Source organism: Lithobates pipiens, unplaced genomic scaffold (assembly GCF_037356315.1).
Source record: "Lithobates pipiens isolate NorthernLeopardFrog02 unplaced genomic scaffold, aLitPip1_a1.2 Scaffold_1, whole genome shotgun sequence".
NCBI classification, from domain to species: Eukaryota; Metazoa; Chordata; class Amphibia; order Anura; family Ranidae; genus Lithobates; species Lithobates pipiens.
In genome coordinates, this window is record NW_027507685.1 from 125966923 (window position 1) to 126039011 (window position 72089).

The following is a 72089-nucleotide window of genomic DNA, read 5'->3' on the forward strand; positions in this document are numbered from 1 at the left end:
TGTAGGCAAAAAAATTTTTTTTTCATTTTAGATAGAGTAAGGGAGGGTTATACCGCCTGCCATTTTTCCCTCTGTTTCCCATTGGGGAGATTTTCCTTTACCTTCTTTCCCAAAGCCAAGTAGTGAATAGTGCATGGTCAGCATAAAGGAGTCAGTATAGGCACTATGCAAAGTGTGGTAGGGCATTTGTTAAAATTTATTAATGCAATATCGCTAGCGTTTCCCGCAGGAAGCATTATAAACCGATTATTATAAGCAGGAGTTACAGGCTTTTCTAGCTGGGACTTGGTGTCACTTGCTACTCAGCCAAAAACCTTTTTGTATAATGGGAGGGACATTGATGCTCAGATACACATATATATAGTGCAGGGCTAACCTTCCTGCATCTCCTGAGTGTCAGAGAGCTCTGTTGTGTACTTATTGTGTGATAGAGAGAGTGTACACCTCCAGCCATCACCTAGTAACAGGAGGCTTTGTGGGACAATCGCAGGTAAGATGATGTGACTTATGGCATTTGCAAGGGACATACTATCATTATTTATCAATATGTATGTAATCACCTGTACAGAAAATTCGAAATTTTTTGTAAATGACACGGACATCCTTTGCTTGGGCATTGATCTCCATTTTAGGCTCAAAAGAAATTATAGAGTGTCAGTGACCATTATCTTCCATTAGGGTTATGGAGCAGGATGTCAGCTGACATTGGAACATACTGATTCCCACTATACTATGTGTATTTTATTATAGTTTCATTAAGATCTTAAAGTGGTTGTTAACCCAGTAAAAATGTACATTATCTTCTTGGTTGATTCATTTAAAGTCTCCGCGTGACCTTCAGGCTCTCTCCTCTCTTAGCCTGACAGCTGCAGTGGGCTGGGCCGAGGATGCCCCTTCTGATGTCAGTCTGGAAGAAAGGAGGAAAGGAGGAAAGGAGGAGAGAGGCAGCCCCGCATGCTGCAGCTGTCATGCAAGAGAGGAGAGAGGCTTTTTTACAAAGCACAGTCACAGGGGTACATTACATGAATCAGCCGAGAGGATAATGTAAATTTAACCATAATTTGAGCAGCAGGAGGGGAGGGGGATGGACATGGACAGGGAGCAGGCAGGAAGGGAGGGGTAGAAGACAGAGGAGAGCACAGAGGAGAGACAGGAGACACAGCGGATGACGGTGGCTCGTAAACTGACCACAGTGTCAGGGCTCAGCAGCCATGATATACCGTGGTCAGTTTACAAAGGGGAGCGCAGAAAATGGCAGGATCAGCCACAGGGTGGATTTGATTTAAATCAAGTCGATTTGAATAACAATTTAAATCATGATTTAAAAGGCTTGATTAAATCAACTTGATTTAAATCATAATTTTTAAAGAGCAACTATCATCTCTGTCCCGCAACAGCTCCTCCTCTGACCCGCTGTTGACTCACCTACAGTCCCATTTACTTTAACAACAAGGTCAGGGATGTGTCGGCAGCAAGCGAGTGGATGCACACTAACAGATGCTGCCATGATGGATCTGAAATGACAGGAGCTCTCTGAATGTAAGGACTCAATCTTGCTGGTAGTTAGACTCTTTAATATTTGCAAACAAAATTAAGGTTTCCTATTAGGATAATAAGCTGTCAGGTTAGTAAAACATTGATATCAGAACCAATTCAATCATACAGTTTGTAGTTTACATAGATTTGCAAAACAATGGGATAAAGGAATATTCCTGAACTTTGATTTATCTCATGGTTACTGTGAAATAGTGTGAATACATCAATGCAGTGCATGTTATCTCTTTACCAAAAATGTAAATATTGCAGAATATACAGCCTCATGTTACATAAGCTACATTTCATGCTAAATAAACTAATTTAATAATGTATCTTAAACTTTCTTTAGATAGAATTTATACTCAAAAAGCATTTTATTAAAATAAATTTGATAAGATTAAAAAATTCAGATTTAACCCCTTGCCGACCGCCGCACGACGATGTACGTCGACAGAATGGCACGGGCAGGCATATGGGCGTACATGTACGTCCCTGCCTTCCCGCGGGTGGGGGGCCCGATCGGGCCCCCCCCCCGGTGCCAGCGGCGGTCGGTATCCGTGCAGGAGCGATCCGGGATGAGTGGGCGGCCATTCATTCATGGCCACCCCCTCGCGATCGCTCCTGACGAATGGGAGTGAAGCATTGCATCACTTCCTCTCCTGTAATGTAAACACAGGAGAGGAAGTGATGTAATCTCTCCTCCGTGTCGGTATTTTTCGTTCCGGCACCGAGGAGAGAGGATCGGTGAGTTGCACCAACACGACACTTCACAGTAGAACATGCCAGGCACACTCACACCCCCCCTTTACCCCCCGATCACCCCCCAATTACCCCTGCCCCCCCAGTCACAGTGACACCAATTGCATTTTATTTTTATTTTTTATTTTTTTTGCATTGGTGTCATTTGTGACTGTAATAACTGTTAGGGCAGTTAGGGTTAGCCCCCTTTAGTTCTAATGTACCCCCCTAACCCCCCCAATAAAGGTTTAACCCCGTGATCACCCCCCGTCGCCAGTGTCACTAAGGCTGGGTTCACATTGCAGCGGTTTATGAGAACGGATGTGATTCGCACCGCACTGCAGTGCAAATCACATCCGATCTCTGTGCGATTCGAGTTCAGCCATTCGCCGCACCCGCCGCAAATTCGCACGGGACCCTTTTTTGTTCACACCATGCGATCCGAGTTTGCAGATCGCACTGCGATATGCGAACTGATCTGGGGGTGTCATTAACATTTCCCTGACACTCCCAGCAGTTCGCATAGGGCAGTGTGAACTGCCGCCGGGAGGCATGCGATGCGGGAACCCGCCGCGGATTCGTGGCGTTCCCGCATCACTCCAGTGTGAACCCAGCCTAATAAGCGATCGTTTTTCTGATCGCTGTATTAGTGTCACAGGTGACGCTAGTTAGGCAGGTAGGTATTTAGGTTCGCCGCAGCTTTTTATAGCGCCAGGGACCCCCATATACTACCGCATAAAGCCCCCTGATTGCCCCCTAGTTAACCCTTTCACCAGTGATCACCATATAACTGTTACAGGTGACGCTGGTTGGTTAGTTATTTTTTTATAGTTTCAGGGCACCCGCCATTTATTACCTAGTCTCACTAGTGTACCCCTAAATTTAGGGGTGTCTACTTTCCAAAATGGGGTCATTTGGGGGGGGGGGTTTGTGCCATCTTGGCATTTTATGGCCTTCAAAACTGTAACGCCCTTAGAAAGCCTGAAGGCGGTGCTTGGTTTTCGGGGCCCCGTACGTGGCTAGGCTCCCAAAAAGTCCCACATATGTGGTATCCCCGTACTCAGGAGAAGCAGCAGAATTTATTTTGGGGTGTCATTTTACATATGCCCATGGCATGCGTGAGCAATATATCATTTAGTGACAACTTTGTGAAAAAATAAAATAAAAATAAAAAGTTTGTAATTTTCCCGCAACTTGTGGCAAAATATAAAATATTCCATGGACTCAACATGCCTCTCAGCAAATAGCTTGGGGTGTCTACTTTCTAAAATGGGGTCATTTGTGGGGGTTTTGTGCCATCTTGGCATTTTATGGCCTTCAAAACTGTAATAGGTAGTGAGAAGTGAAATCAAAAATTTACGCCCTTAGAAAGCCTGATGGCGGTGCTTGGGTTTCGGGGCCCCGTACGCGGCTAGGCTCCCAAAAAGTCCCACATATGTGGTATCCCCGTACTCAGGAGAAGCAGCAAAATTTATTTTGGGGTGTCATTTCACATATGCCCATAGCATGTGTGAGCAATATATCATTTAGTGACAACTTTGTGTAAAAAAAAAAAAAAAAAAAAATGTTTGTCATTATTCAATCGCTTGAGGCAAAAAAATAAAATATTCAATGGGCTAAACATGCCACTTATCAATTTCCTTAGGGGGTCTACTTTCCAAAATGGGGTCATTTGGGGGGGTTTTGTACTGCCCTGCCATTTTAGCACCTCAAGAATTGAGATAGGCAGTCGTAAACTAAAAGCTGCGTAAATTCCAGAAAACGTACCTTAGTTTGTAGATGTGACAACTTTTGCACAAACCAATAAATATACAGTTATTGACTTTTTTTTTACCAAAGACATGTGGCTGAATACATTTTGGCCTAAATGTATGACTAAAATTGAGTTTATTGGATTTTTCTAATAACAAAAAGTAGAAAATATCATTTTTTTTCAAAATGTGCGGTCTTTTTACGTTTATATCGCAAAAAATAAAAATCGCAGAGGCAATCAGAAACCATCAAAAGAAAGCTCTATTTGTGGGAAGAAAAGGACGCAAATTTTGTTTGGGTACAACATTGCATGACCGCGCAATTACCAGTTAAAGCAGCGCAGTGCCAAATTGTAAAAAGACCTCTGGTCATTGACCAGCAAAATGGTCCGGTCTGAAAGAATAAAAAAAAAATAGATTTTTTTTTTATTATTGTTTTTTATCCTCTGATCAGCCAGGTATTTCAGTTGATACAGGGGGGCAAATTACACAGCACAAGCACTATGCTGTATAACATGCTTTAAAAGTAACATGATCTTTTATTTTAGGTTAACAAACACATTAAAGTTTTTTTTTCTACATATTCATGTATTTAGGAATTTATATCTATATTCTACTATTAAAGTAGATGTGTGTAGTAACATTGATGTACAGCAACTAATCAAAAATAATTCTGTAGCATTTTAAAATGATGGACTAATGAAAAGGATTATTGATTGGTCAACAAAGATAGTCTATGGGCTATTTAAAACTATACTCTAGGCGCAAAAACTATCATTTAAATACATTCCTTTATAGCCACAAAAGATATAAATCTCATTTGTGAGTGTCAAACATCCTTAAAAACCCAATTATTGAGTATTCTTCGTGTTTTTTTTTTAATAAAAAAATTGAACAGGAAAAACCTAATTATTACCCTGTAAAGTAGTAGTAATATCTCTGTGCTGTACATAGCCTGTGCAGAGAGCAGAGCTGTTGGAGGGGTCCAGCAGGTCTTCGCACTACAGACTGCCTGCAGAAAATGACAGGAGGGGGCAGAGACCAGACCAGTCACCCTGTACAAGGAGAGAGAGCAGCAGTGCCCGGTCTGTTAAAATAAAAAAAATAAAAAATAAAAAAAAGATCTAGCACTATCATCCCTTTAACACAACATCAAACGATTTTTTGCCAAAATTCGAATTTTTCAAAACAAAGTGTCCACATACATTAACCACTTATGGACCAGAAGGATTTACGCCCTTAATAACCAGGCCATTTCCTTTTTGTCCTTTTTCCCCACAAATAGAGCTTGCTTTTGGTGGTATTTGATCACTTAGGCGGTTTTTATTTTTTGCGCTATAAACAAAGAGGGTGACAATTTTGAGAAAACCCAATATTTTTTTACTTTTTGCTATAATAAATATCCAAAATAAATAAATAAAATATCTTCATCAGTTTAGGCCAATATGTATTCTTCTACATATTTTTGGTACAAAAAAATTAAAATAAATATCGCAATAAGTGTATATTGATTGATTTGCGCAAAAGTTATAGCGTCTACAAAATAGTAGATAGATTTATGCCATTTTTATTATTCTTTTTTTTCTTTTACTATTAATGGCAGTGATCAGCAATTTTTAGCAGGACTGCGACATTGTCACTGTCACTCACCGACCCTCCTGATGGCACATGGTGGTTCCCGCCTGAAGACTTGCCCGGCAGCACTAGCTCCTGCTGTCCTCTCTGATAGTGATGGACGAACTTCCGACGGGACGTTTCGCGAAAGCGAAATGCGAACGGACCCAAACGTTCGCGAAACCGAACGTTCGCCGCGGGCCCCATTGACTTCAATGGGAGGCGAACTTTGCAAACCTTCATGTCGAATTTGCGGCCACGTGGTAATTATTAGGGGGTAAAACGTAGTCCCACCATCTGGACAATGACATAATACATGTATGAGGTGAATTTGGGATCGATAACTACAAGCATTTTTATTTTATTTGGGAAATTGTTCTAACAATTCAGGACTATGGAGCTAATGAAGGCAATGGAGGAGAGGGAAGGTCAGGGACCAGGGTAGGCAAAGAAGAGGGTGCAGGAGATGATCACCAGCAGCGTGACATACCGGAATGACACATGCACCGTGATAGAGGCATCTGACAGCAGCACCGTAATACAGAGCACTGACAGCAGCACCGTGACATACAGCGCTGACAGCAGCACCGTGACATACAGCGCTGACAGCAGCACCGTGACATACAGCGCTGACAGCAGCACCGTGACATACAGCGCTGACAGCAGCACCGTGACATACAGCGCTGACAGCAGCACCGTGACATACAGCGCTGACAGCAGCACCGTGACATACAGCGCTGACAGCAGCACCGTGACATACAGCGCTGACAGCAGCACCGTGACATACAGCGCTGACAGCAGCACCGTGACATACAGCGCTGACAGCAGCACCGTGACATACAGCGCTGACAGCAGCACCGTGACATACAGCACTGACAGCAGCACCGTAAGCAGCCCCAGGAGGAAGTCAGCACAGCACAGGGATGGTGTGATCCCCTCATAATAAGAACCCCCAGGAGGAAGTCAGCACAGCACAGGGATAGTGTGATCCCTTCATAATAAGAACCCCCAGGAGGAAGTCAGCACAGCACAGGGATATCATAAGCAGCCCCAGTAGAAATATGACACCGCTCAACCTCTTCAAAGAGGAGGGTAGGGGCATATAGTACGGTGTGCTTTTTTGGGTCAAGGAAGTGAGCCAAATGAATTAAGAAGGTCTGTGTGCTTGATTAAAAAAATAGTTTATAGACATATACATGGTCTACTGGTCACATGTGTTGAATTCCTCCGAGATCCATGCCTCATTCATTTTTAGAAATGTGAGGTAGTTAACACTGTGGTGAGCTAGGCGAGTACGCTTATCGGTCACAATCCCCCCTGCTGCGCTGAACGTCCTTTCGGACAGGACACTGGATGAGGGGCAAGCCAACAGTTCGATTGCAAATTGGGCAAGCTCTGGCCAGAGGTCAAGCCTGCCCACCCAGTAGTCTAGGGGTTCATCACTCCTCAGAGCGTCCACATCGGCCGTTAACCCAATGTAGTCGGACACCTGACGGTCTAGGCGTTCCCTGATGCTGGATCCGGATGACACCTGTCGATGGGTCGGCTGAAAGAATGACCTCATATCCGAAGTCACCAACACATCTTCAAACCGGCCTCTTCTTGCAGGCGCTGTTGGATTGGTACCCGCAAATCCTTCTCTGGGAGTGGGAATTGCTCCTCTGCCAGCGCACGCAAAAGCAGAATGCAGCATTTCTCGAAGCAAGGCCTGGAAGTGCTGCATTCTGACAGCCCTCTGCGACGGCGGTAACATTTCCGCCATTTTGTGTTTGTACCGGGGGTCTAAGTACGTTGCCACCCAGTACTGGTCCTTGACCCTCATGCTTTTTATACGGGGGTCCCTATTAAAACACTGGAGCATGAAGGCCCCCATTTGCACTAAAGTGGAAGCGGTGTGGTGGCCTGGCTCCTGCTCATCATCCAGGATAATGTCGTCCTCTTCATTCTCCTCTCCCCATCCTCGCACAACAGGGATCCCAGAAAGGTTTAAAGCATGCTCTTCTTGCTCCTGCTCATCCGCCCCGGCACCATCCTCCTCTGACTCCTCATCAGACTCCTGTTGTTGACTTGTCTCAGATAGAGTAGCCCCCCCTGGGAATTCATCCAGCATTGCGACTTCCTCATCTTCCCGCTCCTGCTCCTCCACAGCCTGATCAATGACACGACGCAATGCACGCTCCAGAAAGAAGGCATAAGGTACCATGTCACTGATGGCGCCATGGCTGCGACTGACCAGTTTGGTGATCTCCTCAAATGGCCGCAGAAGTCTGCATGTGTCGCGCATGAGCAGCCACTGGCGCGGTGAAAAAAAACCCAGCTCCCCAGAACCGTTTCTTTCGCAGAGTTCATACAGGTAGACGTTAACTGCACGTTTCTGCTGGAGCAGCCTATCAAGCATATAGAAGGTTGAGTTCCATCGCGTCGGGCAATCGCAAATAAGACGTCTGACCGGCAGATGGTGTCGCCGCTGAATGTCAGCAAGGCGAGCCATGGCCGTGTAAGATCTTCTGAAATGGGCCGAGATTTTCCTTGCCTGCCGCAAGATGTCCTGGACCCCAGGGTATTTGACAAGGAATCGCTGCACGACCAAGTTTAAGACGTGTGCCATGCACGGCACGTGCGTGATTTTGCCCTGTTTCAATGCGCTAAGCAGATTGGCACCGTTGTCACACACCACTTTACCAACTGTCAAATTGAGCGGTGTTAGCCACTCATCTGCCTGTGAACGCAAAGCTGAAAGGAGTGCCGGGCCAGTGTGGCTCTTTGCTTCCAGGCACAACAGACGCAGCACGGCATGGCAACGTCTCACCTGGCATGTGGAATAGGTTCTGGGGAGCTTGGGCGGTGCAGTGGAAGAGACGCTAGCAGCGGAAAAGGAGGAGGCAGCTGAGGAGGAGAGGGAGGAGGATGGAGTAGGAGGAGGAGAAGAAGAGTCAGGCCTGCATGCAATCCGTGGCGGTAAAACCAAATCTACACGGGTGCCACGGGTTACATGCTTGACGGCCGTCAGAAGGTTCACCCAGTGGGCAGTAAAACTGATATACCTTCCCTGCCCGTGTTTGCTAGACCACGTGTCTGTGGTCAGATGTATCTTGGCACCGACACTGTGTGCCAGAGATACATTCACTTGCCGCTGAACATGGCCATATAGCTCTGGGATGCCCTTCTCTGAGAAATACTTCCTTCCTGGGACCTTCCATTGTGGTGTTCCAATGGCCACAAATTTGCGAAAGGCCTCCGAGTCCACCAGTTTATATGGCAGTAGTTGGCGGGCTATGAGTTCTGACAAGCCAGCCGCCAACCGTTGGGCAAGAGGGTTATCCGGCATCATCATTTTTTTACGCTCAAACATTAGGCCCACGGAAGCCTGCCTTTTTGCAGAAAAATGTGAGCTTGGCGTGATGGAAGGTGGAGTGGAGGACAATTGTGAGGAGAGAGGAGAAGGAGAAGTAGAAGACGAGGCTGGACGGTGAGAGCCTGCAGTGTGGCTTTGTGTGTTCCGTTGCTCCCACTGGGCTCGGTGATGGCTGCTCATGTGCCTTCTTAAGGCGGTCGTCCCTAGGTGAGTATTGGGCTTACCGCGACTAACGCGTTGACTGCAAAGATTGCAGATGGCAACGCTATTGTCAGCAGCGGACACGTTAAAAAAAGCCCACACTGCGGAGCCATGTGCCGGTGTCCTGGGAGCGCCAGATGTGACCGTACATGGTCGATGACTCGCTCCTGATACATTTGCAGTCTGCTTTGTCCCTGCTGTGCAATGTAAGTCATTGCTGCTTCTCCTCCCTATCTGCTGGTCCATATCTCCCTCTGAACTCCCCTCCTCTTCCTCTCTTGTGGGCACCCACGTGACATCACTAGACACGTCATCATCAACGTCACCTTCCCCACCGCTATAAGTAGAGATCTCGGAGTAGGCAGCAACACCGGGGACCAACCTCCTCCTTGGGCTGATCTGGGTACTGGCGTCAGACTGCTGAGTAGCGCTTGTTGCTACCTCCTCTTCCTGATCCAATACCAAGAGTGGCTGCGCATCAGAAATGTCCTCTTGATATGGATCGGAAAATAATTCCAGTGACTCAAGCGGAAGGTATGTGGTGGTGGTGGTGGTGGTCGTGTTGTTGGTGGTAGTGTCTTTGGGGGTGCACATAGCAGAGAGTGAAGAAGAGGGTGCAGATCGAGAGGATGAGGAGGGTGCAGAAGAGTAAGGCTGAGCGAGCCACTCAACCAAGTCTGGTGCATCCTTTAAAGTAATTGAACGCACCTTCTGCAACTTCCCACTTTGGCTCAAGCCTGTTGCTCCTGCCCTACCCCTACCACCCCTGCGGAAGGGCCTGCCTCTTCCTCTGCCTGTCATTTTTTAAATGACCCTGTGACAAAACTCTTAGTCCCTATACCGCTGAAGGACTGCTGCAGTATAGGTGAGCGGTCAGCAGTGGTGCACGTCAACCCTATCTATTGTGGACCTATAGCGGTCCTTACAGAACAGCAGACTGTACCGCACTCAAGCCTATGTACCGTAGCACCCTATACCAAGTTACCAGTCCTTATAAGAACTTTTGTGGACCAAGCAGGTTGTGTATTAGTGTTTAGCAGACTGTACGTCAGTCCCTATACCGCTGAAGGACTGCTGCAGTATAGGGCAGCGGTCAGCAGTGGTGCACGTCAACCCTATCTATTGTGGACCGATAGCGGTCCTTACAGAACAGCAGACTGTACCGCACTCAAGCCTATGTACCGTAGCACCCTATACCAAGTTACCAGTCCTTATAAGAACTTTTGTGGAACAAGCAGGTTGTGTGTTAGTGATTAGCAGACTGTACGTCAGTCCCTATACCGCTGAAGGACTGCTGCAGTATAGGTGAGCGGTCAGCAGTGGTGCACGTCAACCCTATCTATTGTGGACCGATAGCGGTCCTTACAGAACAGCAGACTGTACCGCACTCAAGCCTATGTACCGTAGCACCCTATACCAAGTTACCAGTCCTTATAAGAACTTTTGTGGACCAAGCAGGTTGTGTATTAGTGTTTAGCAGACTGTACGTCAGTCCCTATACCGCTGAAGGACTGCTGCAGTATAGGGCAGCGGTCAGCAGTGGTGCACGTCAACCCTATCTATTGTGGACCGATAGCGGTCCTTACAGAACAGCAGACTGTACCGCACTCAAGCCTATGTACCGTAGCACCCTATACCAAGTTACCAGTCCTTATAAGAACTTTTGTGGAACAAGCAGGTTGTGTGTTAGTGATTAGCAGACTGTACGTCAGTCCCTATACCGCTGAAGGACTGCTGCAGTATAGGTGAGCGGTCAGCAGTGGTGCACGTCAACCCTATCTATTGTGGACCGATAGCGGTCCTTACAGAACAGCAGACTGTACCGCACTCAAGCCTATGTACCGTAGCACCCTATACCAAGTTACCAGTCCTTATAAGAACTTTTGTGGACCAAGCAGGTTGTGTATTAGTGTTTAGCAGACTGTACGTCAGTCCCTATACCGCTGAAGGACTGCTGCAGTATAGGGCAGCGGTCAGCAGTGGTGCACGTCAACCCTATCTATTGTGGACCGATAGCGGTCCTTACAGAACAGCAGACTGTACCGCACTCAAGCCTATGTACCGTAGCACCCTATACCAAGTTACCAGTCCTTATAAGAACTTTTGTGGAACAAGCAGGTTGTGTGTTAGTGATTAGCAGACTGTACGTCAGTCCCTATACCGCTGAAGGACTGCTGCAGTATAGGTGAGCGGTCAGCAGTGGTGCACGTCAACCCTATCTATTGTGGACCTATAGCGGTCCTTACAGAACAGCAGACTGTACCGCACTCAAGCCTATGTACCGTAGCACCCTATACCAAGTTACCAGTCCTTATAAGAACTTTTGTGGACCAAGCAGGTTGTGTATTAGTGTTTAGCAGACTGTACGTCAGTCCCTATACCGCTGAAGGACTGCTGCAGTATAGGGCAGCGGTCAGCAGTGGTGCACGTCAACCCTATCTATTGTGGACCGATAGCGGTCCTTACAGAACAGCAGACTGTACCGCACTCAAGCCTATGTACCGTAGCACCCTATACCAAGTTACCAGTCCTTATAAGAACTTTTGTGGAACAAGCAGGTTGTGTGTTAGTGATTAGCAGACTGTACGTCAGTCCCTATACCGCTGAAGGACTGCTGCAGTATAGGGCAGCGGTCAGCAGTGGTGCACGTCAACCCTATCTATTGTGGACCGATAGCGGTCCTTACAGAACAGCAGACTGTACCGCACTCAAGCCTATGTACCGTAGCACCCTATACCAAGTTACCAGTCCTTATAAGAACTTTTGTGGAACAAGCAGGTTGTGTGTTAGTGATTAGCAGACTGTACGTCAGTCCCTATACCGCTGAAGGACTGCTGCAGTATAGGTGAGCGGTCAGCAGTGGTGCACGTCAACCCTATCTATTGTGGACCTATAGCGGTCCTTACAGAACAGCAGACTGTACCGCACTCAAGCCTATGTACCGTAGCACCCTATACCAAGTTACCAGTCCTTATAAGAACTTTTGTGGACCAAGCAGGTTGTGTATTAGTGTTTAGCAGACTGTACGTCAGTCCCTATACCGCTGAAGGACTGCTGCAGTATAGGGCAGCGGTCAGCAGTGGTGCACGTCAACCCTATCTATTGTGGACCGATAGCGGTCCTTACAGAACAGCAGACTGTACCGCACTCAAGCCTATGTACCGTAGCACCCTATACCAAGTTACCAGTCCTTATAAGAACTTTTGTGGAACAAGCAGGTTGTGTGTTAGTGATTAGCAGACTGTACGTCAGTCCCTATACCGCTGAAGGACTGCTGCAGTATAGGGCAGCGGTCAGCAGTGGTGCACGTCAACCCTATCTATTGTGGACCGATAGCGGTCCTTACAGAACAGCAGACTGTACCGCACTCAAGCCTATGTACCGTAGCACCCTATACCAAGTTACCAGTCCTTATAAGAACTTTTGTGGAACAAGCAGGTTGTGTGTTAGTGATTAGCAGACTGTACGTCAGTCCCTATACCGCTGAAGGACTGCTGCAGTATAGGTGAGCGGTCAGCAGTGGTGCACGTCAACCCTATCTATTGTGGACCGATAGCGGTCCTTACAGAACAGCAGACTGTACCGCACTCAAGCCTATGTACCGTAGCACCCTATACCAAGTTACCAGTCCTTATAAGAACTTTTGTGGACCAAGCAGGTTGTGTATTAGTGTTTAGCAGACTGTACGTCAGTCCCTATACCGCTGAAGGACTGCTGCAGTATAGGGCAGCGGTCAGCAGTGGTGCACGTCAACCCTATCTATTGTGGACCGATAGCGGTCCTTACAGAACAGCAGACTGTACCGCACTCAAGCCTATGTACCGTAGCACCCTATACCAAGTTACCAGTCCTTATAAGAACTTTTGTGGAACAAGCAGGTTGTGTGTTAGTGATTAGCAGACTGTACGTCAGTCCCTATACCGCTGAAGGACTGCTGCAGTATAGGTGAGCGGTCAGCAGTGGTGCACGTCAACCCTATCTATTGTGGACCTATAGCGGTCCTTACAGAACAGCAGACTGTACCGCACTCAAGCCTATGTACCGTAGCACCCTATACCAAGTTACCAGTCCTTATAAGAACTTTTGTGGACCAAGCAGGTTGTGTATTAGTGTTTAGCAGACTGTACGTCAGTCCCTATACCGCTGAAGGACTGCTGCAGTATAGGGCAGCGGTCAGCAGTGGTGCACGTCAACCCTATCTATTGTGGACCGATAGCGGTCCTTACAGAACAGCAGACTGTACCGCACTCAAGCCTATGTACCGTAGCACCCTATACCAAGTTACCAGTCCTTATAAGAACTTTTGTGGAACAAGCAGGTTGTGTGTTAGTGATTAGCAGACTGTACGTCAGTCCCTATACCGCTGAAGGACTGCTGCAGTATAGGGCAGCGGTCAGCAGTGGTGCACGTCAACCCTATCTATTGTGGACCGATAGCGGTCCTTACAGAACAGCAGACTGTACCGCACTCAAGCCTATGTACCGTAGCACCCTATACCAAGTTACCAGTCCTTATAAGAACTTTTGTGGAACAAGTGAGTTGTGAATGTTTAGCAGACTGCAGCAGAAGGGCAGCAGTCAAGTATAATATCCTTTCTATATTTGGAAGAAAGAATATTATACATGTACAAGCCTATTACTGTACCACTGATACCAGTCCTGAAAAGAACCTTTGTGGAACTAATAATAACAGCAAGTCTTTAAAATTACCCTCACTGCCTGACAACACTGCTTCCTTCCTGTCCCTATACAAATTGGCAAAAAAAGAGAACGATTAGTGGTTACTGGAACAGCTCTTTTGTGGACCTTGATAGTAACAGCTAATGATGATGATGATGATGATGATGATGAAAGACTAATCTGGCTGTCCCTGTAGCATACACCGTCCTTTCCCTTTCTCTAAACTAACAAAAGACACTCAGGCTGCTGCAAGAATCAGCAGCACAGCAAACCTATCAACACCTAACACCTATACCAGTCCTGAAAAGAACTTTTGTGTACCAAATAGCTAGTGGTTTATCTCTCCCTACTCCACACAGGAACCTGTCCCTATCGTAACAGAAGAAAGAATGTAAAATGGCCACCGGATCGGGTGTATTTATAGGTTAGGGGGAATGTCCAAGTGTCCATGTGCTGTCATGTCTCAATTGGCTGTCCTGTATCACATGATAAACGTGTCACCAAAGGTTAAAGTTCTTGTATACATTAAACACGTAAGTCCGCCGCGGCGAACGACGGAAAAAGGCGTTCGAACGTGCGGACCGCGAATGTCGGAAATTCGCCGCGAAACGACCGCCGGGCGAAACGTTCGTCCATCACTACTCTCTGACTCCTCTCTGCGCCTCCTATTCAGATCCTCCATGCATTCTTGAAAGGATTCATCCTGCACCCGAGCCCCAGGCTCAAAGTCACCCCCCTCAAAGGCCCCCGACAGCCTAGCACTCCTTCCTCAATTCTTCCACCAGACAGCAGGGGGGTCTTCAAACTATGGCCCTCCAGTTGATCAGGAACTACAATTCCCATCATGCCTAGTCATGTCTGTGAATGTCAGAGTTTTACAATGCCTCATGGGATGTGTAGATTCGCAACAGCTGGAGGTCCGTAGTTTGAGGATCTCTGCCCTAGAGGAACCCCAAAAATAATTTTCAGGTATCGAGGAACCCTTACTAAAACCAATTTATCAGGGGTCAATAGGAACAATGCCCCTGATACTGGTGGCCAAAAGGAAGAATGTCCCCCTTAAAGTGGTGCTCAGAATGCCCCCCTTAAAGGCAGCTAAAAAGATATTTGGTGTCATGCTGCTGGCATTGCTAAGTGATGATGAACCTTGAACTCTGTAGGCACCATCAAAAAGGTGGTCCATCAGCCACCAGGAACCCCTAGCAACCTCTGGAGGAACCCCAGGGTTCCACGGAACCCTGGTTGAGAATGGCTGATCTAAACCTTTCCCCAATCTAATAAACATACATGCCTTGGTGCTGTCTTTGCTACTAGTAGAAAGCTATCCCATTACTTGCTTATTTGTGACACCCGCCGGGCACCAGGGCAGGAAGTGAGAATAAGGCCAGGTGCATACAGGTGTTTTTTGCTAGCTCTACTAAAAATGACCTGTGATTCAAAACTAGTGATCACTATACATGCAGTAGTAATCTCTGTATAATCATTGTGCTGATCATTAGCGATTAAAGTGTTACTAAACCCAGGACCCTGCATTCACTATATCTGATCTCCCACAGTACATGGAAATGCAATTATTTTAGTAAATATAAAACTGCTAAATACCTTTTCTCATCAGCACTATATAGCAGTCTTGTGACTTCTATCAGAATCTGGATGAGCATTGGTTAAAGCTTGTAGGAGGAATTTTCATTCTCCTCTGACTGTCCTATGTGGCTGCAGAAACCCTCACCTTCTATCTGGACAGTGTTGATTGGCCCTGTGCCAATCACATGCACTCTCCCATCCTGCCATGAAGGTCCTTATCCAGATACATGCAGCTATCGCTAGAGTGCGTGTTGACAGGAAGTGGCTGCAAAGAAGCTACGGGGATCAGCAACACTGAGATGTAACAAAGGATGAACTAAGGAAAAACAAAAAAATGCTTCTACTGCACAGTGCTGTAGCAAACTGAATGTAATGCAGTCAGAGTTTCTAAGTTAGTTGTTTCAAAAGTTTCTGGTTTTAAAACATTTTATCGTTACAGTGCAAAGTTATCAGACAGCAAATAAGTCATCATGGCATCCAACCAAGGTATGAAGAATCATCAAATAAGTGTTTTTTTTAAAGGAATGTGTATTTACTGTATTATATGCACATAGGGGGTGTACAGTTCTTCACAGTGATTGTGCTTTACTGCTTCTTCCCACATTGCAAGTGCATGAATCAGCTAGACTTATAATTAGATAGACAGATAAATAATCAGACAGAGAAAGCACTCAAACCCGTTAGAAGAAACAATGTTGTTTTCAGGCAAACACTTTCTAGCACAGATAAATTGGGGAAAGGTAGTCTTTTGTTATACCACAATATTAAATTATATTCCCAGCTTTGCTGGTGTTCTATTGGATAGTGCCTGCTAACGGGAAATGCCCGGGATGTACTGCGCATGTGGCGTATGGAACAACACAACAGCTGATTTTACAATTAGCCGCTGTGACGGTGAGACGGTGCATGCGCACAATAGCCAAAGGAAGAAATTTTTCTGTCAGTTTGGGCCTGGCGCTGCCGAGGTGTGTTCATATCGGTGAGGGGCAGATTTTTAAATGATGGGCAGTGCTCCAAAGATGGGTGTGGATTTTTCAAAGATGGCCAGTGCTGCAAAACACATTTTTTCTGCAATTTTTCCTGGACGCTTGCGGGGCATGCCCATATTTAAAAAAACCGCCACCATAGGCCGACATTCTGCCCATGTATATCGGTCTGTCAGATGGGCATGCTGGAAAACCAGCAGCCAACCAACTCCTGATCAGCACTCTCAGCCAATAGCAGAGAGCGCTGATCGGAATGTTCTGGCGGGGGGGGGATTGCAGGAAAAAAAAATGTTGTGTGTACCCGGCTTAAGCTGGCCGTACATTATACAATTTTCTTGCTCAAGTTTCATTAGATTTACTATCAACTAGGTAGTGCAAGGGCCTACCTGATTGCACACAAATTGAAAGTGTTTAGGTATGACCTCTTATTATAAGGTTTTGGTAAATCTAAAGGAAAATTGTGCAAGAAAATGTTATAATGTATGGCCAGCCTTAGGTTGGAAATAGAGAAGGGATTTAATGGCACACTCCAGTTAAAACTACAAACAAACATACAAAAACACAAAGTCCAGGCACTCCAGAGAGGTCCAATGAAAACAGTCTGTCCTTCCACACAAGGAAATCCAGGAAATCATGCTTGAGGCTTGGTTCACATTTGTGCAATGACAGATATTGCATCCAATTCACACCGCATTGCTGTGCAGATCACATGCAATGTCTGTGCGATGCAAATTCAGCCATTCAAACTGTATAGCTAAAATAGCATTGCATTCGCACCAAAATGGTGCAGGAAACTTTTTTTGGTCCGCAATGGAATCAACATCCATGTTGACATCCATGAGATCTGATTCCTGCACCATTTGACAGTTCGCACTGCAATCTGCGAACCGATCTGGGGGTGTCATTAACTTTACATTGACACCCGCAGCGGTTCGCAGATCTCAGTGTGAGCCAATGTGCTATTCATGTGCGATGCAGGAACCGGCACTGAATCGCAGGATATCCCACATCACACCAGCGTGAACCTGGGCTCAATGAAAGGGCAAATAAAAGTCATCATACTATTTCTCTCCTGAACTTGTTGTGAGCTGCAATGAGTATAACTGGATACACACCAACTTATTTTTTTGTTTTTTGTTAAACCAGCAGACTGAACGAAAAATAAACCTCACAGATTCTTACATGCACACAAATAATGTGGATGCAGGGATCTACCCCGTTGTGCTATTGTATGCTGACAGCGGGGACTCTCCCCTCTTTCAGAATATACTGATCAGCACTGCAGCCATTGGCCGCAGCATCTGATCAAATGCTGCTTTTCTAGCAAGACAGTTCGACAGAAGCTGGTCTAATGATTGTCTTTTGTTAAACAGGAGGAGTTACACACAGAACAAAATTTGCCCGGTTCTTGGTGAGCTGGTCACATTTCGATCTGTGTGTTTGCAGCTTATGTCCTGTAGTGATCAGCAGGTCAGTGTCTCTCTATGTTGCTGTTAATGTACAGAAGAAATCTCTGCCAAATCTGAAAAATACATAAAAGTGAGCAGGGCAGTAGGACACAATAGTGTGTAGATAAAAAGGCCAGTCCAGCCAGATAGAAAGTATTGAGGCCAACATAACAGCCAGGTGACTAGCATTTATACACCTGGCTTATATACTTATATACAACTGGCTTTAAATAAACAGATTCTTCTTGTCCATTAGGAATTGACTTAAGACAGTTTGAAGCAAGTTTCCTGTCGGCCCACAACAAATATCGGAAGCTGCATGGATCACCACCTCTTAAGCTGAACCGGAACCTCTGCAGTTCAGCACAGAAGTGGGCTGACCACTTACTGTCCATCAGAGCCCTTCAGCACAGCAACTCAGGCCTGGGAGAAAACATATACTACAAGAGCTCCTCCAACCCTCAAGATCTGCCAGGTATGCCATTATTGATACACAGCCTTCTATCGGACTGTAGAGGCAATGCCATTGTAGGTAACGGCCACACACAAACCATCTCCACAGGATGACACAGGTTGGAGCAACACATGCCATGATTACTGTGCAGTAGTGGGATTAGAGGATCCCTACACTAAGAACAAAGTCAAACAGACTGAGCACTTTGCAAGTGCGGTTGCCCAGACCTTAGTAAATAAGGAGAAGCTCTGCTGACTTTCATTGTCCAATCATGTGCCAGCAAAAATGCTGTTTTTATATTTTCCTTGTGTAGCAGTGCGCACCCCATGCCCGAAGCAGGATGCCTGTGGCAAATTATAGCTCAGAGGGTTTAGTACACGCCCCACACTATATAAGGCTGCCAGCGCGGTGGCCTTGTGTAGTGTGTTCCGGCGTGCAGGAAAGGAGCTAGATAGGCAGGGACAGTGTGTTCTTTTCTCAGGAATCTTAAAGTTAAAGTGGTGTTGTTTGCCTCCAGCACAGTATACACCTGTATCTACTCTTTATTGCTGTTTTTCTCTAATTAAGGCATCTACAGGAGTTACTGGGTGTTGTGTGCCTCCAGCACAGTATACACCTGTATCTACCCTTTATTGCTGGTGTTCTCTAATACAGGCATCTGCAGGAGTTAGGCCGCGTACACACGCGGGGACTGTTCGCCCAACTTTGTCCGTCAAACAGTTTCGGCAAACAGTCCGCTCAAAATTAGCATGGACGGACATGGCCACACACGACGGACGAACAGTTTGCTGAAACCGTGCGCGATGACGTGAACGGCACGTACGACGGGACGAAAAATACGACGTCCTATACACTGCATTATAACTTTCGGCGTGTAAATCCTTTCTGAGCATGCGCGGAACTTAGTTTGACGAACAAGCCTACACACGAGGGGACTGTTCACTGAAACAAGGTTTCAGCGGACAGTTTTTCGGAATTTCCGAAAAACCTTGTTCAGCGGACTGTTCGCTGAAACTGTCCGCTGAAAGCCCACACACGAGCGGACTGTTTGCCGAAACACTGTTCAGCGGACAAAGTTGGGCGAACAGTCCCCGCGTGTGTACGCGGCCTCAGTGTGTGTTGTGTGCCTCCAGCACAGCACAGTATACACCTGTATCTAACAATCTGCACAGTGGAGGTAAGTATGACATGTTTGTTATTTTTTAAAAAAAAGACGACAATTTACAATCTCTTTAAGACAAGGGTGCTACACTTGCATGTGATTGGGTGTTTTTTGCAAACTGAAGCTTTGCCTCATTTATTATGCTCTGGAGCAAATTCCCTTGCAAAGTGCACAGTCTGTTTGCATTTAGCAAATCAGCCACAATGGCTCAGAAAGTGGTGAAGCCAGTGGATGAGAGAGACAAGGCCCTAGTATTTTCACAAGAAAACATCAGCAGTGTGGCAGCTTCTATATTTCTTTGTTGGTTCCCTTTAATCAGAGGAAGGCTTTTCAAAACCATCTTTACTTCTCACAGATTCTGGAGATATACAGTTTGATTTACTAAAACTGGAGAGTGTAAAATCTGGTGCAGCTGTGCATGGTAGCCAATCAGCTTCGAAGGCCCCTTTCACACAGAGGCGTTTTTGAGGCACTACAGTGCTAAAAATAGCACCTGTATAGCTCCTGAAAAAAGCGTCTACTTTCACTCCAGTGTGAAAGCCGGAGGGCTTTCACACTGGAGCGGTGTGCTAGCAGGATGGTAAAAAAAAGTCCTGCTAGCAGCATCTTTGGACCGGTGAAGGAGCGGTGTATTCACTGCTCCTAAACCGCTCCTATCCATTGAAATCAATGGGGCAGCACAGGCGGTTTTTCGGGCGCTATCGATGTTAGCGCCACTAAAACGATATTGCCTCTTTACCGCCGACGCCTGCGCTGCCCCAGTGTGAAAGGGGCCTAACTTCAGCTTGTTCAATTAAGCCTTGACAATAAAACCTAGAAGCTGATTGGTTTTTTATGCAGACCTATAACAGATTTTGTACTCTCTTGTTAAGCCACTATCTGATGTTTACACATCCCCATTGTTAGATAACAACATGTGTCCTAGTTTCTGCGCTTTATAAAAAAAAAAGTTGATTTCTCCTGTTTTCACAGCATCTCCCGGCGCTCACGTGACTCCCGACTCTTCTCTCCCATCTCTCTCCCATCTGACAGCTCCAGCAGGCAGGGACAAGACTCCCCTTTTGATGTCAGCCAGGGAGAAGAGGAGGAGAGAGCCGAGGAGTCACGTGAGCTCCGGGAGGCGCTGCAAAAACAGGTAGAAATCTGCTTTTTTTTTTAATAAAGCGCAGGCACTAGGACACACAGGTTATTATCTAACAATGGGGATGCTATAAAGAGCAGATAGTTTTGTAGCAGCGGGAGGGGAGCAGAGTGGCGTGAGTGAGAGCTGACAGGCATTTTAGGTGATACAGGGGGCTGAATTAGTACACACATGCCATCATTTAACGTGCCTCTGATCAACCCCAAATAAAGTTCAGCTGTGCTAGTAGGTCTTTCCTTACATTTTCTTAGTCGCATTCTACAGCAAAAGCCATGGTCCGCAGAGAGCTTCCAAAGCATCAGAAGGATCTCATTGTTAAAAGATATCAGTCAGAAGGGTACAAAATTATTTCCAAGGCATTAGATATAACATGGAACAAAGTGAAGACAGTCATCATTAGGTGGAGAAAATATGGCACAACAGTGACTTTACCAAGAACTGGATGTCCCTCCAAAATTGATGAAGATGAGATGAGAAGAAAACTGGTCAGGGAGGCTGCCAAGAGGCCTACAGCAACATTAAAGGAGCTGCAGGAATATCTGGCAAGTACTGGCTGTGTGGTACATGCGACAACAATCTCCTATATTCTTTATATGTCTGGGCTTTGGGGTAGAGTGGCAAGACAGAAGCCTTATGAAGAAAAACTTCCAAGCCCGGCTACATTTTGAAAAACACATCTGAAGTCTCCCAAATGCATGTGGGAAAATGTGTTATGGTCTGATTAAACCAAGGTTGAACTTTTTGGCCATAATTCCAGAAGATATGTTTGGCGCAAAAACAACACTGCACATCACCAAAAGAACACCATACCCACAGTGAAGCATGGTGGTGGCAGCATCATGCTTTGGGGCTGTTTTTCAACAGCTGGAACAGGGGCCTTAGACAAGGTAGAGTAGGGTGACCAGATGTCCCCAGTTTCAGGGGACAGTCCCCGGATTGAGGACACTGTCCCCGAACCAATTCTGTCCCCGGATTTGACTTCAACAGGAGCTGGGGCAATTTTCAAAGACAGTTAGTGCAGAATAAAAAAAAATCTTAATTACACCCCCCACCCCCCCGGCTCTTATTAGCTTAGGCTGGTGTATTTTTTCCATTATCTGTGTCCCTTTCTGATGATGATGTGCTGGTCAGAGCGGATGGACTATTTCTTCAGTTTCCAGCACATGCCCATTCAGCTCCGCTCACATGCTCTTCTGCCTTGGCTCAAATGCTGACCAGTCGCCTGCCTGATTATCTTCTTGCCTTCCCTGGCAGATTAATTTCCCTCCGCTCCCCACCCAGTAGTAGCCGGGGCCCGGAGAGCGAGACCTGAGAGGCTGTGAGGCAGGCGGAGGTGGCGAGGGCAGAGAGAGGCAGCTGAGCTCAGTTGACGATATTCAGCAGCAAGAATAGAGAGCAAGCAGATCCAATCGTGGGGCTGCCAGTGCCTTCAAGGCTTCAACACAGGTGTGCTTTGGGGGTGTCTGTGAATAGACTACATTGCACTGTGTCTGTCTCTCTGGCATAATGGATGGTTCAGAACTCACAGGCAGCAGGCACTTATTGGTCATAAGTTAACAAAATCAGCACCCAGCAGCCATGTTATATGACACTATGTGACAGAGTGCCTGCTGCCTGCGAGTTATAATTATGCTAATGATCTTAACCAGTTGCCGATCGCTTGATAGCAGATTTACTGCTACACAGGATCACATATATATGTGATCCTGCATTTCTGGTTATCAGAGCCAATCAGCGGATCCGGCGGACTCGCTTAGTGGTCTGCCTATGTAAACAAGGCAGTTTGCCAGTCTGTCAGTATGGAAGACATTGATCCTGTGTTCCTGCAAAGCAGGTACAGGGATCCATGTCTTCCCTTAGTAAAAGCACCTCCCCCACAGTGAGAAAACACTTGTTAGGCACACATTTAACCCATTGATTGCCCTAGATGTTATCCCCTTCCCAGTCAGTGTCATTAGTACAATGACAGTACATATTTTTAGCACTGATCACTGTATAAGTGTCACTGGTTCCCACAAAGTGTCAAAAGTGTTACTAATGGCACGTACACACGAGCGGAATGTAAGACAGAAAAAGTCAGACAGAATCTTTTCACCGGATATTCCGATCGTGTGTATGCCTCATCTGACTTTTTTTTCCCGAAAATTCTGACGGACCTAGAAATAGAACATGTTCTAAATATTTCCGACTAAACCATTTCCTATCGGGAAAACCGCTCATCTGCATGCTGTTCCGACAGACCAAAAACGACGCATGCTCTGAAGCAAGTATGAGACGGCAGCTATTGGCTACTGGCTATTGAACTTCCCTTTTCTAGTCCTGTCGTACGTGTTGTATGTCACCGCGTTCTAGACGGTCAGACTTTGGTGTGATCATGTGTAGGCAAGACAGTTTCAGCGGAACTCAGTGGAAAAAGATTAAAGATTTGGAATGGCCCAGACCTGAATTCCATTGAAAATCTGTGGCGTGATCTGAAGAGGGCTGTGCACAGGAGATGCTCTCACAGACAGATTTGGAATGTTTTAGCGAAGAAGAGCGGGCAAATATTGCCAAGTCAAGATGTGCCATGCTGATAGACTCATACCCAAAAAGACTGAGTGCTGTAATAAAATCAAAAGGTGCTTCAACAAAGTATTAGTTTAAGGGTGTGCACACCATATTATTTTAGTTTTACTTCCCTCCACCTAAAAGATTTCAGTTTGTTGTTCAACTAATGCCGCGTACACACGACCGGACTTTGAGACGGACTTGGTCTGGCGGACAATCCGACGGACTTTGCAGCTGAGGTCCGCCGGACTTTCAAACGAACAGACTTGGCAACACGCGATCACTCCAAAGGTCCGACGGATTGATGACTTAAAATAAGTTTATAGCCAGTAGCCAATAGCTGCCCTAGTGTCAGTTTTAGGCTGCATTCACACCTGAGCGTAGCGTGTTTGAACGTTTTTACCGGCGTTTTGTCGCGAGACAACGAGCGTTTTGTCACACTACAACGCGCGACAACGAGCGTTTTTTAACTTCGGCGTTTTTTTTCAGCCAATAGGAAAAATATTTTTCATCTGCTTATTTTTTCTTGAGCAGATACAGCGTCAAAACGCCCGTAGAAACGCTCGTTGTCGCGCTAAACGCTCGAATCGAGCGTTTCCATTAGTTTCTATGGGAATGAAAACGCCCAAATCAGCCCAATTCGCGCGACAAAAAAGGGTCCGGAACTTGTTTGAGCTTCAGGCGTAGGGCTTCAGGCGACATGGAGTGGAGATGTGAACCATCTCCATTGAGAATAATGGATTTTTTCCCCTCCAGCGTTTTGTAGCTTCAGGCGTAGGGCTACAAAACGTTCAGGTGTGAACAGGCTGTTAGTCTGTCGGACTAGCACACCGATGAACGGATTGTCCGCTAAAAGCCGAGTACAATGGACAAATTTGAAGCCAGTCTTATTTCTAGGTCCGTCTGACTTTTGGGAAGAAAAAGTCAGCTGGAGCCCACACACAATCGAATTGTACGCGGCATTAGTTGTACAATTTATAGATTACATTAAAAGGTGGAAATATTTCTGAAAGTATTTATCTTTGTCTCATTTTTTTTTACATCACCTGACATTTTAACAGGGGTGTGTAGACTTTTTATATCCACTGTACATATACCTGGATATAACTGTTGAGACGCCGTTATAAAACGTAGTAATAATAACAGTAATAGTAGTGAATACATAAAATCTTAATGTAGAAATGTAGTTATAGATAGTAGCAAGTCAGCAAAAAATCATAAATGCATAATAGATTCTAGATGGATCGATACACCATACAGGAATATTTCCATTTCCAACTGTCTCCTCAGAGACAGGAAACTTCCCCTACTGGGTCACAAACATGAAAAAACACCTTTTAGCAGAGTGGGGTAGGGTCTGGAGCCTCATTTGATTATTAGGCCTCATACAAACGGACGTTTTTACAACGGCTTTTATGAGCATTTTTTGCTGCTTAAGAAGGCAACGCCATGTTATTCAATGGGCTCATACACACCATGGCGTTTTTGAGCTGTAACAGGCATGGTCGTTTTTAAGCTCCAAAAAAACCCAAGGACCAGCTGCTTCAGAGGCTCCAGCGTTAGAGCAGTTTTGACGCTGACGCTGAAAAAAGCTCAAAAACGCACATTAATGCTATACCGATGTTTTTTAGCGCCAGCGTTTTTAAGGTGCAAAAATGTTTATGTGGGTAATTTGAGAGTGGAAAATAGCAGAGGGATGTTTTTTTTTTTAACGTGCATTAGCGTTAACGCTTAAAAACGTTGTTAAACGCAAATTGATGCCAAATCAAAACGCTAATAAAATCGTGTTTTTAACGCTGCTTTTTTCCCAGGTGTTGTTACTAGCTTTACAGCCCGTTTTTTAAAACGTCCATGTGTATGAGGCCTCAATGCTGTCCACGCTTCTGATAAGGACATTCTCCTCAGTAGTCATCAAAACAGGAAGTGAGAGAAAATCCCCATTTGAGACACAGACAGAAACAAAAATTCTACATAGCGACAGATGTCATACTACTCATAATTCTCCATTGTCTTTTATTATATTCAGGTAATGAAGGAGTGGACAGCTGGTACAGAGAGGTCCAGAAATATAACTTCAGCAAACCTGGCTTTTCCAGTGCCACAGGTAAAAAGAATTCAAAGCATAATTGTCTATGTGTGCATTCAAGTGGAAGGAAGTGGGGATGGAAGGAGAGAAGAGAAGAAAGCGATGAGGAGGGAGAGGGGAAAAGAAGCAAGGGAGCAGTGTTAATTTTGACAGACAATTTCGATTTAGTTTTAGTCCCATTTTAGTCTTCTGCAAGTGTTTTAGTTTTAGTCATAGTCTTTGACTAAAATGCCAGTTTAGTCCCATTTTACATACTCCTGGAGTAAAAAAAAAAATCTAATATCCTGTTATTATTTATGGTATTAAGGTATGAACAAACTCACAGATACAGTTTTAGCTGCTCTGTGGTGGTCTGAGGTGGCCATTAATGCTGCACAGTGCCCTGGATGGTGGTCTTAGGAGGCCAGAAATGCACAGTGTTCTGGATGGTGGTCTCAGGAGGCCTGTAATGCTGCAGAGTGCTCTGGATGGTGGTCCAAGGAGGCCAGTAATGCTGCAGAGTGCTCTGGATCGTGGTCCAATGAGGCCTGTAATGCTGCAGAGTGCTCTGGATGGTCTGAGGAGGCCTGTAATGCTGCACAGTACTCTGGATGGTGATCTGAGGAGGCCTGTAATGCTGCACAGTGCTCTGGACAGTGGTCCGAGGAGGCCTGTAATGCTGCATAGTGCTCTGGATGGTGATCTGAGGAGGCCTGTAATGCTGCAGAGTGCTCTGGATAGTGGTCTGAGGAGGCCTGTAATGCTGCATAGTGCTCTGGATGGTGATCTGAGGAGGCCTGTAATGCTGCAGAGTGCTCTGGATGGTGGTCTGAGGAGGCCTGTAATGCTGCACAGTACTCTGGATGGTGGTCTGAGGAGGCCTGTAATGCTGCACAGTGCTCTGGACAGTGGTCCGAGGAGGCCTGTAATGCTGCATAGTGCTCTGGATGGTGATCTGAGGAGGCCTGTAATGCTGCACAGTGCTCTGGATAGTGGTCTGAGGAGGCCTGTAATGCTGAACAGTGCTCTAGATGGTGGTCTGAGGAGGCCTGTAATGCTGCACAGTGCTCTGGACAGTGGTCCGAGGAGGCCTGTAATGCTGCCTAGTGCTCTGGATGGTGGTCTGAGGAGGCCTGTAATGCTGCCAAGTGCTCTGGACAGTGGTCCGAGGAGGCCTGTAAATGCTGCACAATGCTCTGGATGGTGGTCCAAGGAGGCCTGTAATGCTGCACAGTTCTAGGTAGTGGTCTCAGGTCTGAGGGATGGCAAGTAATGCACAGTGCCCTGAATACCACTGTCAGTGGTCAGAGGAGGCCTGTAATGCTGCAAAGTGCTGGATGGTGGTCTGAGGGATGGCCTATAATGCACAGTGCCCTGAATGCCACTGCCAGTGGTCAGAGGAGGCCTGTAATATACAGTTGCACCGTGTGCTGTGGACGGATGGTGGTCTGAGGGGAGGGGAGGCCTCAGGTCTGTTGTAACTGTAATGTACCACAACTGTTATTACTGTACACACACACAGTCTGCTCTGGGTGCCTGGCGGTGCGGTCATCTTGTCAGGAGTCAGGACCCGGGAGGCCTCAGCTTGGCTGGCCTGTAATGCACAGTGCTGCTCTCACTCTCAGATCTCTGGCAGTTAGCGTTGCAACCTCTCCGGGATTCACCCGAACAGTTCAGGCTCGGAATCATGTGTCCGAGTTTCATACTGCCTGAAACCTGGACACATTATTCAGACTGTACTATGGCTTCCCAGCAGGGTTGCTGGCTGCAGTTCTCTAAGACGAGAGTGTCTGTTACACTCTCTTTCACACTGCCCAAAGCTAGGACTAACAATCCCCCCCCTCATACACACACACAGACAGGAGAGAAGAGGGGGCTCAATTTGCTCCTATTCCTCCAGCCCCTACTCCGCTGTGTCTGCCTATACTCCAATCCCCAGCACTGTGCCTCAGAAAAGGAAAGTGGGGGGGCAGAAATTTGAAGTCCAACAGCCTCAGATACATCTGGATGAGAGGTGCTGACTGCCAAGGGGTGAGTGAGCTCACCATCCATCCCTGTCTGTGATTGAAGTCTCCCCCCTTCTATCGCCTGCCTCTGAGAGGGTACATTAAGGTAAATCAGAGTTCTCAGAGCACCCCTTGCATCAGAGTTCCCCTTTACACCAGAAGCCACGGTGTTCCCCCTTACATCAGAGTCCTCTCCGTGCATCAGAGTTTTCAGTGTTCCCCCTTAAATCAGGGTTCCCAGAGCATCCCTTACATCAGAGTCTGCAGAGTCCCCCCTTACAGTGTAAGGGGAACTCTGCGGGTCCAGATGGAAAAGGGGAACTCTGCGGGTCCAGATGGAAAAGGGGAACTCTGCGGGTCCAGATGGAAAAGGGGGAACTCTGCAAGTTCAGATGTAAAAGGGGAACTCTGCAAGTTCAGATGTAAAAGGGGAACTCTGCAAGTTCAGATGTAAAGGGAAACTTTGCAAGTTTAGATGTAAAGGTAAACTCTGTGGACTCTGATGTAAAGGAGAACTCTTGTGATTACCTTTCATTTGATTATTGCAAAATATATGTATAGGTATACCATAAAAAAGATTGCTGTGCGCAGCTAATGTGTTTGGGTTTGACTTGAAGTAAATGTGGCAACCCTATGGGCAGTCCTCTTGTCACAGTGCGCTTGCTTGCTGGGAGCGGATTGCGGAAGCAGGCAGAGTTTCATGAAAAAAACTGAATTTGTACAGCATAGGGTCTGATCACACTGCACCTGTGTGAGGGCCCATTGATATTTGTGCTTTACTGCAGTGAGTGGTAAAATGCACACATTCCCGCAACACACCTGCTTTATGTGTGGTATGTTGTGGTGCCATTCTTTGGTAATGGTAGCCCAACACACTGTACAGTAGGTAGCGTGCAAGACATCATGGAACATCACAATTCACATAGTGTGCCTTTATGGTGCACTGTTTAGCTAAAAAAAAAAAAGGTAACGTGCGTTTCTACATCTGTTGTGATGGCAGGCACCCCATTCATAATAAATAAGCTGCCATAACACAACACATGTTGACACACAAAGTAACGTGTGTTAATGCACTCCAATTGATCACTAAAGTGTGAATCAGCTCTCAATAAATTATCTCACTGCACAGAATGCAAATAGTTCATGTACAATACCGACATCTAGTGGTCCAAAATTAAACTGTTTACAAGTTAAAACATTTTTTCAGAAAAAAAATTAAAAGGTGAACTAACCCTGTACATCCTCCCCACCTAGTGTCTCATCCCTTTAAAACCAAACACATATTAATTACACAGGTTCTGTGGCTAATTAAGTTGGTAATTAAACTCACTTGGTGCCTTATCTGCATTAAATTAGCCTTTATATCCTGTGTAATTAATTTTTTTTTAACTATGTAACTATGTGTTTGGTATTGAAAGGAATGAGGTGGCAACCTTATTTGCACCTCCCCCATCCCCACTGTACTTACCTCTGTGGATGGGAAGCTGTCAGTGGCCATGTAGTGGTCTGGGGATTTGAAATCCCCACTCTTCTCCCTTTTCTCTGCGCAGTGCTTCTGGGATCGATCAGAGAGATTCTAATTGGTCCTCACTGGCATAGCATTGCTCTGATCCATCCAGAAGCCATGCACAGAAAAGAGAGAGAAGAGTTGGGATTTAAAAATTCCCACACTGCTGCACAGACTGCATGGGCACTGACAGCTCAGCTTCCACAGAGATAAGTACAGCGGGAACAAGGGGATAGTGAGGATGTATGGAGTTAGTTCACCTTTTCACTTTTTCTGAAAAGGTCAACCACAATTTAAAAACACTGGGAAAATACATTTGGGGGTCTATATACAAAATGTTCACTGTGAGGATTGGAAAAACGTCTACATAATCAGAACGAAAATTGCAGTATTTTCTCTAATACATAGAAGTGGCAGCACATCCATTAGGATTGCTAGGGCATCACCCCTCTCTCTTTGCCACCCCTATATTTATAATAGCATGAGGTTTTTCTGAAGCACCTTATTAGAGCCAAAGGCTCTAATATGCTTTAAAATAGGGTGGGCTTGGGTCGCAGAGGATGCTTCCGGAGCCCTCCCAGGTGTGTTACAACAGCAAATGAATATTTGCTGTTGAAACACTGATCCTAAATCCAGCCAATCAGAAGCAGGGGGTGAGACCCATTTTCTGATTGGCCGAAAAGAGAAGACTCCCGATTGGCTGCAGAGGGAGGAAATGGTAGCCGCTACTATCGCCGTGATGACAAGGAGAACGGGATGCCACTGCCGCGATGACCAAGAGAATGGAAGGCCGCCACCGCCAAGCATGGTAAGCCGCCGGTGATGGGTTAAGTGCTACCTGCCGACGACACCACTACCAAGTGGTCTATTGGACTTGTAGACTCTGCAGAGGTTTGGATAGATCCTAACACTACAGAAGTTAGTGCTGGAACTGACCCACTGCTTGGAATATCTGAGCCTGATCCTGGACACAGGTCTTTCTTCTCTCCTGACAAGCTCCTGATTCCATTTTCCAATCTGCTTTTGCATGAGGGTCTTGAGCCTGAAGGTAACCTAGTATCATACTCCCAGTATCACTCCAGACCATTGCAAATTAACAATTTAGCTTTGTGGGACAAGCATTCTCTGGATTATCCCATTCGCCTGACCAGCAAAGCTAAACTTTCCCTAGCATGATGAGTTTTCAGTCTGGCACTGGAAATGGGAAGGTCTTTTCTCCCAATGTCTTGAAAGTTGATCATGATGGACCCCACCCTGTAAGGCTGGGCTGGAGTCCTGGAAACTCTCACAATACAGGGGACTTGGCTGCCAGTGGAAGCCACACTTTCAATCACCGATCAACATACAGGAACTTGGGGCAATTTGGTTGTCCCTGCAGGGGCACTCAACCAGGATTTAGTCAGACAATGCCATGGCTGTGGCTTATATCAACCATCAGTGGGCACAAGGAGTACTGCAGATTTAAAAGAAGTGGACCTCATTTTAGCTTGGGCAGAACTTCACATTTTACAGTTCACATTCCAGACACTTTTTTGTCTGTAGGCTGAGTCTTTTTAAAAATTAGGAGGCAGTGGCATTCATTTCTAGGCGGGCTATAGTGGGGGAAGAAAAACGTGGCAGCGAAAAATGGGTTAAACAAAATATTGGGTGTGGCTTAAAGGGGCATAGCTCAAAGGGGGTGTGGTTTGAGTCTAAGATGAATGATGGATGGAGGAAGAAAGAAAGAAAAATAAAGAAAGAAATTGGGAGGGAAGGAGAGAGAAGGGAGGAAAGAAAGAGGGATGGAAGGACAAAAGGCCCAGATCCTACACCACAATAGCAATATTTGTATTCCATAAAATTTAACAATCAGATAGAGATACTCCAAACGCCTGGTGTTAGAACTTCAATCATCATATGGTGTCAGGATGATTGAAGCACATTATTTATATTATTACATTGTAAAATTAAATAGTTCAACTCACCATAATGCAGAATCAGTGGGAGCCCTAAGCGTGTCACTTGCCACGTCGCCTGCCACCAAATGCCATCAGGTGTCCCCAACAGAGTCCCTCCTTACATCAGTGGTCCCCAGCAGAGTCCCTCCTTACATCAGTGGTCCCCAGCAGAGTCCCTCCTTACATCAGTGGTCCCCAGCGGAGTCCCTCCTTACATCAGGGGTCCCCAGTTGAGTTGCTCCTTACATCAGATGTCACCAGCGGAGTCCCTCCTTGCATCAGATGTCACCAGCGGAGTCCCTCCTTACATCAGAGGTCACAAGCGGAGTCCCTCCTTACATCAAGTGTCGCCAGCGGAGTCCCTCCTTACATCTCAGGTGTCCCCAGTGGAATCCCTCCTTACATCTCTGCCATTTACAGAAGACCAGCTCGTGGAGACGGAAAGGAAGAACTAAGAGGCGGAGCCTATGTTTCGCCTCTTGCTTCTTCCTTGCAATAACTTATCTTCTGTAAAATGGCGGCCAGTGGTAACAATTCGGTGCTGGCTGTGGACCTCTAGTGGCGGATGCAAAAAAATATATAAGAATCGACCTTTCCCTTTCCAAATACCGGGAAATTCGGGACAGTTGGCAACTATGGAATTGGAAGACAGAGTTTTTCAGTCATTAGTAACTAGTTCCAAGGGAATAGTCTCTTCACCCAAAGGTGTTTTGAGAGCTCTGACGCAGGTGGGGGAAGCCAGACATGGAACTTCTGGCATCCAGATTCTGCAGAGGTCCCTGTGACACTGTGGGATCAGTAAACAGTTCAACTTGATTTATGTCTCCCCCCCAAAGCTTCTGGGAGTTCTGGTGAGCTGCACTGAATGGGCAGGAGAGCATGGTACGCTGTTTCAGGGTCACAGGCATTAACATTTTTCAGTCTTACTAGTTTTAACAGCTTGGTGGTTGAAGCTTGATTCCTAAAGGACATGGGTACATCAGATGCTAGACATCCCTAAAATCCTGATTGCTCGGAAATTGACATCTCGCCAAGTCTAACATTGCATACCTGGAAAGCCTACTTTGCATTGCGGGTTGCAGGCTAGGAATTTCCATCCCAGGAATTACTCCATAAGACAAATTCTGTCTTTTCTCGTCTGATCTGGGCCAGTGTTTGGTCTTAAGTCAGATTTTGGCCCTAGCCATTCTTTTTCCAGAGATCGTTTGCCTCTCACTCATTGGTGAAAGCCTTGCCCAGGATATCGCTCACATTGTTCCCCCTGTAAGCTCCCTAGTGACTAAGTGGGACCTTAAAGTGGTGTTCCACAGAAAAAAAAAAAAAAAATCATGAAAATTCTTTAAAAAAAATACATTTGGATTTTTTTTTAACTTGCCTCTAAATGCCTGTTACATAGTTAGTAAGGTTGAATAAAGACACCAGTCCATCCAGTTCAACCTGAGTGAGTGTCTACAAATGTCCCCATCCCTGTACATTGCACACCCACATCGGTCCCTACCCTCAAGGAGCCCACAATCCAAGGTCCCCATTCATATACTAGGGCCAATTTTGGACAGAAGCCAATTAACCTACCTGCATGTCTTTGGAGGGGGTCCCTCATAGTCTGCCTCCTTCAGTGCCTGGGCTGGTGACATCACTTCCCTTCAGCGCAGGAAGGGCTCAGCTCTGCCCCTTCCCTCCTGTCAGTCATCTGGGACATGTGACAGGTCCCAGATAACTGCAAGGCCAATCACGGCACGCGGCACCACTTGCGCATGCGCAGTGGGTGCCCGGCTGTGAAGCCACAGCCGGGTGCCCACAGTTAGAATGCCGGCACCGCCGAACGGAGGGGGGAAAGAGCAGGGCTTTATTTGCCCGCATCGTTGGACTCTGGGACAGGTAAGTGTCTGATTATTAAAAGTCAGCAGCTGCAGTATTTGTAGCTGCTGACTTTTAATTTTTTTTTGTCAGGGGAACTTCTCTTTAACTTTGTTTTTTTGGTTCTTTAGAATTCCTCTCTGCTGCGTTATTGTATCCTGACAGCGGGGAGAATACACAGATCAGCGCTACAGTGTATTGCCTGCCTAGCTGATCGAGCAGCTTTTATCTGATAGGGCAGTTGAACTGAAGTGGATCGATAGATTGACTTCTGTTCAACCACAGTAACCATGTGTGGATCTAAATTCAGCCGATTTCTGCTGAACCTGCTGAGTTTTGTTCCATGTATGGCCAGCTTAAGATGAACAACAACAAAGAAAAATTCCCAGCTCAACTTACCATCCAGCCTGCAATAAACCAAATTGTCCTAACAGTTCACGTTAAAAACAGGGGTTTAGATTGCACACATTTGCAAACACATGAGTAAGCCGCAGCATCCACGTCACGGCACCCCAGTATTATCTTCAGTCCTAACTCTATAACATTTTGAGAGCCTCCATAGTAGGAGCACATATATAAAAATGGATAGATTCAGAACAGGTATGTATGGAGGGAGCCCATCCCTCAAACGGGCATACTCAGCAAATAGCACAATGGCAGCAAAAGGTGTCCAGTACACCCCCTCAACAAATAACCTGTCAGATGTTTATAATGAAATATTAAAACAGTATTATATTTATGGAATTATGCAAAAATCTGCGGTTAAGGAGATTTTCACATTTTTCCACAAATCAAACAAATAATTCAAGTTTATTTATCCATGCTAGTTTGAAGACAAGAGGGAATACATCGATGTGCTGAAATATATATATTTATTAACTTAAACTTCGGTGTAAAATAATATCAACTATAATTGGTGATAATATAAAGAAGAATATACCTTCAATTATCAAATACCACAAGCTCTTGTTACAAACACTCCATGACAGCTTAGTAATTAGCTTTCCTTGGCTTTACAAACTGTTGAATTTAACACGTGTGATTTCTTCTCAAAACAAAGCCCTTCAAGCTTAAACCTCTTTTACAGTATAGGGACAATTTTGTTAAAGTGATTGTTAAGTCACTCTAAACTGTATACACCATCAGCACGACCTCCTATTGTAGTATCCCCTTCTGTGTGTGATTTATAAAAAAATAAATACTGCAAATACCTCATTTCACTGCCGAGATTGCAATCACATGACTGGTCATTTTCTCCTTTCCTCTGAGAGTTGCAGCAGGCAGGGCTGAGATTCCTCTGCTGATATCAGTCTGGAGGGGAGGAGGAGAGAGCTGGCTGGTCATGAGATCGCAATTTAGGATCTTAAATTAGGCATTTACAGCATTTATATTTATAAATCATTCCCAGAGGGGGACACTGCAATAGGAGGCAGTGCTGATGGTGTATACAGGTTAGTGTTATGAGAGCAGCAGGAGGGGCGGCTCATACAGAGAGAGATGTTTTACAGGTAAGTCAAAAATCGTATTTTTCTAGGCTGTAGACTATAGAGAAAAATGAATCCCATCAAAAGTCAGAAGTAAGCTTCTGTCCAATGTTCTAAAATACAACCTGTTCATTCTGAGTTTAGCATTCCTCCAGGGCAGTTAAAGTAAATGAATTGTAATTTTTGTTGGAAAAAAAGTTACAAAAACAATTTCTGCTATAATTTCCAATGCAAAATAATAGTTATTTTTTTCGGATAATAAAATAAATGTATCTTCCTTAAGGGCACTTCACCCAGGTTGTGTGGAAAGACTCAAAGGAGGTTGGCTATGGCGTGGCCACAGATGCCAAGCGGGTCTACTATTTGGTGGCCCAGTACAGCCCAGCGGGGAACATCACCAATCCAGGCTATTTTCAGAGAAACGTTCTGCCTGCTGGAACAGCAGGCAGCAGATAACCTGCACCAAAGAAGAACTACAGCACCCAGAATCCTATTTCAGACAGCAATACAGGTGAGAGGCTGGACGATCTGAACTATGAATCAACAACCCTACAAGTTTTGTGTTTAGTGTGCTGTTTTAATGGTCTTGGGATTATTAGGTGGACATGGCTGAAATCTATTAAGTAATAGCAAACCTTTAAAATTGCACATGATGGCGTGTTCGCATAAGGAATTTGTAGACAATATCCCAAGGATGGTAATTGTTTTCTTCACCTTTCAGAAGAACATTGCTCTTAAAGTCAGGATATTTAGCACATTCCTTCACTTCTGGTGACAGTAGTTAAATAAGCATTCCAGAAACTGAATGCCTAAAAAAAAAAAAAAAGTAAATGAATCTGTGTTGATGTCTAACCTCCAATCAGGTTCCTGTTATTTTTTTTTTTTTAAGGAAAATGTAATGTTCTACATTCAGGGCAAAGGGACAGGTTCTCTTTTTGCACCTGCAAAGTAATGTCATAATGTGCTAGTATGCATGGCACGGGCCATTCCTTATTATCAGCTTAACCTATAGGTAAAAGCAAGGCATGGAAGTTTAATCCTCATGCTGCTAGCATTAGTAAATAGATAGGAAAGTATATCATGTTTACTTGAGATACTTTTTTTTTTTCATTTCTTTAGTTACTTCCCGGTTTCATGCCTAGGCAAATTAGGTCTTTAGGAGGGGAGGAGGGGTTTTCTCAGCTTAGCACACTCCCCTGTATGCATGTTTGAGCCAAGGGCAGATTGATTTCAGGAAGTAAATGCTCCATGAATCATTTGCCCTTAGTCAAGATGGCCACAGCCAAAAATGCTAGGGTTTTTTTTTTTCAAAGTGATTTCTCAACAAAATAAAGCACGGAGACCAGTGGTGGCCCATTCATTCACGGCGCACAGTTGACACTCCCCCCTCATCCATGTGTCCGACCCCCTAATATACACGCAGGGCACATCCAGTTCTGTGACAATAGCAAATTAATGTTTGCTATTGTCACACTGATCCCCCTCCCGGCCAATCAGGAAGTAGGTCCTGAGAACCTTTTCCTGATTGGCCCGAAAGGAGAAGCCATCCTATTGGCGAAGGAGGAGGAGGAGATGGCCGTCGTGATGCTGAAGAGAGCGAAGGAGGAGGGACATGGAAGAGACTGAGGGGGGGAAGTCGCCGCCTCCGCATGTCAGTCCTGGGGCAGCACAGGGTGAGTGAGCCAGTGACCGGGGGGTTGGGTATGGTGTGGGCTGGAGCAACAGGGGCGGGTCCATCTGCCAACCCCCCTGACTGATTGAGCACCAGCCGCCACTGATGGAGACATGGGTGGATGGGTGAATTTGCTTTGAAAATTATAAATAAATTAAATGGTGTTTTTGGTTTGTGGTACTCAGATGCAGTGAAGATCCCCTTTAAGGGGACTTATCCCCACCCACTGGTAGTTTTGCTGCTCTCCAAAGTTACTCTGTTCCACCTGCTTTTTAAGGTATGAGGAATATTAGGAGTATGGATACCATCCCACCCCCCTTCCATCAAGGTTGCAGGGAACCACCAATTGCTAGGCCCAGTGGCAGCTGGTGAAGTTTTAAGATAGGGGGACCCCGCCCTTCCTTTTTGACCCCTTCCACTTCTCATAAGCCCCACCCCTTATAGAATCCACCCATTCTGTCCCCTGTATTCCACTTACTTTCACCCATAGTGACAGTAGTATACAGCCTCAGAATCACAGGACAGGAGCATCACAGGACAGAGTATATAGCTCAGCCTCACAGATCAGGGAATATAGTTTAGCACAATTTGTGAGTGCTGCTTGATAGCCCTTATTTAAACTGCTTGTAACTTACTAATCAATAACACAATAATGCCGGAACCCTCTAATGCAGTGGTTCTCAACCTGGGGGTCGAATGACGATTTTCCAGGGGGTCACCGAATCCTGGGTTATTCCTGAAGCCCGCACTTCTCTCCCAGCCTCTTTGCAGCCACTCAGCCTCTTCACAGACGCCCATTCAGTTCATGGCATGGCTGGGGGGCAGAGACTAGAGATCAGCTGACTGGTGAGGAATGTGAAGTGGGAGAGGCTGGAGGAGACCCCATCTCCTGATTTCGGCATAGGCGTCACTGCTGTGAGACACCACAAAGTTGCAGACACAGTGAAGCTGGAGACACAGTAACACTACCAATGATTACCATTAAAAGTCCATACTGCAGTTCTCAGATCAGCAGATGACCTTGATCAAGAGCACCTAAGTTGGCTGATCAGAACTCCCCCAGCACTGCAACTGATCCCAAGCCCCTCTTCAGCACCTCCACTCATCCCATTGCCCCCACCAAGGAGTAAGAGAAGGAATAAACAGAGAATATATGGAAGGGAGAGGAAAAGAGGGGGAGGAACAAAGAAAAAAGGAGAGAAAGAATAAGAGAAAGAACAAGAAATACGGCTAGAGAGAGGGATGGGGAAAAAAAAACAAGAAATTAGGATAGAGAGAGATAAAAGAAAGAAAGGTGATCAAAGAGTAAGAGTGGTACATCTTAAAATGTACCATAAGGAGTTTTATACTATACTAGTAGAAAGGACTCGGGGAGCGTTAAATCTCCGTAGGTTAAGGGCACAAATGACTTGTCTTGCCTTGGGTGCCGACAACCCACACTACAAAAATAATTTTACCGTTAAGGGTCCCCACAACTTGGGAAATTTTATCAAGGGGTCATGGCACTAAGAAGGTTGAGAACCACTGCTCACATGGGGCATGGACACATAATCAATGTTTTTTGGCAGGAAAAAAAAAAAACAGAACTAGTGGGCTTTAAAAACATTGAAAAATGCAGATATTCTGCGTTTATCATTTTTGAGCCATAAGCTGTTGTGGGAGTATAGTTTTGCAAAAAAAAAAAAAAAACACTGAAAAATGCTATAAAATGTATTCTACAGCTAACGCTACTGACCTTTTTATAACATCCAGTGTGCATGAGGCCTACGAACTAAACTCTCCTATGCTTGTTATAGCCAAGAAAGCTGCCATCTTGGCCTCTGTTTGATCTTCAACTGCCATGATGTTGCCCATATGGTCAGTTATGACTCCAGCCATTGAATGGTTTGACAGTTTGGTTGAGAGCACAACCAATGTAACATGTGCTAGGAATATAACCGTTTTTAGGACTGTTAAATGGATGGGTTTGGTTCCGCTTTAAGCGATACCACAGGAAGCCATTGGCAAAGACAGGTGGCAGAGGCACAGTTGACCTGAAATGTTAGTTTTTTCGGTGGAAGAAATATTTCAAAATTTGGAGTTAACATGCATTCTTCAGCCAGTCTTACAAAAAAGATTCGATCTCCTATTTGTCTCAGCAAACGCCTCTAAATATAACATTGAGAGCACATAATTCACAAAATCCTCTGATCCTCTCAGTTTTTGTGTATTTATTTCCATGTTTCTTCTGAGGGTGAAAGGAATGATGTATTACTGCTTAATTCAGTGTCTGGTGAATGAAGCAACAGCACAAGTTATATAATAGGAGCAATCTTTTCAAGGTCAAGAGGCAGCTTTTGGCACGGTGGGCACTTGGTGGCCTCTAAATATGTTTTCTTATGGTCTATTATTTTGGTAAAAAAGGAGAGTATAACGTCACACCCAGTTCTCTGTACTATACAAAGATTCTTGTGCTGACAATTCACCTATTGTCCTTTCAGCCCAATAGTAAATCTTTCTTGGCACAAAGTAGTAGTAAAAGGTCACATAGTAAATAGTTATTTAGGTGTAGCGGTAAGTTCTTGAGATGTCAGTCATAGAAGTCCCTGTATAAAAGGGTCACCTGAGCTCCGGTGTCCAGCAATGCCTTTATGTAGATCCCTTCAACTTTTATGGGGACAATTGGTGATGGTCCTACTAAATTGGGAGGGATCCCACTGGATGCTGTCCCTTTGGCTGGTTTAGTGGCCTGTATCTTCGCTCTTCACTTTAGGGGCCTTTTAGAGGCAGAGGGTGTTGGATTCGGTATGGGAGGATTTCCAATAGCCGAGCACCCAGTTGACTCCTTCACTGGGGCCCTCTGAAATTTTCCGTCGGCTGTTTGGGCTTGGTTTCTGCCACTGGGCTAGAGCACATCCGCCTGAAATGTCCTATCCCTCCACATTTGAAGCAGGTTCTAGGTGGGGGTTTGGTAGGACCATCAACGGTCTCTGAGGTTTCTTTCGACAGTACTTTCTCCAGATGAGGGCTTGCCAGTTGAGTCATCAGTATTGTCATCATTTACAGAATTTCCCTCTGGGTCTGGAGCAACTTCTTCAGCCCGGTCTGACTTGCGGAAAGGTGGTGATTGGGCGAGAGCCAGGATCCTTGTTCAGCCCTTGCTGCCAATATGCTGGGCTCCCAGACATCCGAGGGAGCATCTGCTTGCCGGACCTCAACACTGGAAGGACTAGGGGGATAAAGTTTGCTCCGTTTCTGGTCTCTCTCAAGCTCTACTTTCTCTGCTTCGTTCACCTTCTCTATAAGGACTTCATCTGGTGTGGAGGGGTTCTCCAAGTACTGTCTCAGCTACCTTGACATGGTCATTCTTCAACCCTGTGGTCACTGATCTCCGGAACTTCCGTTTTTTTAAGAGTTCAGCCCCAAAGTGATCTCCTAGTCCTTCCTCCTGTGTGGCTGCTAACAGGCGATCCTTGAGTTCGATAGCCGGAATAGAACGTTTTGGGAGGTCTCGTTATTACCCTGCGTAATGTTCATCAGTTTATAATACAACTTCTGAACAAAGAAGGAAGAGTCTGGTTAAGCTACAGCAGGTGAACACGAGAGTTTCTTCCTCCTCACACAGTTTTAGTGTGACCTGTTCTTTGATCGAAAGATATTGGTTTTGTGTGACTTGGCTTTGGAAGAGTTTTCATCATCCAGTTCCATGCTCCACTGTTTGCCGGCTTGAGTGCTCTACAGTTGTCTTGAATTAAAAGCCTTTTTTGACCCTTCGGGCGTATGTTCGTTTGGGTCTAAGGCGTTCGGTAAGCCTACATCTGTTTTAGGTGGCAGTATTCACATAAGGGTGTATACACTATATATCGGACGATTGGAGGATATCTTCACCTTTTTATCATATTAAGGGGGACTTCTGATTGTCTCTTCTGGAAAGACTGTATTAATATTCACCAAGGGACTCTAATTTTTGCACCTTTATTTTCTTTTATATATATATGCACAATAGAAATGGTATAATTATTATCTGTGTTGTATGTTGATAATTCTATATTCACATAAGTCATGCACGGGACAGATACCATTTTGGATCTGAACAGATCTCTAGCCAGAGATTGTGGCAGTCAGCACGTTGACTCAAAACTTGAACGATCAACTAAGGGTGAGCAGGAACCTTTTTCCACCGTACCTGGAACGTTTCCCGTTTCCTCAATGGTACTGGAAAAGTGTGAATTTGTCAATGTCCTTCCCAACTCAGTAACCAGGCACTTCTCAGGATGCCACTTGCCGGCTCTCCTCCGAAGAGTCCTCCCCCGGTCACTTCCACGAGCTGTGGCGTCTCTCCAAGCCTAAGAGCACACCCGGACATTTTGAATCCTCCCTCAGTTACTGCTCCTCGGACCAGCCGGTTCCGAGACTCGGGAACAGACGGATCCCTACCCCAGACCAGGCAGGTCTATCAGGGGCCACCAACAGGAACATGTTGCAAGGTGTCGAACACCCCGTGACCGGGACCCCTCACGGGGCTACTCCGGCCCTGGAACCAGAACAGACCTTACGGTTCTCACGAACTCAGGAACCCCGGACACGTGACCCATGCCCCCATAAGTACCCCTTCCCAGACTCCTCAGCAAGCCCCAGCACTCCCACTGATTGGCTCCGAGAAGGCCGATACCTAAACATCCAACCAGACCTGGTTCTGACCTGACATGTGCACCTCACCATTCACATGACCAGGCAGAACTTCCAAACACAGCCTGGCCAGACTGGTGTTAAGGCCTACCTACACGATTAACCCTCAGAACCTTTATTGTTCTGAGGCAAAAACTAAATTTACATGCGTGTGACATTTGATCCCAAATGTCATCGGCTACATGGGGTTAAAGGAAGCCAGTGTTTGTCAAGCTCAATTTTTTTTTCTTTGTTCTCTTTTTCTGCACCTCATCTGCGACCAATTACTTATCACAAGGGGGAATAGATAAAACTTGGTAGAACTAGCAGAACAATTTTTCAATTCCCTTGAGCAGTTTTATTACAGTTGTACTATTTCTGTATTGGGCCCCTAATAACAAAGGGGACATGAATTCTAGCGCCATACCCATCTGTGGTCTTTGAAGCTGGATTCTCATTGGAACTCACTCGGTGGCCAAAGATCACTGATGGACAGGAGTGTTTTCTGACTTTGATCGCAGCCTTCTTCTTTGGTCGGCCCATGGCACACTATGCATATAATGGACAATGGTGCTGGCATGTAGAACCTCTATTTACCCACTAGCTATCATTGGCCAAGGAGTGAATTATAGTCCACTTTGAAAAAAAATTGGATTTTGCATTATTCTCTTATTCTTTTTGCAAAGAATGTATAGCAAGTAAGAGGTACTTTTCAGTCAACTATGTCATTTTGTCATAGTAATGTGTGCTCGGTAATTCTAGTGAAGTATTGTGATCCTGCCACGACTTAGCTCTTAATTGTCCCTCATTTTAAGGGGCTGTCTCCCTTTTGGACCCAGTTCCCTGTCCTTCTTTCCCTCTCAGTTGTCATTCTTTTTGGAATATAGCATATATCTCTCCAAAAATTTTCTTCTTAAAGTAGCAAATATAGCAACGTAAACATCACAAATGCATGTGATCGCAATAGCCCTTTGCAGCAAGAGAACGGATTTTTCCGACAGATTTTGTCAGAAACTGGTGTTGCATACACATGGTCGGACAAAGTTTTCGGAAAATCCGATTCCCTCGGAACGTGATGATGTACATTACGACGGGACTACGTTCAGGCTAGTAGCCAATAGCTTTGGTCTAGTAATTTGATCTGAGCATACGTGGCACTTTGTCGAATCGGAATTCTCTACAAGCGATCGAGCAAAGTCCTATTGGATCATGTTGTCGGAAAATTTTATATCCAGCTCTCAAACTTTGTTGGTCGGACATTCCGACGGAAAAAGTCAGACGGAGCCCACACACGGTCGGATTATCCGACAACACAGTCCGATCGGACATTTTCCGTCTGAATTTCCGACCGCTTGTACAAGGTTTAAGAAGTATTTTTATAGCTCTTTTCATGCAGTTTTGTGAGCACTGGAACCTATTGTGTCTCTCCAAGTAGTAGGTGGGATCTAGCAACTTATCTTTGGGGAGCCTGGGAAATGGGGATTCAACAATGGCTCCAAGTCCAACAACCGTGTATGTGATGGACACCAGCATGATGATGTCACTTCTCACAGGGATAAGGAAGGGGGACAGCAGATGAAGAAATTCAGCAGTAATGGCTGTTTGTTGATTGCCCTCCATAGGAAATACACTATTTCCAATATCATTGGCAGGATCAATAGGAAAATACTATGTTGAAAATCAGTAGTGGCAATTGGATGTATATGTAGATCGATTTTTTTTTTTTAATTGGGTGAAGTTCCACAATAACCGTCAAAAGTGTTATACTAAAATAAATTGTTTATCAAGTCTTTTAATTATTGGCATTAAAAGTCAATATGAAGGAGAGCAAAGAAAGTTTTGAGAGAAAAAAAGGGATTTACATGGAACATCACAACCATGGTTTCCCTTAGGATCACCCAGCAAAGTAACGGACTGTCTTGATACCAATATTATAAAAAATACAAATGTTTATTATTATATATAAAAAGTTTTTTTTAGAAAATAAAGAGAAAAATTGTGTAGACATAAAATTTCAATGGTTGCACAATGTAGCTATAACATAGACAAAAAGAGATATTCTAACGATATTGGGTGTCCAATTCGGTCTTTGGTTTCTACTAGTTTCGCGACTTTACTGTCGCTTCTTCAGGAGACCTTGTTTGTCTGAAATCGAAGTTTATAACAGTTTATTTAACAGAATTAGCATAGTTCAACATATTTGATGTATTATTTTACAAGACCCTAAACAAAAGGGAGGGTAGAAAACGAAGTGTGCAGCTCACCACCACAAAGGCATCAAGTCACAAAGCATTTGGAGTTCGGGTGGTCCTAACCAGCCAGGCTTTAACCACCCTTTGGGGCGGACACGGGAGGTTTCAGAGTCAGCTATAAAACAATAATCAGAGAATCTGAGTGGTAAATATATCTAATTAAGAAGCATATCATTTATATCTCACTATGGGTATAACATAAACATACCGATATAACCAGATGCTTTTTAAATAATGCAGCATGGAAAAATGCATCAACTCATCAACGCTGGGGTCCAGATAAGGATATTAGACATGCCCAGGACGGTGTGGTAATGGGTCTGGTGCACAGTAGGGAGTGCGCCCATAGAGAGTACAGCGAGGGGTCCAAATCTCTGCCAGATGCACAATAGGTATTTATATGTGCAAAGTTAACCTAGTAAAGATATGCATAGATATAGATCAGAAAAATATATATATATATTGGGTAGCCAGCATAGGGGACGTTTGGGAAGGGAAGCACTTACCGGTAGGCGGAATCCCCCCCACATACAAACACGACCGCTCTTAGCCTGGAGGTCCTTCGTCCTCCGTTCCGCTGCTGTGAATATGCGCCATATTGGCGCACCTTTAACCTCCGGCCCGACGACGTCAAAAGCCCGACGCAGACGCCGAGCTATGACGTCGTCGGGTCCGCCGCTCCTACTGCGCATGCGCGAGAACGTCGCGACGCACATCAGCTTGAGTCACCATGGAAACCCATGGTGACTCATTGCTACAGCGGACCTGATGCCGCCCACAAATGAGAGGCTTACAGGGCCGCCGGAGAGGCGCGTGCCCGCCCCTGGGAGTCTCCTCCCATACTCCAATCTAAGCACCATGGCGATGTCAGAGTGCCTGGTAACAAAAAGCCTGTGTAGTGTCTCACACTTCGCTTAACTTTACAAACATCAATACATGCAAAAGGGTAAACAAGAATAAATAAAATATTAAATCATTTAATTTGGCAACATTTATTCACAGATATTTTAATCTATAGTTCTCACCATACGTGGCGCTTATCTAGAAGAAAAAGCAAAACAAGAAACAAATAAAAATAAGTTGGGGTACTAAGTCAGAGACGGACTACTGTCCACAGAATATACTGTTTGCTAGTACCTAAAAATCGCAGTGGCATCAAAAAAACCGAGAAATTGGGCTCACACGGTACCAGATAGCATGGGGACAGAGGGATGAAGAAGGGAGGAAGAAAAGGGGGAGAGAAATTGGTTCATGTTTGCCGTAAAGGACATATATATAATAAAACACACAAGAGGCTGTTTCACTTAAGGAAATATTTGTATGTTTTTGTTTCGTTCAAGCCAGGTGGGACCAGGGCATTTAAACGTTCTATCCATAGGGTTTCTCGTTTTAAAATTTCCCTATCCCAGTCGCCACCGCGGGTGTCCTCATAAACTACCTCGAGGACAAAAAATTTAACTACTTGTGGCTGGTACCGGTGGTGAATACCTATATGGCGGCCGACTGCCGTCAGTTTGCCGCCCGAAGAGTAGTAAAGATGGTCACCAATACGTTGGCGGAGCTCTCTAATGGTTTTACCTACGTAAAATGCCCCGCAGGCACAAACCATTAGGTAGACAACGCCTTTCGTGTCGCAGCTGGCATAGAATGATGGAATAAAAATTTCTCCACTTGGGAGATTATATGTTGTTCCCTCCCATATCCAGGGACAGCGTGGACAGCCACCACAAGGGTGGGTGCCACGTGGATCCCGCCGATTTGGTGCGGAGATTTGATAGTGGCTTCTGGTGAGTTTGTTCCCAAGGGTAGCTGCCCTCTTGAAAACCAATTCCGGGGTTTGTCTAACATATTTACTTAGAGTATGATGATCCGTTAAAAAATGCCAGTGTTGCGATAAGATGTTTCTAAGTGTATTCTGATGTGTAGAATATTTGGTGATGATCTTAACTGTAGAAGGGTGGACTGGTCTGGGGGGGCCATAAAGTAAAGATTCTCGTGTGCGTCCGTACGCTTTGTTAAATGCTTTCCTTAAATTGGATCGTGGATAACCTCTATTGAGGAGACGCTCCTGTAAACCCCTGGCTTGAACCAAAAAGTCATGATCTGTGGTACAATTTCTTCTTATCCGAATGTATTGGGCATATGGTATGCTACGTATTAGAGGGCGGGGGTGTGAGCTTTTAGCATGTAGTAAAGTATTGCCAGATGATGGCTTGCGATAAAGGTCAGTCATTAATTTTCCAGAATTATCCTTAGTGATATTGAGATCCAAAAAGGCAATCTTAGTTAAATGATATGTGTAAGTAAATGTTAAGTTAAATGTATTTAAATTCAATGTTTTGACAAAATCTTCCAGTGCCTGGACAGTCCCTGTCCAGACAATTAGAAGATCATCTATGAATCTATACCAAAGGAGAACACAGTCAAGGTAGATTTGTAAAGATTCATCAGAGAATACTGACCGCTCCCAGCCCCCCAGATATAAATTTGCATAGGAAGGTGCGCAGGCTGTCCCCATCGCCACACCTTGAATTTGTAAATAAATTTGATCCATAAATGTAAAAAAGTTCTTACTAAGGATGAAATCTAAAAGATGTAGTATAAAGTCATTTAGAGGCCAAGTGGTATGGTCTTGTTTTTTGAGGAAAGTGCTGGCCATCCGGACGCCCTGCCCGTGGGGGATGCTGGAGTATAAAGCCTCCACATCTATTGCCACGAGGAGGGCGTCCGGAGGGACTTGCACGTCCTCAAGGTGTCGCAAAAGATCGCTTGTATCTTTTATATATGAAGGTAGGCTTGTAACATGGGGAATCAAGTACGAATCGACTAACCTGCTTGCGTTCTCTGTTAGGGAACCCATCCCCGAGACTATTGGGCGCCCTGGGGGATTGTTCTTATCCTTGTGTATTTTTGGAAGCGCGTAAAATGTAGGCATACGAGGTTTAGCTGTGTTTATAAATCTAAGGGTTTCAACATCTATCAGACCTTGTTCATATGCCCTTGTAACCAGGGACCTAAACTCAGTTGTAAAGGTCTCAACCATTGAATGGTTGATTGGAATGTACCATGCCCGGTTACAAAGGATTTTTAAGCACATTGATTGATATTGCTGATGAGTCATTATGACTAGATTGCCCCCTTTGTCTGATTTCTTAATGATCATATCAGGTTTTTTCTGTAATCTACGTAATGCCTGTTTCTGTTTATAGTTTAAATTGGATTGAGTGTCAGGCCAATCCTGTTTTTTTAAAGATTTAATTACTGCAGTCAAAAAGGCCCAAATCGTAGGGCATGTCATGAGGTCAGGGAATGCTCGTGAACTAAGTTTAAAAATGTTTTTTTGTGGTTGGATACTATCTGTTATGGATTGGGGCGTGGGTGCAGGGGTTGATGGAGCCTCTAAAGTTGTTTCATCCTCAACCTGCCCCTCGTCGTATAGTAACATAAGGTCACGTAGGGCTTTGAATTCTTGCATAGAGTAATGCTTTGTTCTTTCAGCCAGTTCTTTCTCTAAATTTAGGTTATGTCTATCCTTATCATACATAAATTTGTAGGTTAAATTCCGAGCGAAAAGATATATATCTTTAATAGTTTCATAGACGTTTATAGGTTCAGAAGGACTGAAGCCAAGACCCAGCTGGAGAACTGTTTCTTCATCCTGGGTCAAGGAATAGGGAGTAAGATTAACAATATTTAGGTTCTCAGTATCTGCCTGGGAATTAGTTTTGGAATAATTTACACCTAATGTGGTAAGGGGGTCTTTAGCATGTATGCATCTAGACTCCCTCGCCGGTGTGAATCGGGTGTGGCCAGCGGAAAAAAAACCACTAGGGTTTGGGAGTGAGGCCTGTGTATTGGTGTGCAATATTTTCGGAATAATATTGTGTAGTGTGGATATTTGTGTACTGGTGCTTTGGCCTTGTGAATCAGGATGTGCTGGTGGGGTTGTTTTAACGGTTTTACCCGTTTTCTTGCCTTTTTTGGAGTCCTTCGCTGAGTGGTCTCCACCAGTGAGTGACCTCTTACGGGGGGGACCCGGTGCGCGTGAATTCGTGTTTAGGGAAGTGATCTGTGAAGAAAGGGATGAAATTGAAGAATCAGATTCTGTATAGTCTGTGACAATAATTGTTTCTTTAGGTGCTCGTGTCCTTGGAAATTTCCTTCTTATCAATTTATTACCCCATTTATAGGCATAGCCTTCAGAAAAGGCAAGCTTGTCCTGGACAAACTTGCCCTGCTTTTTAACAATAATCTCTCTGTTGAGAATTTCAATACGCTCCCTGACCTCTTTCCACTTTTCTTTAAAAATTGGTGATTCCATAATTTTAGGAAATTGTTCATTAAGGCGTTCAATCTCCCCATCTAAAGAAGTCATATCTGCATGGTATTGTATCGTTAATTTAGTCATTAATTCTACACTGCATTTTGTTAATGTATTTTCCCAGTCCTTTTTAAATTCAGCAGAGGGATCTTTGATAGTGGGGAAAACTTGAATCCGAAGACCTAGAGGGCAAATTTCTTCCCTAATATATTGTTCGAAATACTGCGTGTGCCAATGCAGATGTGACTTCTTCTTCAGCAGGCCAAACATCCTTTCTAAGAATATTTTAGTTTCATCCTCAATTTTGTAATTTGTTAAACAACCTGTTTTTATAGATAACATAAAATTCGACCAATCAGAACCAAGCATGTCCATAACTTTGCTGGCCACCTGTGAGCCCAAATTAGAACCCCGATCTCAGACACTACTGCGAAAAGAAAGATTTTTTAAATAAAATCACGTATGGTGAAATTAGATATGTGTGAGAATTTGACTACTTGATTCCCCATGTTACAAGCCTACCTTCATATATAAAAGATACAAGCGATCTTTTGCGACACCTTGAGGACGTGCAAGTCCCTCCGGACGCCCTCCTCGTGGCAATAGATGTGGAGGCTTTATACTCCAGCATCCCCCACGGGCAGGGCGTCCGGATGGCCAGCACTTTCCTCAAAAAACAAGACCATACCACTTGGCCTCTAAATGACTTTATACTACATCTTTTAGATTTCATCCTTAGTAAGAACTTTTTTACATTTATGGATCAAATTTATTTACAAATTCAAGGTGTGGCGATGGGGACAGCCTGCGCACCTTCCTATGCAAATTTATATCTGGGGGGCTGGGAGCGGTCAGTATTCTCTGATGAATCTTTACAAATCTACCTTGACTGTGTTCTCCTTTGGTATAGATTCATAGATGATCTTCTAATTGTCTGGACAGGGACTGTCCAGGCACTGGAAGATTTTGTCAAAACATTGAATTTAAATACATTTAACTTAACATTTACTTACACATATCATTTAACTAAGATTGCCTTTTTGGATCTCAATATCACTAAGGATAATTCTGGAAAATTAATGACTGACCTTTATCGCAAGCCATCATCTGGCAATACTTTACTACATGCTAAAAGCTCACACCCCCGCCCTCTAATACGTAGCATACCATATGCCCAATACATTCGGATAAGAAGAAATTGTACCACAGATCATGACTTTTTGGTTCAAGCCAGGGGTTTACAGGAGCGTCTCCTCAATAGAGGTTATCCACGATCCAATTTAAGGAAAGCATTTAACAAAGCGTACGGACGCACACGAGAATCTTTACTTTATGGCCCCCCCAGACCAGTCCACCCTTCTACAGTTAAGATCATCACCAAATATTCTACACATCAGAATACACTTAGAAACATCTTATCGCAACACTGGCATTTTTTAACGGATCATCATACTCTAAGTAAATATGTTAGACAAACCCCGGAATTGGTTTTCAAGAGGGCAGCTACCCTTGGGAACAAACTCACCAGAAGCCACTATCAAATCTCCGCACCAAATCGGCGGGATCCACGTGGCACCCACCCTTGTGGTGGCTGTCCACGCTGTCCCTGGATATGGGAGGGAACAACATATAATCTCCCAAGTGGAGAAATTTTTATTCCATCATTCTATGCCAGCTGCGACACGAAAGGCGTTGTCTACCTAATGGTTTGTGCCTGCGGGGCATTTTACGTAGGTAAAACCATTAGAGAGCTCCGCCAACGTATTGGTGACCATCTTTACTACTCTTCGGGCGGCAAACTGACGGCAGTCGGCCGCCATATAGGTATTCACCACCGGTACCAGCCACAAGTAGTTAAATTTTTTGTCCTCGAGGTAGTTTATGAGGACACCCGCGGTGGCGACTGGGATAGGGAAATTTTAAAACGAGAAACCCTATGGATAGAACGTTTAAATGCCCTGGTCCCACCTGGCTTGAACGAAACAAAAACATACAAATATTTCCTTAAGTGAAACAGCCTCTTGTGTGTTTTATTATATATATGTCCTTTACGGCAAACATGAACCAATTTCTCTCCCCCTTTTCTTCCTCCCTTCTTCATCCCTCTGTCCCCATGCTATCTGGTACCGTGTGAGCCCAATTTCTCGGTTTTTTTGATGCCACTGCGATTTTTAGGTACTAGCAAACAGTATATTCTGTGGACAGTAGTCCGTCTCTGACTTAGTACCCCAACTTATTTTTATTTGTTTCTTGTTTTGCTTTTTCTTCTAGATAAGCGCCACGTATGGTGAGAACTATAGATTAAAATATCTGTGAATAAATGTTGCCAAATTAAATGATTTAATATTTTATTTATTCTTGTTTACCCTTTTGCATGTATTGATGTTTGTAAAGTTAAGCGAAGTGTGAGACACTACACAGGCTTTTTGTTACCAGGCACTCTGACATCGCCATGGTGCTTAGATTGGAGTATGGGAGGAGACTCCCAGGGGCGGGCACGCGCCTCTCCGGCGGCCCTGTAAGCCTCTCATTTGTGGGCGGCATCAGGTCCGCTGTAGCAATGAGTCACCATGGGTTTCCATGGTGACTCAAGCTGATGTGCGTCGCGACGTTCTCGCGCATGCGCAGTAGGAGCGGCGGACCCGACGACGTCATAGCTCGGCGTCTGCGTCGGGCTTTTGACGTCGTCGGGCCGGAGGTTAAAGGTGCGCCAATATGGCGCATATTCACAGCAGCGGAACGGAGGACGAAGGACCTCCAGGCTAAGAGCGGTCGTGTTTGTATGTGGGGGGGATTCCGCCTACCGGTAAGTGCTTCCCTTCCCAAACGTCCCCTATGCTGGCTACCCAATATATATATATATTTTTCTGATCTATATCTATGCATATCTTTACTAGGTTAACTTTGCACATATAAATACCTATTGTGCATCTGGCAGAGATTTGGACCCCTCGCTGTACTCTCTATGGGCGCACTCCCTACTGTGCACCAGACCCATTACCACACCGTCCTGGGCATGTCTAATATCCTTATCTGGACCCCAGCGTTGATGAGTTGATGCATTTTTCCATGCTGCATTATTTAAAAAGCATCTGGTTATATCGGTATGTTTATGTTATACCCATAGTGAGATATAAATGATATGCTTCTTAATTAGATATATTTACCACTCAGATTCTCTGATTATTGTTTTATAGCTGACTCTGAAACCTCCCGTGTCCGCCCCAAAGGGTGGTTAAAGCCTGGCTGGTTAGGACCACCCGAACTCCAAATGCTTTGTGACTTGATGCCTTTGTGGTGGTGAGCTGCACACTTCGTTTTCTACCCTCCCTTTTGTTTAGGGTCTTGTAAAATAATACATCAAATATGTTGAACTATGCTAATTCTGTTAAATAAACTGTTATAAACTTCGATTTCAGACAAACAAGGTCTCCTGAAGAAGCGACAGTAAAGTCGCGAAACTAGTAGAAACCAAAGACCGAATTGGACACCCAATATCGTTAGAATATCTCTTTTTGTCTATGTTATAGCTACATTGTGCAACCATTGAAATTTTATGTCTACACAATTTTTCTCTTTATTTTCTAAAAAAAACTTTTTATATATAATAATAAACATTTGTATTTTTTATAATATTGGTATCAAGACAGTCCGTTACTTTGCTGGGTGATCCTAAGGGAAACCATGGTTGTGATGTTCCATGTAAATCCCTTTTTTTCTCTCAAAACTTTCTTTGTAGTCATTATATAAGGATGAGGATACCATATACTTTTGTTTCATAACTTTAGGCACAACAATAGAACTATCTTTGTAGGGTGGATAACACACCCAGGACCAATTTTGGCCCTAATTTCTCCGGTCATTTTGCCCGGTTTTTTCGTGCCTGATATGTTGTTTACATAATTTAATTGGCATCTAGTGAGCTAATAAATTCTCACACATATCTAATTTCACCATACGTGATTTTATTTAAAAAATCTTTCTTTTCGCAGTAGTGTCTGAGATCGGGGTTCTAATTTGGGCTCACAGGTGGCCAGCAAAGTTATGGACATGCTTGGTTCTGATTGGTCGAATTTTATGTTATCTATAAAAACAGGTTGTTTAACAAATTACAAAATTGAGGATGAAACTAAAATATTCTTAGAAAGGATGTTTGGCCTGCTGAAGAAGAAGTCACATCTGCATTGGCACACGCAGTATTTCGAACAATATATTAGGGAAGAAATTTGCCCTCTAGGTCTTCGGATTCAAGTTTTCCCCACTATCAAAGATCCCTCTGCTGAATTTAAAAAGGACTGGGAAAATACATTAACAAAATGCAGTGTAGAATTAATGACTAAATTAACGATACAATACCATGCAGATATGACTTCTTTAGATGGGGAGATTGAACGCCTTAATGAACAATTTCCTAAAATTATGGAATCACCAATTTTTAAAGAAAAGTGGAAAGAGGTCAGGGAGCGTATTGAAATTCTCAACAGAGAGATTATTGTTAAAAAGCAGGGCAAGTTTGTCCAGGACAAGCTTGCCTTTTCTGAAGGCTATGCCTATAAATGGGGTAATAAATTGATAAGAAGGAAACTTCCAAGGACACGAGCACCTAAAGAAACAATTATTGTCACAGACTATACAGAATCTGATTCTTCAATTTCATCCCTTTCTTCACAGATCACTTCCCTAAACACGAATTCACGCGCACCGGGTCCCCCCCGTAAGAGGTCACTCACTGGTGGAGACCACTCAGCGAAGGACTCCAAAAAAGGCAAGAAAACGGGTAAAACCGTTAAAACAACCCCACCAGCACATCCTGATTCACAAGGCCAAAGCACCAGTACACAAATATCCACACTACACAATATTATTCCGAAAATATTGCACACCAATACACAGGCCTCACTCCCAAACCCTAGTGGTTTTTTTTCCGCTGGCCACACCCGATTCACACCGGCGAGGGAGTCTAGATGCATACATGCTAAAGACCCCCTTACCACATTAGGTGTAAATTATTCCAAAACTAATTCCCAGGCAGATACTGAGAACCTAAATATTGTTAATCTTACTCCCTATTCCTTGACCCAGGATGAAGAAACAGTTCTCCAGCTGGGTCTTGGCTTCAGTCCTTCTGAACCTATAAACGTCTATGAAACTATTAAAGATATATATCTTTTCGCTCGGAATTTAACCTACAAATTTATGTATGATAAGGATAGACATAACCTAAATTTAGAGAAAGAACTGGCTGAAAGAACAAAGCATTACTCTATGCAAGAATTCAAAGCCCTACGTGACCTTATGTTACTATACGACGAGGGGCAGGTTGAGGATGAAACAACTTTAGAGGCTCCATCAACCCCTGCACCCACGCCCCAATCCATAACAGATAGTATCCAACCACAAAAAAACATTTTTAAACTTAGTTCACGAGCATTCCCTGACCTCATGACATGCCCTACGATTTGGGCCTTTTTGACTGCAGTAATTAAATCTTTAAAAAAACAGGATTGGCCTGACACTCAATCCAATTTAAACTATAAACAGAAACAGGCATTACGTAGATTACAGAAAAAACCTGATATGATCATTAAGAAATCAGACAAAGGGGGCAATCTAGTCATAATGACTCATCAGCAATATCAATCAATGTGCTTAAAAATCCTTTGTAACCGGGCATGGTACATTCCAATCAACCATTCAATGGTTGAGACCTTTACAACTGAGTTTAGGTCCCTGGTTACAAGGGCATATGAACAAGGTCTGATAGATGTTGAAACCCTTAGATTTATAAACACAGCTAAACCTCGTATGCCTACATTTTACGCGCTTCCAAAAATACACAAGGATAAGAACAATCCCCCAGGGCGCCCAATAGTCTCGGGGATGGGTTCCCTAACAGAGAACGCAAGCAGGTTAGTCGATTCGTACTTGATTCCCCATGTTACAAGCCTACCTTCATATATAAAAGATACAAGCGATCTTTTGCGACACCTTGAGGACGTGCAAGTCCCTCCGGACGCCCTCCTCGTGGCAATAGATGTGGAGGCTTTATACTCCAGCATCCCCCACGGGCAGGGCGTCCGGATGGCCAGCACTTTCCTCAAAAAACAAGACCATACCACTTGGCCTCTAAATGACTTTATACTACATCTTTTAGATTTCATCCTTAGTAAGAACTTTTTTACATTTATGGATCAAATTTATTTACAAATTCAAGGTGTGGCGATGGGGACAGCCTGCGCACCTTCCTATGCAAATTTATATCTGGGGGGCTGGGAGCGGTCAGTATTCTCTGATGAATCTTTACAAATCTACCTTGACTGTGTTCTCCTTTGGTATAGATTCATAGATGATCTTCTAATTGTCTGGACAGGGACTGTCCAGGCACTGGAAGATTTTGTCAAAACATTGAATTTAAATACATTTAACTTAACATTTACTTACACATATCATTTAACTAAGATTGCCTTTTTGGATCTCAATATCACTAAGGATAATTCTGGAAAATTAATGACTGACCTTTATCGCAAGCCATCATCTGGCAATACTTTACTACATGCTAAAAGCTCACACCCCCGCCCTCTAATACGTAGCATACCATATGCCCAATACATTCGGATAAGAAGAAATTGTACCACAGATCATGACTTTTTGGTTCAAGCCAGGGGTTTACAGGAGCGTCTCCTCAATAGAGGTTATCCACGATCCAATTTAAGGAAAGCATTTAACAAAGCGTACGGACGCACACGAGAATCTTTACTTTATGGCCCCCCCAGACCAGTCCACCCTTCTACAGTTAAGATCATCACCAAATATTCTACACATCAGAATACACTTAGAAACATCTTATCGCAACACTGGCATTTTTTAACGGATCATCATACTCTAAGTAAATATGTTAGACAAACCCCGGAATTGGTTTTCAAGAGGGCAGCTACCCTTGGGAACAAACTCACCAGAAGCCACTATCAAATCTCCGCACCAAATCGGCGGGATCCACGTGGCACCCACCCTTGTGGTGGCGGTCCACGCTGTCCCTGGATATGGGAGGGAACAACATATAATCTCCCAAGTGGAGAAATTTTTATTCCATCATTCTATGCCAGCTGCGACACGAAAGGCGTTGTCTACCTAATGGTTTGTGCCTGCGGGGCATTTTACGTAGGTAAAACCATTAGAGAGCTCCGCCAACGTATTGGTGACCATCTTTACTACTCTTCGGGCGGCAAACTGACGGCAGTCGGCCGCCATATAGGTATTCACCACCGGTACCAGCCACAAGTAGTTAAATTTTTTGTCCTCGAGGTAGTTTATGAGGACACCCGCGGTGGCGACTGGGATAGGGAAATTTTAAAACGAGAAACCCTATGGATAGAACGTTTAAATGCCCTGGTCCCACCTGGCTTGAACGAAACAAAAACATACAAATATTTCCTTAAGTGAAACAGCCTCTTGTGTGTTTTATTATATATATGTCCTTTACGGCAAACATGAACCAATTTCTCTCCCCCTTTTCTTCCTCCCTTCTTCATCCCTCTGTCCCCATGCTATCTGGTACCGTGTGAGCCCAATTTCTCGTTTTTTTTGATGCCACTGCGATTTTTAGGTACTAGCAAACAGTATATTCTGTGGACAGTAGTCCGTCTCTGACTTAGTACCCCAACTTATTTTTATTTGTTTCTTGTTTTGCTTTTTCTTCTAGATAAGCGCCACGTATGGTGAGAACTATAGATTAAAATATCTGTGAATAAATGTTGCCAAATTAAATGATTTAATATTTTATTTATTCTTGTTTACCCTTTTGCATGTATTGATGTTTGTAAAGTTAAGCGAAGTGTGAGACACTACACAGGCTTTTTGTTACCAGGCACTCTGACATCGCCATGGTGCTTAGATTGGAGTATGGGAGGAGACTCCCAGGGGCGGGCACGCGCCTCTCCGGCGGCCCTGTAAGCCTCTCATTTGTGGGCGGCATCAGGTCCGCTGTAGCAATGAGTCACCATGGGTTTCCATGGTGACTCAAGCTGATGTGCGTCGCGACGTTCTCGCGCATGCGCAGTAGGAGCGGCGGACCCGACGACGTCATAGCTCGGCGTCTGCGTCGGGCTTTTGACGTCGTCGGGCCGGAGGTTAAAGGTGCGCCAATATGGCGCATATTCACAGCAGCGGAACGGAGGACGAAGGACCTCCAGGCTAAGAGCGGTCGTGTTTGTATGTGGGGGGGATTCCGCCTACCGGTAAGTGCTTCCCTTCCCAAACGTCCCCTATGCTGGCTACCCAATATATATATATATTTTTCTGATCTATATCTATGCATATCTTTACTAGGTTAACTTTGCACATATAAATACCTATTGTGCATCTGGCAGAGATTTGGACCCCTCGCTGTACTCTCTATGGGCGCACTCCCTACTGTGCACCAGACCCATTACCACACCGTCCTGGGCATGTCTAATATCCTTATCTGGACCCCAGCGTTGATGAGTTGATGCATTTTTCCATGCTGCATTATTTAAAAAGCATCTGGTTATATCGGTATGTTTATGTTATACCCATAGTGAGATATAAATGATATGCTTCTTAATTAGATATATTTACCACTCAGATTCTCTGATTATTGTTTTATAGCTGACTCTGAAACCTCCCGTGTCCGCCCCAAAGGGTGGTTAAAGCCTGGCTGGTTAGGACCACCCGAACTCCAAATGCTTTGTGACTTGATGCCTTTGTGGTGGTGAGCTGCACACTTCGTTTTCTACCCTCCCTTTTGTTTAGGGTCTTGTAAAATAATACATCAAATATGTTGAACTATGCTAATTCTGTTAAATAAACTGTTATAAACTTCGATTTCAGACAAACAAGGTCTCCTGAAGAAGCGACAGTAAAGTCGCGAAACTAGTAGAAACCAAAGACCGAATTGGACACCCAATATCGTTAGAATATCTCTTTTTGTCTATGTTATAGCTACATTGTGCAACCATTGAAATTTTATGTCTACACAATTTTTCTCTTTATTTTCTAAGAAAAACTTTTTATATATAATAATAAACATTTGTATTTTTTATAATATTGGTATCAAGACAGTCCGTTACTTTGCTGGGTGATCCTAAGGGAAACCATGGTTGTGATGTTCCATGTAAATCCCTTTTTTTCTCTCAAAACTTTCTTTGTAGTCATTATATAAGGATGAGGATACCATATACTTTTGTTTCATAACTTTAGGCACAACAATAGAACAATATGAAGGAGAGGTAGTGGAAAAAAGCACATGTGAATTTAACCAATTATTTTCTGTGTGAAATAGATGTGACAGGGGCTTGTCCATTGCCTGTGTACCTTGTGCTAAACAGTGTACCTCTTTATCATTTCATTCTTATCCTATAGTAATCCCAGCAACTTGGCTATTTCATAAGGCCAAAGTCCATAAGGAAAATACATTTTCTAAATATAATTCAAAGCAGTAAGTTTACAGAGAAAACGATAAAAGCTTTGGTGTCTTACATTCAGAAGAAATGGTAAAAATCAAAAGACAAATTAGCAGTAAAATGTACTCTTTATACATGGACCCCTTTGTCAGGTTCTTCTTGCATGTAGTCTTCACATTGTGCAGCAGGGGTCAGCCTTGATAGAGCTATCACCTACAGCATTGGTCAGCAACCTTTCTCCACTTAAAGGGATTGTAAAGTGATTTTTTATTTTATTTAAAATAACAAACATGTTATACTTACCTCCACTGTGCAGCTCGTTTTTCACAGAGTGGCCCCGAACCTGCTCTTCTGGGGTCCCTCGGCGACTGTCTCTGCTTCCTCCTGCAGATGCTTCTCACGTTCATGCGAGCTCCCTCGCATGGTGAGAAGCATCTGCGGGCACGCTCCCGTGATACAGCCGGCGGCTATAGCCGCTCGCTGTATCACACGGCCCCGCCCCCCGGTGCTCCGCGTCAGTGGATGTGATTGACAGCAGCGCGAGCCAATGGCTGCGCTGCTTTCCATTCATCCACTCCAGCCAATCAGCGACCAGGCTGAAAGGTGGAAAGGACGTCGGGGGACGAGCGTGGGACTTTCGAGGGGTGAGGTAAGTAAAACGGGGGGGCTGGGGGCGCAGGCACTGTCAGATGTTTTTTCACCTTAATGCATACAATGCATTAAAGTGAAAAAACATTTACCTTTACAACCCCTTTAAGGGCCGGATTCAATATATGTGAATGCATTCACATACTGAAGAAACCATTACATAGCCCCCGTACCTCTGGACCCTTTACATTACACATCCCCCTGCACCTCTGGACCCATTTACATTACACAGCCCTGGCACCTCTGGCCCCCTTTACATTACATAGCTCCGCAACCCATGGACCCCTTTACATTACATAACCCCCCCCCCCCCCTGAAAAGTACACAGCCGCCTGCATATTACACAGCACACCCCTCCCCAGCTGTGTAAGCATAGAGGGATGGGGCACTTTAAAAAACAAAAAAAAACTTTTATTTTTACACTGTCCCTTAAAAAATTTCTGATCACTATTATTGTAATTATCCCTTGTGACAGTAATAGGCAGTGACAGGTACTCTTTATGGAGGGATCTAGAGTTTATAAGACCCCAAATCCCTCCTTTGCACTTAAAAGCATTCAAAACGCCAAGTTTGGCTGTTTGAATACTGACATTTTTTGAAATTTTGTGCCTTTAAGGCCCTTTTCACATGGACGATCCGTTCAGGTCTGCCTGTCAGTTTTTTTAGGCGGACCTGAACGGACACTCCATAGAGGTCTATGGAGGGACTGATGTCAGCGGTAATATGGCTGCTGGCCATAGTTGGTGGCACTGATCATTCTGTAAAAAATTATACATCAACTTCTGTACAACCAGCCTGCCCATAACTGGATTAAAATTTGTCTGGTCCCTGCTGAACTGGATGAATTTGATTAATGTATGGCCGCCCTTAGGCTGAAAGGGGGTCAGGGAGTTTGGCATACTGTACTGGGGGGTTAGGCTAGGAGGGGGGTTGTACTGGGGATTGTGTCTGTACAGGGGTTAGGCAGAGAGGGGGGTCTTTAGCATAGGTGGAAGGGGGTCTGTACTAAGGGTTAACCTTTATATCATGCTTCTTAAGCCCCATACACACGGCAGAATGTCAGGAGACATTTGCCAGGTAAAAGAAAATAAATCTGACATTCTGCCCGTGGGTATGTTGGTCTGTCCTACAGAAGCTGGCTTCTGTTGGTTGGGCATGCTGAAAAACCAGCAGCTGACAGACTCCTGATCAGCACTCCCAGCCAATGGCAGAAAGCGTTGATCTGAGTGGTCTGGGGGGGGGGGGGGCATCACCCTGTCAGATCACAACAGCTCAGCTCAGTGGGGGGAGATTACTGGACTAACCTCACATCTCACATGGTTAGTACAGAACCTCCGACCAGAGTGGACAGGTTTTTTCGTGCAACCTGCTGGATTGCACAAAAAAAAAAACACAAAAAAAAAACTATAGTGTTTACTCAGCTTTACTGTCCATAATACATCTAATTGATTTATATAGATATAGGTGTATCACATGGGCCGGTAGGCATATTCCCTTGGAGATTCTTTTTTTGCTGGCATCATTTGTGGTGTCTATCATCTACCATTACAGGTATGATCGATATAGAAATCATTGTTTACTAAATAGTTGTTTGTTTGTTTTTGTCTTTGCTTGAGCGAACCATCCTGTCAAAATGTTACCGATATATGAATGCGAATGATATCTTGAAACGTTATAATATATACATACACATTTTAATCTTTGATTTATTTCTTTTTTATATATATTTTTAGTTTGATCCATCTAGTACCCGAATTATATGGTCCTGATGAAGCGGTGGGATTCTACGAAAAGTGTGGACCAGCGTACTATCAAATTGCTTAGCAACTGAATTCAAACTTTATATCAGCTTCATCGTCTCACTTTGTACTATATGGTATGCACAATGATGTTTCAATGTCTTTTTTAACATGTAATCCAATAAAATATATAAAGCTTTTCGCAGCAAATCCAGTGCTTCTGTTTTGCTTTTGTTATTGGTGGTGGTACTGGGTCTTAGCCTGGGAGGAGGGGGGAGGGGCTGTACTGGAGCTTCACCTTGGGGGGCTGTACTAGAAAGAGGACTAGTACTAGGGGAGGATGGGCTGTACTTGGGTTAGGCTGGGGTGAGTCTCTACTGGGGGGAATCATGTTTAAGGAGGGTTAGGTTGGGAGTATGGCTTTACCGGGATGAAGCATATGTAAGGGGACCCCCTGAGAGGGGGACTGTACTGGGAGGGAATCTGTACTAGGGGTTAAGCTGGTAGGAGGACTGTACTGGGAAGAGGGGACTGTACTGGAGGTTAGGCTGGGGGGGGGGGGTCTATAATAGGAGGTGGGCCATAGGCTTGGTATTCATTTTTATAGTCAACTCTTGGCTTTAGGGTAAAAGTGATCCGCCGGATGCTTGATTAGCTGCACTGGAGGACAGAGGAGAGATTGGGGTCCAATTTACTCCGAAGGATTGCATCCCACAAACATTTTCCATAAAGATGTATAATCTCTAACAAAAAAATGTCTGATGATCAAAAATGTTTATCACACCTCTGGGTAGCCCTATACAGTTCTACCCCTGCCTGAGTGTCAGAATGGGGGTGGTATTGGCCCATTATTACCACACTAACCTTGACAGAGCCCCTCCAATTATTAAAAACTCAGTTTATGAAGGCTAGATCCACAAAATTTTATTTCACTCCTTATAGTTTACTACTCTGCTTAACTGAAGTATATCTAAAGCCAAATTTACTTTTTTCATTTTGGATAGAGTAGGGGAGGATTAGAACCACTGTTAGGGTTTTATTGGTGTCTGTGTCCCCGTTGGGGAGAGTCACAGTATTTGTGGCCATAGTTACAGGGACAGAAAGTCCTGTCTATATACTACCCTAACCAGTCCATATACCTGCGGACCACAGCTTGTGTGAGGAGCCCGTGCCGCCACTATTTTTCTTCAGGCGCGGGTCTGCAGACCACGGCTGAAAAAATAGGTGGAGAGGCACAGCAAAAACCACCACTACCTCCACCTTATACATGTGCAGAGAAAGGGGTGGAGTCAGGGGCGGAGCCAATGGGGCAGCAAAGTGAGGTTTTGTCTAGGGTGTGAAAAATCCTTGCACCAGACCTGTATAATCGATATAGAGTGCATTTCTGTACCTTCCATGAAGCCTGATTTCTGCACTTTCCATGTAACATGCTTTCCTATACCTTCCATGTAGCCTGATTTCTGCACCTTCCATGTAACATGCTTTCCTGTACCTTCCATGTAGCCTGATTTCTGTACCTTCTATGTAACATGCTTTCCTGTACCTTCCATGTAGCCTGATTTCTGTACCTTCTATGTAACATGCTTTTCTGTACCTTTCATGTAGCCTGATTTCTGTACCTTCTATGTAACATGCTTTCCTGTACCTTCCATGTAGCCTGATTTCTGTACCTTCTATGTAACATGCTTTTCTGTACCTTTCATGTAGCCCAATTTCTGTACAATCCATGTAACGTGCATTTCTGTACCTTCCATGTTGCCTGATTTCTATACCTTCCATGTAACTTGCATTTTTGTACCTTCCACGTAGAGTGGATTTCTGTACCTTCCACGTAGAGTGGATTTCTGTACCTTCCATGTAGCCTGATTTCTGTACCTTCCATGTAACATGCTTTCCCATACCTACCATGTAACATGCTTTCCTGTACCTTCACTGTAGCCTTATTTCTGTACCTTACATGTAACATGCTTTTCTGTACCTTCCATGGAGCATGCATTTCTGTACCTTTCCTGTAGCCTGATTTCTGTAGCCTCCATGTAATGCATGTTTCTGTGTCTTCCATGCAGCCTGCATTGATGTGTCTTCCAGGTTTGAGAGGGGGAGGGCCTAGAGCATTGCTGGGTACTTCTTGCTTGGTTAGAACAGATTATGCGAGATTGATCTCCATCAGGGGGTCATCTGCAGCATTGATGTCGTGAGAGGCTATTGGCCTTTTTTGACAGTATTCAGAGGCTTTAGACAAAAAAAAAAAAAACACAACTCACCCAACCCCACTTATACCCAAGCCCCTTTAACCCCTGTCATGCCGGCCCTCCATCTATTTCATTTGTTATTTTACTCCGGGCCTCCCTGGTCCGTGTCTGCTCCACTCTACAGAGCGGACATGGACACAGCCCGCACTTGTCTACAGCCCGCTCTTGTCTATGGGGCAATCGGATGGAAATAGACCGCCTTTCCGTTACTATTCGATCTGATCCGCCAAACAAATGGGGAATAGGTCTCCCATTCATCTATTTTTGACGGATCGGATCTGATGGCAGCAGGTGTTAGCAGACATGTGACCGCTGACATCTGCCACTCCATAGACGAGGGTCCGATCAGGTCTGCCTGAAAAACTGATAGACCTGATTGGTGAAAGGGGCCTATAGAGGTCAGGGGTGGGTGCACCATTTGTACTGGATTAAGGCTTATCCATTCCCATGCATTGCATTAATGTGCTTTTTGTGACAATAAAGTGGAACTTCACTCTCTCAATCAACAGTGACCATTTGTAATCCTTATGCTGTTAGCATTAGTAAATAGATAAGTAAATAGGATATATTTTCCTGTTTTCATCTTCTTTTTTTACATTTCTTCAGTTACTTTCTGCTTTCTATGCCTAGGGAAATGATGACATCCCAAGAGTCTTCAGGAGAGGAGGATGGATTTTCTCAGCTAAGCACACCCTCCTGCTTGCATGCTTTAGTGATTTCTCAGCAAAATAAAGCATGGGGACAAGGATGGCTGTGGGAGTTTGCTTTGAATATTAACTGCTTGCCGACCAGCCGCCCCAGTTTTACTGTGGCAGAATGGCACGGCTGGGTGAAAGGACGTTCGTTACCTTATGTCGCTTTGCCTTTTAGTCACTAGGGGCGCGCACCCGCAACGTGTGCTCAAAGCCGATGTGAGTGCCCGGCGATGATCGCTGGGCACCCTCGATCGCTCATGACAGAACGAGAACCCACAAATCCCAGTTCTTTCAGGGGAGTAGAGACAGATCGTGTGTTCGTACTAAGTATGATCACGATCTCTCTCTCTCCTCCTAGACAGTCCCATCACCCCTACCGTTAGAACACACCTAGGGAACACAGTTAACCCCTTGCTTGTCCCCTAGTGCTAGCCCCTTCCCTGTCAGTGACATTTATACAGTAATCAGTGCATTTTTATAGCACTGATCGCTGTATAATTGCCAATGGACCCAAAAATGTGTCAAAAGTGTCCAATTTGTCCGCTGCGATATCGCAGTCCAGATACACTGTACAGGCATTGTTTTGCTCTTATTTTTAACCCTCTTAATTATCTGGAAGCCCTAAGGACGCAATAAGCCTAGAAAATAGGGTATAGATATATGGCATTTTTATTATTATTATTTTTTTACGAGTAATGGCGGCAATCTGCGATTTTTATTGTGGCTGACATTGCTGCGGCCATATCGAACACTTTTGACACTATTGTGGGACCATTCACATTTACAGAGCGACCAGTGCTGTAAAATTGCACTGATTACTGTATAAATGTCACTGGCAGGGAAGGCGTTAACACCAGGGGGCGATCAAGGGGTTAAATGTGTTACCTAGGGAGTTATTCTAACTGTGAGGGGAGGGGACTGACTACGGGAGGAGACCAATCCGTGTTCATTCTTGTTTACACACACAGATCACCGGTGCTGCTTTGTAACAAGCATACGCGAGTGCCTGGTGGACATCACGGCCGATGGGCACGCGCATAGGCTCCTCAGTGACGCAGCGGCGTGCCCCTCAATGCCTCCGGGAAGCCGAGGATGTCATATGACACACTCCCAGGATGGGAGATCCCATCTGCAGACGACATATGTCTATGGGCGGGTAGGGAAGTGGTTAAGAACCCTGGTGTCATTGTGCTAATCCTAATTATGAGTGTTTCATTTGTCTTAGATCTCACCCTAAGTGTATGTGTGTTATAATTATGGGAACCCACTGTTAGATTCTCATTTTTACAGTATTAATAGCAATATTTCAATAATTCATATTGATGAGAAAAGTTCCAAAAAAGCCTGTTCAGTTCTTGTGTAAAAACTCAAAAATTGATTTAATAATAAAAATAGCAAAATACAAGAACACTATCAACATTTAGAATGTAAAAATAAAATTAATGTATATTTTGAAGATGAAGATTGAATCAAGTGTGTGTGTGTAGGTATGTAGATGTGGCAGAATTGTTTTGTGATAGGTCTGCCCCAAATCTCTCCTAAAATCGGACTCCTCCTTCCTAAAAAGGCTTGGTTAAAGGTTCTTAATTGACTTGTAGTCCTACAGAAAACCACGGGCTTACCTGAGACATAGCTTTCCTCTCTCCTTACACAAGGATGTGGGTTGACATTCCTGAAGCGTGACTAAAAACAGTGTGTAAACCTATTTTAACATATACAACATAAGTTTCCTAACTTTCTAAATCAAATACTACATATCAGTATGTATATTCTATTCATTTAAAGTGGTTGTAAACCCTTACAAACCACTTTGACCTACAGGTAAGCCTAGATTAAGGCTTACCTGTAGGTCCAAGCAATATCTCCTAAACCTATATGGTTTAGGAGATATTTGCCCGAAAACGGGCACCGCTGTCTACGGCGCATGCGCCGTAGACAGCGGCGCGCAGGCGCACTGAACGCGGCAGTTCCAAAAATGGAGCTGCCGCATTTGTCGACTCCCGTGCGCATGCGCGGGAGTGACGTCATCGCGGCTTCGCCGAATGACAGCGGCGGAGCTGCGAGACGCCACCAGCAAGATGGATGCGGCGGACTACAGGGGACAGCGCGATTTCGCTGGCTCCTGTGTCAGGTAAGTGACACATAATGAGCTACTATGCGATGCATAGTAGTCCATTATGCTTTACCTTTGCAGGGAAAAAAAGAGGAAGTAAACTCATCAGGGTTTACTTCCTCTTTAAAACAGAATGTTCTTATTAATATCCTAATCAAGAAATAAGGAAACCAACTAATTATTGCCATATGTGAGCTCTCCCAAAGAATGCTTATGAGCTTATAACAGCATATACTTTCACACGTATAAAAATCTTATACGATTTCACCTTTTCCATACATAGAAGAGATATAAATATATTTATTCAACTCAATTATTCTGAAAAGATCTCATCCATTCATTCATTTGTTAATATTTGTTAATTGATGAATATTAGATTCGAACACCCATGTGTTAATGGGTCACTGTATAGGGACCCCAAGTGTCATGAGTGTAACACAGTTGTTAGATAAAAGGTGTCAGAATGGCATTGTTCTGGAGCCCTAGGTGTTGATGATGTACCATTGTTCAGGTAGCTGAAGCCTCAGCGTACCACTTCCTTAGGAACCTAAATATTGGTATGATACTGTTATGGAATCCCCAAATAGCGTGTCATTGTTCTGAGACCCTTAGTTTTTAACTGGTTATTTTTCTAGATCCTCATGTTTCAGTGTGCCATTGTCTGGAATCCCAAGTGTCAGTTTATATTACTTTGTTATCCAACTTATGGCCAGCCATAGATGGTTTGAATCTCGGCCGGTTCAGCAGGAACTGTTCAATATTAGAACCATGCATGGACAGGCTGAAAGTACCCAAGATGACCGATCAAGTTGGGTACAACCAGCCTGACAGATTTTACTTACAATTATCACTAGCAGCTGTTATAGCCACTAGTAATAATCATTGTCCTCTTCTAGTGGAGATGGCAGGACCCGTGGTTGCAGGAAATAATTTTGACATCACCGGCCCATTCACAAGTAAATATCTCCTAAACGGTGCGCATTTAGGAGATATTTACTGTACCTATAGGTAAGCTTTAATATAGGCTTACCAATAGATAAAAATCAACCATGGGAGTTTACTCCCACTTCAAGGTCAGGGCAGATGGCTGGCAGCATGAATTAGAAAAAAGCTAAGGTAAGGGTGGATGCAAGCAGCAGAAACAGAGACAAACCAAGAGTAAACTATACTAAAGCTAAGAGGTTTTTTTATTTTGGGTAGAGTAGGTAATGATAAAAAGGCAGGTTAGTTTTTTTTTCCATCCGTGTCCCATTCGAGAAATTCCTTTTCACTTCTTGTCCTTTAGAGATAACAGGAAATGAAAGGAAACCACTCCAATGTTTTGGTAGCAATGTTTTTACCCTCACTGTCATCAACTTTTTCAGATGGGAATGAGGGACACCTATAAAGCAAAAGTATGTAGGTGTAGGGCACACCCTCTGCCACACCCACTTAAGGGAGAATTATACAAAAAAAATATTGGTATAACCAATTTTATATTGGCTTTTGGAATGTACAAATGCAGCAACTGCAGCGGGACTTTGTTTCAAACCAGGGACAGTTAGGAGCTATGACTTAAATTCCCTGTGTCAGTGGTCACCAGTAGAAATAGAAAAAAAGTGTATCCCCCTAATGGGGACACAGAAGTAACAGATGACAGGTGTACCGACCTTTTACCACACTAAAACTAAAATAAAAGTTTTGACATTAGATACACTTTAAGGTAGGCAGCAACCAACAAGACTAAAAGGAAAAACCAAAGCCAAGGCAAACTGCCAACAGAAGGAACAAGGAGACAAGTCCAGGTCATGGCAGGCAGACTCCAGAATTAGAAGAAAAGCCAAGGTCAGGACAGATGGAGAAAAGGAGGATCCAACAGACAAGCCAAGTCTGAGAGCAGCAGCCAAAAGCAATAACCAAAAGGGTAAGAAGGAAACATTAGGAACCAGGAGACAAGTCTAGGTCAAGACAGGCAGATGCCAGCAAGGAGTAGGAAAAGAAACTCCAAGAACGTGGGCAGGCAGCAAACTGCAGGAAGCAGGTGACAAGCCAAGTTCACAGCAGATAACAAGCAATCATCTGAGAAAGGCCAAAGTCAACCTGAGAAACTGTAGCAACAATTGAAAAACCCAAGGTCAGAGCAGGAATTAAAACACCAACAAACCAAGAGACAAGTCGAAGTCAAGACAGGCAGAAACCAGAAATGAATAAAACAATAAACCTGAGAGCAGATAGCAAGATACAGTATAAAAGTAATGTATAAGCCACTGGATTATTGGTAGGGCCAGAGAATATGCAAAGGTTATGTCAGGGGGCAGATAGTAGGAAACAAGAACAAAAAAAAGTCAAGGTCACACTAAAAAAATCATATCCAGTATTTCAAAAGATAACTAGAAGATAGAGATACAAGAACCATCCTGTTACAGCAGGTGCTAAGACACAATTTCCCTTGATGATGAAAGAGGACATCAGACCAGCACAGGAGTCATCCTTCCTTTATGACTAAAAGCAAAAATTGCAGCACAAGGAGATGATCTTTAGATGATCTTCCTGCAGTCATTATCGCATAGCTTAGGATGGCATGTGCGGGTAGGCATGCAGCCTGACCAGTGAAAAATAAAACCCCCGATTCAAAACACATTTCTCATCATATCTAGCAACAACATAAACCGGTTGTGTTTGCAAGTAGCAGAAATTAGATTTCCTTGTTGGGTTGCTGGGCTTTATTTTTTATACAATTACTGATCCAGGATACCGTGCAATAAAGCTGCAATTTCTCTGAATGAAGAGAAGACATTTAAGGTAGTTATCTCACAAATATTACTCTTCTGAGGTTATCATTGAAGCTGCTGCAAGAAGATCTAACTAGTACAGACCCAGAGGGGAGTGAATTACATGTTCCAATTGGCCTAGGAAATCCACAACAACATTTTCTGTGACCAGGAAAAAAAATCCTGACTAAATAAATAATAAATCACGTTAAAAAATTTTTTTGGACAAAAGGCCCTGTAAAACACAGAGCTAAGATATTAAAGTTTATGCAAAGCCAAATCTTTTTTTTACCTACTTGTACAGAATAATTACACACCTGATGTTTTCCCTTAACTCCCTGTCCCAGAGACACAACAGGGAGTCATGGAAAATCTCTCCAAAGCAGGAAAAAGTCTCCCCTTTAGGCTCATTCACACAGGCTTGTAACCCTGTAGAGCAGGGTGTTAAACTCATTTTAATTGCGGGCCTCATCAGCATTATGGTTGCTCTCAGAGGGCTAGTTCTATCTGTAGCCTCCCACCATCAGAAGTCAAGAGCCCCCCAATCCTCCCTTACCATGTGCTGCTGGCGGCTGACCTGGGAAGCAGAAACTGCAGGGTCTGGAGGAGGATAAGAGTAGGGCTGGAGTCAGCTGCTGAATGCTGAGATCAGTGGAGGTGGAGACCAGGGGGTGCTGCAGGATGTGTAGGAGTTCTGTCCTACTCTCGGCTGCCAACTTCTGAGATTGGGGTTTGAAAGAGACGAGCATCTCTGCAGCTGCACAGAGATGTACAGGATCTGGCAGAGGAGTTCTGTCCTCCTCTCTGCTGCAGTCTGCTGACACAAGGTGGGGCAGAGATAAGGGAGGTGCAGCAACTGCAGGACAAGTGCAAGGGCCACATGAAATGGCCTGGAGGGCCTGATTCAGGCTCATGTTTGACACCTGCTGTAAAGGGTTGTTTATTTCTTTGATCTAGTGATGAACTGTGTGTAGGCAGCCCAAATTGAACACACCTCAGCTATACAGACTCCACACAGCCAACATTTAAGATAGGGGCATGCAGAGGCGTGTCTAGTGAAAATTGCGCCTATGGCAAGCACTGAAACTGCGCCCCTGTCAAAACATTTTAAGTGTACAGGGCCGTGTTTTCAGTGCATGAGATGCACACAGATAAACATCCATGGGCAAGGCAGGCCAATTCAAATCAATTGGGAAGCAGCAGCTGCATGAACACAGCCCCTGCTCTCACTTTGATATCCGTTTGGGTGCAGGAACATGCTCCCGATCACAGAGAGTGTGCATTCAAGGACATGCACCCACAACCAAATGGATATGAAATGTCAAATGGATGCCAAATTGGGAATAGCAACCCTCCGTTACTTCATCCAACAACTCTAGTTCTACTTGAAGTATAAAGGTGACCAGGTCCTGCCCCAGGAAAGGCGCCCTCCATGACAGGTACCTGAGCAGAGTTTGGAGATCTCAAAGAGCAAAGTGCCAGTCTCCAGGTCCCAAATCTTGAAGCGAGTGAAATCAATGCCGAACACGTTCTCCTCAGATCTGCACAGATAATCTGATGACTGAGGACAAGTGATGTTAATGATACACACAGCGCCTAGCACAGGAGGTGACAGGTCTCCTGCCAGTAACTCACTCTGAGACCCGGCTCAGGCCTAGGACATGCTCCAGTCTCAACTCCTTCAGGCCCAAGACCCCTTCACATTGAGGTGCTTTACAGGTGCTACAGAGCTAAAAATAGTGCCTGCAAAGTGCCTATCTTGTCTCTTCAGATTGAAAGCCCAAGTACTTCCACACTGGAGCGGTGTGCTTGCAGGATGCTAAGAAAAGTCCTGCAAACAGCATCTTTGGAGTGGTGAAGGAGCGGTGTATACACCGCTCCTGCCCATTGAAATGAATGGGCACAGCTGCCAAACCGCCGGCAAAGCGTCGCTGCAGCGGCACTATTTGCAGGCTGTTTCAACCCTTTTTTGGCCGCTAGCGAGGGTTAAAACCGCCCTGCTAGCGGCTGAAAACCCCTGCAAAAACGTTGGTAAAGCACTGCTAAAAATATTGGCGCTTTACCGCCGATGCCCCAGTGTGAAAGTGGCCCAACAATTGCTGTTCGGTAACCATGGGCACTCACCAGAGCTCCCCATCGCTGTCCTCCCCCTTGTGCACATGCCTTTATGCCAGTCAAAATTAACTGACAGCGGCCGGATCGCAACAAGGCTGCCAGTTGGTTCCTCTGGAATCACTCTCATCCCTAGTGTTGAAGATTCTGTAGTATTCAGAGAGGAAGCAATTCCATAGAGGTAGGTGGAAGGTTCTCTGCCACTGAAGCTTTGTCACTAACAACAGAGTCTCCCACCTGACATCAGCCAGAGAGGAAGGGGCTTCTCTGAAAAATACTGTGAATATTGAGACAAAACAGGAATGCATTTATACATGCTTGTATGGTGACTGGAAGGTAGACTGGAAGCTTTACTTCTCTGCTCTGACCCTATCACTGCCTACCTGAGTCTCTATCCCTCTCTGTCCTCAGTTCAGGACCTCCAGCCAGTCTATGCCTGGGTCATCTGTCCTACTCAGTTCAGGACCTCCAGCCAGTCTATGCCTGGGTCATCTGTCCTCAGTTAGGGACCTCCAGCCAATCTATGCCTGGGTCATCTGTCCTCAGTTCAGGACCTCCAGCCAGTCTATGCCTGGGTCATCTGTCCTCAGTTAGGGACCTCCAGCCAATCTATGCCTGGGTCATCTGTCCTCAGTTCAGGACCTCCAGCCAGTCTATGCCTGGGTCATCTGTCCTCCTCAGTTCAGGACCTCCAGCTGGTCTATGCCTGAGTCAGTCATATCTGTGGGGGATCTGTCTCTGTACACACAGGACTGTGATGCTCATCCAGCTTCAGCCATGGAGGGGGAGTGATAAGCAGGCACGTCTACGGGGATCACAGGGATGTCAAGCTGTACCTGGGCAGTGAGTGTTGTCACTGATTTGTGCTGGGATGTCAGACCCCGGCTTTATTACCCCCCCTCATTCCTCCGATCCTAGCCTCCCTGCACACTCAGCTCCTACAACTTTGCAGAGCAGTCCTGAGCCAGGACACAACTGCAGACTGACAGTCTCTCCACTGATAACCTGTACAGATCTTGGCACATGCATCCACGCTCTCCTCCAGATGTTCCTTGTAAGAAGCACGCTGCCTAGCATCTCAGCACCTGAGGACTGGAGCAGGGCAGAGAATCACTCCGCTGGCCGGGACCGAGTAGCAGGACGGCCACATGTACATGCGCCCGAAAATTAAGAAAAAGTTCCTCCTTTACGCTCCACTCCTGGGCCCCTATGTTGACCTGATGGGGTCCAGGAAAATGTAATTACACCCCCCCAATAAGCAAGTAGGAATGGGGAGAAGTTTAGAAAACTCTACTTTTTAAATTAAGTAAAAAACTGTAATGCTAGTCCCTGCTCAGCAGCGCCCCCTTCATATGGTGCCCATGGCACTTGCCATATGTGCCATACCCTGGATACGCCACTGGGTGCATGGCCCTGGCAGCACAGGCACTGCATTGGGGTCTGTGTACCCATCCCTGTCAAACTTGACTGTGCTGATGAGTCCATACAGCTGGAGTGTTTTCATTCACTAATATGGGTTGTCTGCATGCAGCTCAGTGTTAGACCAGAAAAGTAAACAAAGCACTGGACCGGGCTGAGCACCCATGTGAATGAGCCCTTAGACAGTTGTGTCCAGAGCAGGCATTCCCATTGGGAGAAATTAAAGCGGAGTTCCACCCAAAAATGGAACTTCCGCTTTAAGTGTTGGTGACCCCTTGACATGCCACATCTGGCATGTCATTTTTTGGGGGAAGCGTGTACCCTGTTTTTACAGGCACCCAGCTCCCACTTCCTCCCTGGAGCCGCAAGGAAGATCACCTCTCCACCCACCCTCCCTGCAATTCTCTGGGACACATCACAGGTCAGAGAAGATTGCCAATCACAGCCTGCAGTGTAGCTCACCCAATGTACAGTGCGTGCCAGGCTCGCCCACAGAATGCCGGCACCGCAGAGGAGGAGGAGTAGAGGAGCGGGGCTTCGTGCGCCCGCAGTTCTGGACTGTGGGACAGGTGAATGTCTATTTTTTTTTCTTTGTATGAATTTCTCACTTCCTGTTTCTCCTCAGTAAACTTCACACCATCATCTGAGCGGTGTTTAGTTAGCCAGAACAGCTTACTGAACAGCTTACTGAGGAGGAACAGGAAGTGAGAAATTCAGACAAAGAAAACAAACAAAAAAAACATTTAGAAGGGAAAGGGAAGGAAAAGGTAAGTGAACTAACAATGCACTAGCTTAAACAAACCTATTTAGAATATAAAAAACAAACCTTTACAACCTCTTTAAGCTTCGACAATAAAAGGCGGAAGCGGATTGGTTTCTATGCAGATCTGCAGCAGATTTTGCACTCTTGACTTTTAGAAAATCAACCGCAATGTGTAATGTAATAAGAGTAAGGCCTCTTTCATATGGACGGACTGTTCAGGTCCACCTGTCAGGTTTTTAGGCGGACCTGAACAGACACTTCATAGAGGTCTATGGAGGAACATGCTGACATCCGACCCGCTCCATCAGTCTGTGGATCGGATCGGGTGACAACGGACTCTACGGTCCATCTTCATCCAATCCCCCATAGAGGAGTGGAGCTGAGCAGAGCGGGCTCCGTACACAGACACCTCCGTATGAAGGAGGCCTAAGCAGTTCAGGAGAAGATTCTTTACAACTGTGAAAAACTTGAGCATTAGGTTGGAGTTCTGCTTTAAAGGGTGTTTGTAAACTAGTTCACTAAACCAAGTGTCACCACGAGGCTCCTGTGGATTGTGTAAGCAATAAAAAAAATAAAAAAAAATCTTTGCCAAAGAATCTTTGACTCAACATCTTAATCTTTAAGCATCGCCCTTCATTTCATGTTTTCAGTTTATCTTAATCCTACAGAAAAAACACAGAGAATCAAAACACGTTTCTGTGAAGAGAATATCACTCTCATTTCATTTTAATACCATAGATTTACCTGACAATCAACAGGAATCAAAGCATGTAAATTCAGTATATTCTCAGGATTAATGCTGGGTTCACACATGTGCGGTGCAAATTGAAGCTCCGTTTTTACAGCTAATTGACAAAGTAGTTCAGCATTTCACATCGGTTTTTGATCAGGATCAGGTCAGGATTGTATCGGGGTCAGGTTTACATCAGGATCAGGTCAGGTTTACATTGGGATCAGGTCAGGTCTACATTGGGATCAGGTCAGGTCTACATCGTGATCAGGTCAGGTCTACATCGTGATCAGGTCAGGTCTACATCGTGATCAGGTCAGGTCTACATCAGGATCAGGTCGGGTTTACATCAGGATCAGGTCAGGTTTACATCATCAGTGTTGGGTTTACATCAGGATCACATCAGGATCAGGTCGGGTTTACATCAGGATCAGGTCGGGTTTACATCAGGATCAGGTCGGGTTTACATCAGGATCAGGTCAGGTTTACATCATCAGTAGGTCAG

At 44.7% G+C, this 72089-nt stretch overlaps 1 protein-coding gene across 3 annotated transcripts; it reads left to right on the forward strand.

The window, feature by feature from the left end:
- Positions 1–393: 393 nt before the first annotated feature.
- Positions 394–58960, forward strand: LOC143974630 (Golgi-associated plant pathogenesis-related protein 1-like). 3 transcript variants are annotated; one of them, XM_077476226.1, is made up of 6 exons: positions 394–490; positions 15898–15944; positions 18149–18367; positions 25223–25300; positions 34336–34563; positions 58745–58960. In XM_077476226.1, the coding sequence occupies exons 2-5, from the start codon at positions 15929–15931 to the stop codon at positions 34506–34508; spliced, it is 486 nt and encodes a 161-aa protein (XP_077332352.1). In that variant the 5' UTR covers positions 394–490; positions 15898–15928; the 3' UTR covers positions 34509–34563; positions 58745–58960. The 3 variants fall into 3 exon arrangements, with proteins under 3 accessions (XP_077332352.1, XP_077332371.1, XP_077332361.1); XM_077476245.1 differs by lacking the exon at positions 25223–25300; XM_077476235.1 differs by lacking the exon at positions 394–490 and having other exon boundaries at positions 15728–15944.
- Positions 58961–72089: the final 13129 nt, after the last annotated feature.

Coding starts and splice junctions, on each gene's coding strand:
- LOC143974630 (XM_077476226.1), top strand. Junction 18,368..25,222: donor CAACCCTCAAGATCTGCCAG/GTATGCCATTAT, acceptor TATTATATTCAG/GTAATGAAGGAGTGGACAGC. Junction 25,301..34,335: donor TGGCTTTTCCAGTGCCACAG/GTAAAAAGAATT, acceptor ATCTTCCTTAAG/GGCACTTCACCCAGGTTGTG.